The sequence below is a fragment of the Otolemur garnettii genome, unplaced genomic scaffold (assembly GCF_000181295.1).
Source record: "Otolemur garnettii isolate 467f Iridium unplaced genomic scaffold, OtoGar3 scaffold00108, whole genome shotgun sequence".
NCBI lineage: Eukaryota > Metazoa > Chordata > Mammalia > Primates > Galagidae > Otolemur > Otolemur garnettii.
Window position 1 is genome coordinate 2,165,675 of NW_003852503.1, and position 72,089 is coordinate 2,237,763.

Below are 72,089 nucleotides of genomic sequence, written 5' to 3' on the forward strand. Positions count from 1 at the left end.
TTTTTTTTTATTTGCCTAAAACCAGTACTTTTCTACAGATCAGGAATGAATTCAAAGAAGGGTCCTGTGTTAATTAAAAACTGTGACGTATTGTTCCATTGAGTTGAAAAAGGCCTGAAAGGATTACTTTCTCTTTTTAAATGTCTACACAAGATGTTCTCATGAAGTTATGTCTTCTCAGAATTAGGTAAGATATTTTTTAAAAAGTAAACTGTGAGGTATTTGGGGAGAATGTAAGAAGATTCTGCTGCCTTAGTTTTGGTTTGCCTTTATCTCAAAACAAGACACAGAGCAGAAAGTGTAGGGAAAAATTAACATATTTCAACGAGTCCAGGGTAGTGGCCAATGATGACAAATTTGTTCATGAATGTATTACAGGAAGGAAGAGGGCTTCTCTCTCAGAAGGTACTACATTGCAAAAATAGAACTACATTTGATCTATTTTGATCATCTAGATCAAAACCCCATTACAAATATAGCAAATTATCATGACTTCATCCAGGGATAGTAACAGGAGATTATGTTGTTGGGTGAGATTAGTAGACTCATTAGTGATCAGTGAGTCAAACCACTTCTTCATCTACCAGGAGACTCACGACTTGATGGAGCTTAGTCTGTTGGGTACTGTAATCTTTTTCCTCTGTTATTTTCACCTCATGATAGATGGTATAGTTGATGCTTAGAGCTAGAAAATTTTGGTTTGGATTTTTTGGGGGTTTTGGGGGGGTTTTTTGAGTAATTTGAGAGAAGGAAATCTAAGTATCCTTTTGACTTAGTTCCCAGAAGGTTGTACTAAGAAAGATTATTACATAAAGATTTCTCAGATTTCTCTTTGGCTCCATTTTGCCATGAACAAGAAGTGAGCATTAAATGCCTTCTCAACAGTCTACATTATATGTAAGGAGGAAGCAGGGTCCTGCTTGGATCTCTTTAGGAGCCAGTGGACCAAGGGCCTAATTACAATCATTTTACTAATTAGTTGTATGGTCTTTGGCCATTTAAACCCCTCTTTTTCTTCACTAATAAAACAAAAGAATTGCTCCAGATCAATGTTTTCCAAATTGTGTTTCTTAGAACAATGGTTTTTGTTGTAGTTTTCTCTGTTGTTTAGCTGGCCTGGGCCAGGTTCAAACCCATCAGCCCTGGTGTATGTGGCCAGTGCCCCAACCTCTGAGCTATGGGTGCCAAGCCATGTGATGACTCTTGAGAGCCTTTACTACACTAATGCTTACAAACTTATTTGACTCCAGAAAACTTTTTTATTTCTTCGCAGAACACATATTAACATTATTAGGACACCAGACTCCTCAAAATACATTTTGGGAAATGCTTGAGATGAACTCTAAAATCCCTCCATATTATAATATTCTGTAATTATCTATAAAATTAGATTCCTGTTTGTTGGGAATGCAAGGAATCTATAAATATAACTGTCTCTGGAGAAGATAGATAATATCCTTAAATTGGGCAATGTAGGAGACGTTATAAATGAACTAAATACAAAGCTTTGCAGGGAGGTTCACAAAAGAGAGTGGAGGGTTCCTCTGAACCTGATGTGATGAAGGAAATAAGTAGATTCCAGAACTCAGTGATGGTTCTGCTTGAGCAGAGTTGTGATTCTAGTCAGGAGACATAGTTAGTCCCTTGGAACCTTGGACGTGTGGTATTTTCTGCTCCCCTGCTGGAACTGTACAATCCCCATGGGAGCCCACTGATGTAGCACCAGGTATCAGTCTACCAGGGCACTGAGCAAGTAGAAAAGGATGGAGAGTGTGGAAGGACACATGAAAGGTGTTGATATAGCCACCCAACATCTCATGTTGTCTTAAATGTTCCCCTGGAGTCATAATTTAGCAACAAAAGGCTACGACATTGAACTCAGACAAAGCCTAATCAGCCTTTGGTGTCTACCTTCAGCTGATTATATAATCTTAGTAGTCTCCTAAGCTGTTTTGTAGAATTTAGAGCATCTCTAATGTGTCAAATATTTATTATAGCACCTACCTTGCAAAATTATTATGGTGTTTCAATGAGAATACCCATAAAGAGTGTCTGACTCATAGTTTGTACTCTGCAAATATCATTTTTATTTTTTCTGTCTTAGTTAGATAGTGTGCAAGTTAGATGTTCACTGACCACAGAAAGTGGCCAGCATCTGGGGTATAATTCCATGCCAGGATTATGGTCTGAGATTATGGTTACCTTAAAGATAATGTCTCTACTCAACTGTGCTTTGAACAGTTTTGGTTTGTGCTCCATCGGAGTTCCTTAACCTATTAGAATCACTCAGGGAGCTTTTTAGAAAATACAGATTCCAAAGGTCTACTGAGACCAATCATTGAGAGCAAATCTAGGAATCTGATATATGAAATCCTCTTAGCTGATTCTGACAATTGGCTAAGTTGGCTCCCCTCAGCTTAGCACGTTACTGAAATGCTGGCATGATCACGATCATTTGGCCTCTTAAATAAAGCAACTGGAGAAATGGAAGCAGTCCTAATAAACATCCTTTGGGAGGGTAAATGTGCAAACATAGACTCAAAGTAGCCCATATAGGAGCCAGGTGTAATCAACCATGAAAAGCACCATATTTGAAGGGAATGTGTTTTCCCCTCTGGATTATTTTCAGAATACTAATGGCTTGGTGAATGTTTTCTGACTCAGAACTGCTTACCAAATGATAAGTGATGTGCCTAATCTTGACGTCTTTTCACATTAAAACTCTCTTGGAGCAGAATGTCTGACTCATTCCCCTTCTAACGCCTCCCCTTCCCCTGAATAGTTCAGTCCTAAAGTCTTTAGGTGGGGTATAGCAAAGTAGGTGTCTACCATGACATGGGTGGGGAAGTTGTAGGGGCCTAGACAGGGGTATTAATCAGAGGGCTGCCCAGCATTTTGTGTGGCTGAGAAGTTACATGGAGCAGTGTGTGTGTGCATACTCATGCATACATGTGTGCTAAGGGACAGTGGGACGACCTGGTGTGGGGCGGGGTGTCAGAGCCCAAGCTTGGTGTGGAGGTCACCCACATGGTAGGGGCAAGGAAGGGAGCACAGCATGGGGAGTCAGGCAGGGCCTGGGCAGGAAGAGAACATTTTCAAGGATAACAGGATGGTAGCAAAGATGGGAGATAGGTTATATACAGAGGATTGAGGAAGAAAGCAAATATATTGAGGATAATAAAAGCTGTGTTTCTCAATTAAGGGAGCTACACAGAGGGAGAAATCTCCAATAAACTCATGGTTTTCAGCAGCTATATTTAAATATATACACACACAAACACAGACTATGTATGAACACACACATTGTCATATATTCCCTAGCTTTGTCTACTGAGGGGATTTGAGGGTGATGATATCGCAAAAGCAATGAGAATACCAAATACCTTGATTTGGGCTTCTAAATACCATTTGGCACTAAATGGGACCAGGGATTCTTGAAAAAAAATGGTTGATTCCAGGATTGCAATAGGAAAAGTTTAAGATGAGTCTGGAATATTGTGTTTAAGAAAGTAAGGAAGTGTTCCAAGATTAGAGAGCACATGTCAAAAGGACACAGAAGCTAGCTTCCATAATTTGATCATCAAACTAGCAAGACATTAGTTTGATAGTAACAGATTATTTTTTTTTTTGAGACAGAGTCTTACACTGTTGCCCCAGGCTAGAGTGCTGTGACATCATAGCTCACAGCAACCTCAAACTCTTGGGCTCAAGAGATCCTCTTGCCTCAGCCTCCATAGTAGCTAAGATTACAGGTGTACACCACCACACCCAGCTAGTTTTTCTATTTATAGTAGAGACAAGGTCTTGCTCTTGCTCAGTGTGGTCTCCAATTCGAGCTCAAGAGATCCTTCTGCCTTGGCCTCCCAGAGTGCTAGGATTACAGATGTGAGCCACTGTGCCCAGCCCTAATAGATTTTAACCCTTTGAATAGCAGAGGAAACCATACAGTAAGAGTGTGTGTGTGTACACACACACACACATACACCATATGGATATGAATAAATGGATAACATGAAAGTTTGATGTGGAACAGGGTATCTGAAGTCTTAAAACAGCTCCTCAGAAAGTCTGGCAGACACTAATTAAGTGTTCAAAGTGAACTCCATCAATAATGGGATAAATAAAGTGCAATGAAATAAGCATAACATCAGTCGCATGCTAGTAGGATGAAACTTGCATAACTCAAATCTAATCACAAGGAAACATCAGACAAAGCCAAGCTGAGGGACAGTCTACGAAATAATTAGCCTATAATCTTCAAAAATACCCAGGTCATGAAAGAAAAGCCAGGAACTGTTCCAAACTGAACGAGACTAAAATGAAGTGTGATTCTGAACTGGACCCTGTGGACAACTGGTATAATTGGGAAAACTTGCATGGAGTGTGAGGACTGTTATTAGAAATGTAGCAGTGTTCATTTCCAGATTTTGATGGTTGTATTATAAAGGAGAGTGTCTTGTTTGCAGGAAATACACACTAAACTGCTTGGAGGGTGAAAATATATCAACTTGCTCTCAAGCAGTTCAGAGGGAAGAGAGCTTCCTGCTCTCTTTGTGTTTTCTGTAATTTTTTGATCGTTTGAGGTTGCAGTGAGCTATGATGATGCCATTGCCTTCTAGCTCAATAGAATGAAAGTCTGTCTCAAAAAAAAAAAAGGAACCATTGTTTTATAAAAAAAAATAAATTAAAAAAAAAAAAGACATGCTTGTCTTGGCACTCATAGCTCAGTGGTTTGGGCGCTGGCCACATACACCAGGTCTGGTGGGTTTGAACCCAGCCTAGGCCTGCTAAAAACAACAATGATAACTACAAAAATAGCTGGGCATTGTGGCGAGTGCCTGTAGTCTCAGCTATTTGGGAGGCTGAGGCAAGAGAATCACTTAAGCCCAAGAGTTTAAGGTTGCTGTGAGGTATGACACCAGGGCACTACTGAGGGTGACAAAATGAGACTCTGTCTCTGTAAAAAAAAAAAAAAATATGCCACATGTTATTTTCACATGTGAAAGTAGGAAGAACAACCGTTAGAATAACAAATCTATATTCTGCCCTTTAATGTTTAAAAACCATCCATTAGGTCAATAATCAGTAAATTAAACTCATCCTTTTCTTTTGTACATGTTTCTGTAATGGAACATCCAGGTCAAAACTTTGTTAGCTTTTGTGCTTTCACAAAAGAATATGAGAAATTGTAACCTTTGGGGGCTACCTTGAGATAACTTCTTGTGTCTTGGGGCCTGGATGATGCTGGAGCCTTCATGACCATCTGACTCATTTGTTATTAAACACTGCTTCTTCCTGACATGGCAGGTGCTGGTTGTATATTCTTTAAGCTTGACTTGAAACTAATTTCCTAGGCTCGCAGAGACTAAGGAGTTGCCCCAAAGCACATGGCTGAAGAACTACAGGCCCAGAGATCACCTCCACCTTCTGGTCACTCCAGGACAGCGGCCAGTGAACGTCATCTGGGCTAACTCTATGCCATGTGCCTTTATTTCTCTCATACTCCATGGCTGTCTTGTTCAATAAAGGCTCAGAGTCGTTTTGAATCCTGTACAAATGACAGGCTGACATTGAACAACAACATAAAAGTCACCTCCTGGGGTCAGAGATCTTTAGGTTCTATTTACCTCAAAATGGTTTATTTTGTGACCAGAGGAAACATTTAAAACAAAACCAAAATTTTTAAAGCAGTTCCACTAGAGCCAAGTATCTAAAAAAAATCCTGTTGCCTTTGAGGTAAGATGTTGCCCTTGATCCTCAAGGCTTAGTAGAATTTCCTGCTCTAAAGTAGTGTCAGAAATAGTAGGTCCTTCCTTCCTCTCTTTTTTTTTTCTTTTTAAAGAACGAGTTTTACGTGCATGGTTTGGTCCTCAGGTTGGCACCTTGGCTCTGGGGCAGATTATTAGCTGAGGCTGTTGTCTTGAATTGCAGCCCGAGTTTGTTTTCCACAGCACAGTCATCATGCTCCTCCCCACAGGTTGCTCCACTGAGATGACACCATGGCTACTCTGAAATCACATTTTCGATTGCAGGGAGCACTACACGATACTCTCTGGTATCTGAGTGTGCTTTTCTTTTAACATTGAATGCTGTGTGTTTTCCTTCCTCTTTGTTTTTGCATCAGAGTAGAGCTTCGTGATATAGTCCATACAGCGCTTAGGGTGGGAAGCTGAAAGGAAATCGGGTCAAAGATGAATGTTTATGTTAAATAACTTTGCACCTGTTTATTTGAAGCATGTTGATTGGACATTGTATTTTTAGGTCTGTATGTTAATGTCTTATAAAAACCTAAAATTCACTGATGCATATCAATGGTCTGAAGGCATTTTTAGACTCTTAATTTTTAAAAAGTCTTGCTATCTAGACAAAATACTAATAACTCTTATCTAAAATATACAGAGATTTTTGCTCACTAACAATATCAGGGCTGGCCAGGTGTGATAGCTCACACATGTAATCCTAGCACCCTGGGAGGCCGAGGTAGAAGGATCCCTTGAGCTCAGGAATTCCAGACCAGGCTGAGCAAGACCAAGATCCCATCTCTGCAAAAACTAGAAAAAATTAGGAAGGTGTTGTGGCAGGTGCCTATAGTCCCAGCTACTCTGGAGGCTGGGGTAGGAAGATAGCTTGAGCTCAAGAATTTGAGGTTGTCGTGAGCTATGATGATACTGTGGCCCTCTAGGCTGGGGCAACAGAGTAAGGCTCTGTCACAAAAAGAAAATAAAGAAACCCAAAACAAAAGAATATCCCCAAAACCTGGGGCTTATGGGAAACATACGGTTTGGGCAGACCACTCAAAGCCTATGCAACTCTGTACAAAGAGACTAGAGATGGGCTCAAAGAGTATTTTTTAAATGTGCAAAACATTTCATTTAAAATGCTGGATTTGAGGGTCCTGAGGCAAGGAGGATGAAAATGGAGGTCTGAACCCAGGAGGACGTGAAACCTCTGAGCATCAGCAAGTCCCTTCTTAGCCTCCATAATCACATGAGACAGTTCCCCTAATAATTCCTACATACACATACATGAGGCATGACAAATTAGGGAGCTCACCCTAAAAACGTGCCTCGTGCCTCATTACTAGATAGCATGATGGTCACCTTCGAAATTCTCCTCTTGAGAAGCTGTACACTGATGCCAGCACCTAGTCTACCCTACAAGGCACTTTTGGAGCTCTTTTTCTGGAATGGCCATCAGAGCTATCATTGTATAGCACACACAAATGCACAACAACGATTACGAACGCTACTCAGCAAGACACAGCCACAGGTCCACATGAGCAAAGCTGTGAGCTACTAATAAAACAAGGTTTTCAAACCTCATCAAGTTGTTTGCACAGTGCTGCCAATGTAAGGCACAGTGACGAGTTTTCACACTTAATTATCAGAACTCGTATGATGACAGCTCTGATGGTTATTCCAGAAAAAGAGTTCCAAAATTGCTTTGAAGGGTAGACTAGGTACTAGTATCAGGGCATAGATTCCCAAGGGGAGGACTTGGAAGATGACCCTAGTGATATTCAACAATAGGTATGTAGTACTTTTTCTAGGATGAGTCCACAAGCTTAATTGTCAGAGCTCATGTGTGTATATATACACACACATGCATATGCATATACATATAAATATATCTCAGTGTATCCTGTTGATTCTTTCTCTCTGGAGAACCTTAACTAATACATTAATGAACCTCAGTTGACAGATCTCAGGTCACACAGTTGACTTACTTTGGCCATTTTTCTCCTGGGATGATGTTTCTTCATTATTTGATCTCGATCTGTAACTTTCTAGTGTGTTTTCTGAAATGTCATTTTCTGCAAGAAAAGAAAATTAAGTTAATTTCTCGTGCCACAGACATGTAGAAGTGTAGGTTTGAACAAGATGAGACATCTGTTACTGTACAACAGGACTTATTGTGCCCTCATGTCCTCATTCATTTCAACACATAATGTTTTAGTCTTTGCTATGATTCCTGTGGGCACTGTGCTAGACACCATGAGAGTCCCAGAAGTCAAATGACCACAGATTAGAATCAAGTATTATCTTTCAGAAAGGGACAAATTCCAGTATTTCTAAAAGGATGTTGAGGTGAAGCATCAGTGAAGAGATTTTGAAACAATGCTGCATATCATGGCATTTGCTGATCATCCACAACAGCTGAAAAATCAGACTCTGTCCCTAGGGCTATGTATAATAAAGATATTAGCTCTTCTGAATATCTAGGGAGGCTAATATTAAACTAGCACAAGCAATACCTTTAAGAGAGTAAGAGCAATTCAAAGATGTAGCATATTGCCTTGGGGCATAAGTAGTTCTCTCTTCCTAGAAGTATTTGAGCCAGATGTGGCTAGATTAGTGGGTGCCCAATAGCACTCATATGTAATTTAAAATATGCACATGTCTTAGTACATGCGAAAAGTAAAAAGAAGCAGGTGAGGTTAATTTAATAATATATTTTTATTTGTATGCTCAATATACTATTATTTGGTATATTATAGTCTTTCATATGTGCGTGTGTAGAGTCTCCAAAATAGGATGTGTATTTTATGTGTATTGTCAAGTCCTCAATAGCCATCTTGTGGTTACTATATTGGACAGTACAAAGCTAGATAATCACTTAGGATTAAGGAGGGGATTTGATCCTGCGACATGTTTATGGAATGAATTGAGAAGATGGTTATTTGGAATAACTTCTTAGGTCCCTTCCAGCTCTGATCTATGTTGAATCTATATCTTCTAATAGGCATCTTCTATGTCAGCTAAATAATATTTTTTTTGCTTACAATGATAACTTTTTAATCAGAATGCTTTATTTATTTATTTAGTTTTTGAGACAGAGTCTCACTCTGGCACCCTGGGTAGAGAGAGTACTGCAGCATTATTATTATTGCTCTCAGCAACCTTACACTTTTGGGCTCAAGTAATGCTCTTGCCTCAGCCTCCTGAGTAGCTGGGACTACAAGTGCTGGCCATGACGCCCAGGTAGTTTTTTTTCTATTTGTTTTTGGTAGAGATGTCTCACTCTTGCTTAGGCTGGTCCCCAACTCCTGAGCTCAAGCAATGCACCCACCTCCCAGAGTGCTAGGATTACAGGTGTGCCTGGACTAATCAGTATGCTTAAAACATTTTACTAATTTATTGTGGCTGAGTGAAGCTGAGTGCATTCTTGTGAAGTAGGAATGGGGAAAAAATAGTCTGTTATATTCAACCTCTGATTGGCCAGCACTAGAAGAATATGAACTTCTTTGGAGCAGGGACCTGGGCTGTCTTGTTGACAGATACAACCCCAGTGCCAGAAATAGTGCCTGACACGCAGATAGGTGCTCAATGAATGCTTATTCAATGAATAAATTAGCTCTTCATTTTGTATCCTTTTGTGAATAGAAGCTTCTATCACTTCTCAGCCTTTTGGCTACCATCAAGTGTGAATAGAAGCTTCTATAATTTAATGCCAATTCTCAGACCTGCTCCAGTGTCAGTTAGCTACACACATTTTCACTGTAGTCCCTGGAGATACACAGCAACAAACAACTGCTTATGTGAGTGACCATCCTTAAAAACTAGATCACGGAGGATTTAATGGAAAAGAATTTTGGTTTTTTCTATCCAATTGTTTTGGCATCTTCTAGCTTCCCCCGGGTTCTCTGCCCACACACCTCTTTTCCACGTCACGTGTGCTTTCCGCAGCTTCATTATGAAGAGCTGGACTATGATGAAGAGAATGAAAATGAGGAAGGACACCAGCGTAAGCAGCAGGATGCCACTTTTCCTCCTTGCCACTCCCAAATACTGAGGACTTGCTTCTAGAAGGGAAAATGAAAGGACTTTAGACACTTTGGTTTCTCTTAGTCAGGGAGGGATGTGTACGATGCTTCCACAGTGGAGTGGAGGTGAACACACAGCACAGATGACGAGTGAGGAACAGCCTAGCCCTGAAGGTAAAGAGTGTCACATGCTCATTCTCTAAAAACAAGCAAACAGGCACACAAACAGGGCAATTCCATGGGACGATTTCAAAATGTTTTTAAGGTCACCTAGATACTGCACTAGTTATTCTTTCATCGCTAGAGAAGCATACAAGAAAATTGACTGAAATTATTATAGTCAATGGTTTCAAATTAGCTGTAAGGAATGAATTTTTGGCAAAGTGTAGTTAAATAGCAAGAAGGATTATTTAAAAATTTGGGAAACTATGTATAAATAAAATGAAAATTTGTTTATCTTGGTTAATGTGACCCTACCGGAAGGCATTTGGGGCTGAATTAAACGAGCTCTTTAAAGTCTTTCTAAACCTAGAATTTTGATGCTGTGATCTCTAGTTTTGCTAAATAGTCCTGGTCTGCTTACCTCAACCAAAACATAATTAAAGAGTGCCAGCTATGTGTAGAGCTTCTGAAGGCACGATCCCTGTGCTTTGGGGGTGGCTTTCTACATATGTAAACAAAATAATAAAGACACACAAAAGCAAGCTATCTCTATGCCAAATTCCAGATCCATGTGTGATTATATCATAGTGTGTTCAAAGATTCAAAGGCAAGAGTGGTCTCTGGGGGCTGAGTTGGACAGAAAACTGTCTAGTAAAGGTATCGGCCTTGGAGTAGGAGTGGGGATGGGAGTGATGAGATCTCTCTTTCCACTGGAGGCAGTTAGAATAAACAGAGCAATTGAAAGGGGGAGAAAAAAATGTATCTTATAGAGACTTTATAGATAACAGGGTCACAAGGTGGGTAGTAGACTGCACTTTATGAGGAATTTGGGGCTCACGCTCTATGTTAAAGACTTTGGGAAGCTATAAAGGTTTTCAGAACACAGGTGTGCATAGTATTAAGGGACGTTTTGTCAGGAGAGTGCTAAGAATGAACCAGAAGAGGAGAAACTGAAATGATAATACTTTATGCAGAAGATGATAGTAGACTAGAGGAGGTGGTGGCAGTGACAATGGACATAATACCTGAAATAAAAGACTCAAAAGTCCTTGAAACCCTACTAATTATATATGTGTGTGTGCATCTGAATCTATATATATGCACACACATATATAGTATATGTATATTTATATATTTGTACACATAGAGGAGTGAAAGATAATACTGAGGTTTGGGCCTGTGTAATATTTTGGAGGAGCTTAATTTTGTGGAAAAAGGTGCTATTTGTTTTTTGGTGATGTCAAGCCTGAGTTTGAAAAAATAGCAGAAAATTCAGATAGAGATACATAGAATATGGAATGAAACCAGGACTAATGCTCAGAAGAATGTTTTGGAAATACAGGTATGGAAATCTCTTGTCTAGTGGCAATAGGAACAATTTTGGGAATGGATAAATTCTCTAAGAATTAAGGAAAAAATAAAAGATGAAGAAGTATAATCAGATGTATATTCACATTTAAGAGGAAGTGGAGTTAGTCAATGGATGAAGAGAAGCACTGGTTAGCCAGAAAATAACAGGACCAGGCAACGTATGTCAAGAAACCAGGCAGCAACTAAATCAAGAAGGGACGGAGGCGTGATGAACCTAACCCATCACGTCGTCAAAGGCAGAAAGGCCAATTGAGGAGGATTGAAAGAGGTCACTGGATTTACCACTTAAGAGATTAAAATATCAAGTGTTCATTCCAAATATGGTGGGTGTTACTCACCAGTGGGCAAAACAAAGGCCGGAGTGGTTTGTTCTTTCTCTTCTTTGTCCGTCTCTAATGTACTAGAATCCACCACGACGGAGACTAAGGTGAAGAAAAGTAAGACATGATAAATGCATGTGTCATATGTATGTGAGCACAGACAATGTAACTGTGTGTATGTTCTTCCCAAAGCAGCAGCTTTCAAAGTCAGATTAAATGATGCTTATTAAAAAACAGTAACAATCATTTCTGAACTACTGATTTCTTACAAAAATAGTTGCAAATGGCTAAACTCACCTTGCCTTTTTTTTTTTTTTAAGGCTAACATTTGTTGGAAACTACTCCATACCAGGCCTTGAACTAAGCGTTGACATATTTTATTTCTCAACATACCTCTGAGAAAACAGAGATTTGGAGTGGTTAAGTAAACTACCTAAACTTCTGGAGCAAATAAGTGGCAGAACCAATGCTTAAACTTGTTTTTTTCTGACTCTAATGCCCCAAATTTGAACCATTATTTCATGCTTCCTTCTTGAATCAGGCCTATTAAGGAGATGGTCTTTAGGAAGCTTTAAGATAACAACTGATCAATCAGAAATGGTATTCAGAGCTTTCTTTATACAAAATGTACAGCCTGACATGCACACAGCAATGGTTTTTATGCTGAAATATAGCCTCAATTGTCATTCAAACCTCTGCTTGTCTCTCCTTTAAAAGTAGAATGTGCCATAACATTTTTGCTAGATAAGATAAATTATAAAAATAAGAGATTCGTTTCCAGATTGTGTTATCTTTCCTATTTTCTTTTTTCCTCTCTGCAGTCTCTTGGTTTTTAGCCCGCTGTACAGCGCCACTATGTGGACCCAGAGGGGAATGAAGTCTTTCATTCTGCTGAAAATGGATTATTATTAGCAATATTCAAATCTTAGAGATTGAAAACTGAAAGGAATTTTAGAACCCATATTTTAAAAACTCTTGTACACGAAAAAGCAGAGCAGAAAATTGACCTGTTTAGTAGTGGTGCAAGCCAATTTATAGACAACTAGATTCTAAACATGTTTACAGAAATTGGATTATTAAAGCAAGCAGTGTGGCTGTTCCATTTCATATTTTCAATTTCCATTGTCCTTCAAAAAACTGTATGGTACATGTTATATTTATCAGTGTTTAAAACCTCTAAACATTTACTTTTAAATATTATTCAGAATACAGTTTTTTAAATGGTGATCTGATACTCAGAGCTATACACAAAGTAATGATTTGAAAGCACTTATTCTACCAAATGATATTGTTATAGAGACACTATATAAAATAGAAAGAAAAAATGTAGAAATTTATGCCTTTCTGGATGAGGCTAACTGACAATAAAAGCACCATAGCAAAGTCATTCATTCGTTCATACTGAATTTTCTGAACATCTTCTATTGCCAGACACTATGCAAGGTAAAATACAAAGTTAAATTAAATGTATGATCATTGACCTGAGCTAACCATCTATTGGGTTTACTGTCTGAAAACCGCATTTATAATCTGGGCTTTCTAATTGATTCTGCCTTCATAGCTCAATCTCATCAACAAAAGTGGCCTGAATTCTTGACAGCCAAGTAATTCATGTGCCTTCAAAGGTGATTTTGTTATTCAATGACAATACCAAATCTCCAGCTTCTGTTGCTTTGCTCTTTGTTGATATGGAGTCTGTGTTTTGTGATTGGTCTGCTTTAGATAGGAAAACAAAGAAATGAGGCTCCCCATAAATAAATTCAACCTTGTCCTTTACCTAAGAGGAAATTCAAATGTCACATTCATTCGTGTATATGTGTGTGTGTGTGTATATATACCTCAAGAAAACTGGCACTGAACTTACAAGGCTTTCTATTATCCTGAGCCCAGAGCACTAAGTGGCTTTACTGCAGGGTACTACAAAGCTGAAGCCAGTCGAAGGGCGTATGTATGGTCTTATTAAAAATTAAAAATATTCCCCAAACTTAGGCAAGTGACCTTCCCAAAGACACATGATTTTGTTTTAAAGGTTTAATGGTTTTTGACACTTACCAGTGCTAGTGGGCTGCTGAGTGTCTTGAGAGGATAGTGAGCTTCTCTCGAGAGCATCCGAGACTGTCTCTTCATCAGTAACTAGGAAAGGGGAAAAACAAAATTCTGCAACTACAGAGAGCAGTTTCACCCACATTGTGCTCAGTAAAGGAGACTGGAGATATATTTGACTGCTACCTGCCTGTAGAGGCTGTGCAGAGACCCCAGAGCTGTGTGCTCTGTCGCTCTTGCTCTGGTTCTGGAATCTATATCCCGCTGATCACCCATCTGCTAACCTGCCTGGCTTAAAAAAGCGCAACATGCTGGACCTCTGTGTGCTGGCAGTAGTCGGCAAAGGGTAGTCACTGTGGCTCCGTGTGTCTGTCCATCCGTCCCTTTGTCATATCTGCCCATCCACAGATCTATTTACCTGTTTATTAGGTGGCTTTGGAATCAGACTCTGCCTGGATCGATTCCAGTGTGTCTGTTTGTTTGCTCCTGAGTGAGTTGGACAAGATGCCTAGTTTCTCTAATACTCAGTTTTTTTCTTATTTGCAAAATGAAAATGCTGACAGCATTTACCTCTTGGAGTGTTCTATGAGAATTAACAAATTCATTCATACTACGTGTTTAGTATTACAATGCCTGCCTACTTATTAAGCACAATGCCCAATGTTAATGTATAATGTTAAAAATAAATGCTTGGGCATGTTTCCAGAGGTTCAACTTAGCACAGGTTTCACTAGTCAAAGAACAGGCCCGCATGCAGGGAACAGATGACAACTGACAATATTTGTCAATTTACAGATATTGATACTGACATGGCAAGTGGGTAATGTCTTTATGAAACTCATTGGTGTTTATCAGTGTTTTTTAATCAAAGAAGTTTCTTTGGTTTTGAAATTTATTTTATTAATCAAACATTTAAAATTTTTGAAAAATATAAAAATACCTGAATTGTGTATAAAGGATCTGAAAAGAGAAAACAGAGCTCCTAAGGAAATTAAATTAGAGATTTTAAGTAATATAGATTATAAGGCTAAAATGAGATCTTTGATCATGAAGATGTCAGAGAAAATCAGAGAAAGAGGAGAGCTGGTAATGAAAAGAGGGAAAAGCTGTAAAGCTCATCAAATAGAAGTACTGAAATAAGGTATAAGAACTCCATGAGAAGTGTTGGGGACACATAGAATAGTTCTTCAATGGTAACTAAATCTAACATAGTGTGTCCAGTACTGTGTGAATTCAGATAATTACATTTATGTTCTTTCAATGACTGAGCTGGCAAATAGTTGCATTTAGGTGAATGCAACCTAATAGTTGCAATAGTTGCATTTAGGTAAATGCACCTTTTGATTAGGTGAATACTAGCACATAATGATTTAGTCCCTAGTTGGTCGGAATGATATAGACCTCTGTGATCCAATATGATATCCACTAGTTACAATGACTATTTAAATTTAAATTAGTAAAAACTAAATAATATTAAAAATGTAGTTCCTCAGTTGCACTAGCCACATTTCAAGTTAGAATTTTGAACAATCTGTATTCACCGCTGTGGGTTCTGACAGCTTCCAAATACTTAAATACTTTTGAAGAGAGCAATGATTAGGTTAATAAATGTGATTTTGATACTGAAATATGTCAACATTTGAAAGATCTGGACAACTCAGTGAATCAGTATTTTCCAAATGACGAAGGCATGGTGTTGCACAAATCATGCCTGGGTAGACGTTTCATTCAAAGGTCACAGAGTATGAAAAGTTCATTGATGTGGCTCTAGGATCTACATATCAACAAACCTTTAAGGAACTAACTCTTATTGATTTTTAGTGTAATATCAAAGAAGAATATCCACAAATAAAATATCTTCCCTTTTCCAACTCAATATTTGTGCAAGGATGAATTTTTTTTTCTTTTTTTTGTAGAGACAGAGTCTCACTTTATCACCCTCAGTAAAGTGCCATGGCATCACACAGCTCACAGCAACCTCCAGCTCCTAGGCTTAGGCGATTCTCTTGCCTCAGCCTCCTGAGTAGCTGGGACTACAAGTGCCTGCCACAACGCCCGGCTATTTTTTGCTGCAGTTTGGCTGGGGCTGGGTTTGAACCTGCCATCCTCGGTATATGGGGCCAGCGCCCTACCCACTGAGCCACAGGTGCCGCCCAATGCAAGGATGAATTTTTAAATATTTATTTCAAGCAAAACAACACTTTGGAAGATACTAAATGCAAAAGTTACAAAAACTTAATTGTTTTGTATTAAACCAGACATTCAAGAGATTTTCAAAATGCAAAACAATGTCATTTTGCTCACTAATCTTTTTGGTGTTACAAAATATAGGTTTTTTTCATGAAAATATTTCATTTTTTATGTAGTAAATTTATTATTTAAAAATAACAAATATATATTTAAAAAAATCTCTCAGTGTTAATTTCTAGTAGGTAAATATTGACAGACATTATTCACATAAATAAAAGCCCTTTAAGATATTCAACTTTTGGGCTGTGCCTGTGGCTCAGTGGGCAGGATGATGGCCCCATATACCGAGGGTGGTGGGTTCAAAACCGGCCCTGGCCAAACTGCAACAAAAAAAATAGCGAGGCATTGTGGCGGGCACCTGTAGTCCCAGCTACTCGGGAGGCTGAGGCAAGAGAATGGCCTAAGCCCAGGAGTTAGAGGTTGCTGTGAGCTGTGTTGCCACAGCACTCTACTGTGGGCGATAAAGTGTAAACTCTATCTCTACAAAAAAAAAAAAAAGATATTCAATTATTTTTAAAACTGAAATAACAATGTTTGAAAACTGTCGCTTAATTTTTTTTTTTTTAAATCCCATCCCAGATTAAGTAATTAAAAAAACCAAGATTCTTCCTTTGGACTACTAAAATGATGAAATAAATAATTCCAAGGAAATTCTGATCTATTTCTGTTGCTCTATTCTTTTTCTCCAAGCATTGAGCTCTGGGTTTTTTAAAGGAAGGCACTTCTTTCCTCAGGACCCTCACACAAAGTGCTGGTGTGATCCTCATTTTCCCTATCTCCTATTGTGCAGAGATCATGCAGATGAAAGGAGTCAGAGCCTTTACTTGTAATCGTGTTTCAAAGCATCCTCAGTTAGTAATTTGTTTTAATTAATTGCATGAACAAAATGTCTATAATATCTGTATGTTGAGGAAGTAGCTTGCCTAAGGCAAAAGGTCATGAGCATGGAAACCACTGACAGCTGACCTTGATGTGCCTCTTTGAGGGTCCGGCAGTACATGTTAGATGAACAATAGTTAGATCACAAATAAAAGTCAAGTCTTAACCTCTTATTAGAAACACTTATAGCTCTGATTGGGAGTCAGAGAGAGTTATAGCCACAAAGGAGGAGAAATTGCCATTTCCCATTCAGTGGTAATTTTTGTAGAAGGCGTGAATAATTGCTAAAAAGTAACAATGTAGTTTTTTCGACATTGTTGCTTTTCTTGTTTTAGAATGTGAATGTCTTTGGGAAGCATTGAGGCAGATAGTCTTACTCCCTACATGCCCTGGGCTTTGATTCCACTGAGGGGGGTGGAGGCGCAGGATGGGGAATGGACCCTGATGTTGTGCTGCCCCGAGCCTTCTAACACAACTTCCTCGATAACTACTGTGGGTTTGGTGAGAAAGTGACCCGTGGAAAGCACCTGGTAGTGAGGGGGGACCTGTCCACCACAGCTGCAGCCCCCAAAGGGCAGCACAGCAGCTTTCCCACAGCGACAGTCTCCTAAGCAAGCTTGCCTTTCTTCATCATTTATTTATTCCATTTGATAAAAGAGCCGTTTCAATAAATGCATCATCATACAATAGATTTCTCTTTCAGGAATCTCTTTTTACAGGTTGTAAAACAATGAATCTGTGAGTCCTACTAATTACAGACTTGTGATTCATGCCATCTTATAGGATACCTCTTGGCTCAGAGTTGTATGTAGTTTTTTTGTTTGTTTTTGAGACAGAGTCTTACTTTGTTGCCCTCGGTAGAGTGCCATGGTGCCATAGCTCACAGCAACCTTAATCTCTTGGGCTCAAATGATCCTCTTGCCTCAGCCTCCCAAGTAGCTGGGACTACAGGTGCCCACTACAACACCTGGCTATTTTTAGAGGTGGGGTCTCTCTCTTGCTTAGGCTGGTCTCAAACTTGTGAGAGCTCATGCAGTCTACCCGCCTCGGCCTTCCAGGGTGCTGGGATTATAGGCATGACCCACCTTGCCTGGCCGAGTTGTATGTAGTTTTAAAATTATTTCTTGGACTTTTGGAGGAAGAAATCATAGAATAGAGATTCCAAAAATGGAGGCAACTTCTTGTCATATTTAATATCTGATGTTTTAAATGGTGTTCTACTTGGAATATTTAACATGGCTAAATTAAAATCTTTAAAACAGTCATAATAAAATAAATTTAAAGAGTAATCACTTCTTAATGTAATTGTGTGCATGTGTTAGATTAACAAAATGATTTTGACAAGTTTAAATTTATTTCAGTTAACATTACCTCATTTTGGGTCAAGCAAAAGATGTAGTATGACTCATATGATTGCTCCAAAAACATGGCAACAACAAAACTATTTAGAATTATGCTAGCTGTTATTATAAAAAGCAACTACGACACTATTTGCATGTGGCACTTCACTAGGCTTTTTGCACAAATGGGTTTCTTTCTTTCTTTTTTTTTTTTTTTTTTGAGACAGAGTCTCACTTTGTTGGCCAGTGTCATCATAACTCACAGCAACCTCAAATTCTTGGGCTCAAGCAATGCTCTTCCCAAGTAGCTAGGACTATAGGCTCCCACCACAATGCCTGGCTATTTTTTTTAGAGATGGGGTCTCACTCTTGCTCAGGCTAGTCTTGAACTACTGAGCTCAAGCAATCCACCCACCTCTGCCTCCCAGAGGGCTAGGATTAGAGGAATGAGCCACCCTGTCCAGACACAGGTGGCTTCTTCTGAACATTGGAATTGTTGACACCCTATACTCAGGTAGAGAAATTTCGATCATGACAAAAATTCTCTCTTAACAAGTGCTTTACTGGCAGTAGTCTCACTCTGAAGGACTTCACCCACTCCATTTAATTTTGTTTGATAGTGCAGTATTAAAGTAAATTAAAAATGATTAAACACAATCATTTGTTCTTACCCAAATTTTCAAACTGAAAGGGTGCTACCAGTTTCTTCCCCTGTAGGCCTTTGTGTCGGATAACACAGTTCACAGTTGAGTTTTTGCTGTAGGTGTGGACCGTGAGAGTGCTGGTAGTGTTACATTTCTTCCCATCAGTTTCAAATTCATGGTGGGCTCCACCTGTGGAGCAATTTAAAGAGATATATGAGGTTGTGCCTATTTGATACTATTGGATGAGTTGGGTTTCATTAGAGACCAATGTCCTGGACTTTGTGGCAGACAGATTTCTAACCTGAGTGAGCTGCTTCGTATATGCTCAGCTCTGGTCACAAAGGCAAGCAGCGGAGTAAGCATGGATAAGGTTCTAGAACCTTTTACTATTGGGAAAAAAAAATCAAAGCTTATACAAGATGAACATCCTGATGTTACATGAAACACAAAGACCCCAGCGCTTGCTCAGGTTGTAAAACTAGGTGAGTTAAAGGAGGGGTTTTATAATGAAGTAGAATAGACACTACACTGCGAATCACATCTGGGTTTTGGGTCTTTCTCTCCAGAATGCCATTGGACTCTCAGTTTTCTCCACTGTAAAGGTCCTTTTGCAGCTCTAAAAATGGCTATTATATAGATGCTGAAGGTACTAGTTATTAAAATCTAAACAAAGTATAAATAGTTCCCAAAATTAGTTATCTTTTTTCAAAGGCCCAAAGTTTAAATTCTCTGTTACCAGAATGTTTTTAATCTGTGCTTGTGAGTATAACATAGTACAGGACTATACTATGTAGGGAAGACCCTATCTGTTCCAATTGCTTGTATTATTTTAAATATACTTTCAATTTTATGTCTAAAAGGTTTGTGCCCAGAGATAATAGGTATATTATTCCTCTTATTTAGGAAACTTTGTCAATTTTTAAGAAGACATTGTAAATGTTCCTCTTTAGGTTTCTACCTGTTGTGAATAAAGCATTTTTATTATCTGTCATTAGCCTTTCAAGATTAAGGCAGAATAGCGATTGGTTATAAGGATAATTTGTCTGGAAAAGAATTGATGAATTCTCCTGCCACCAGAGGGTGCCAAAACATTTTAAAAATCCCTTGGAAATTTAAGTAGGAAGGAAACAAAGGAGGAAAGACAACCATTTCTCTCTCTACTTACTGAAGAGCTCCGTGCCATCTCCCAGCAGCCAGGTGATCTGAGGAGGGGGCTTGCTTCTCGTGGTGGAGCATTTAAATACAATGTGGTCTTCTCTGTTCTGGCTTCTGACGATGGAAGCTTCCAGGATTGGCTTGAGAGGAGTTGCTAGAAGAAAATGGATTTTTCTGAGCTTAAGTAGTTTGTCTACACATCTCAGTGAAGAACAGAGCCTAATAATCTGTAGGGATCATTATTGGACAGAGTCTAATTAATGGGTATATCTTTTATTTGACCTGTTCCAGAATATAGATATGTTAAGGGGCTGTAAAGCTACTTTAGCTGAAGTCAGAATGTTTGTAACTCAGTGTGTGATTAGTCCCTGCAAATTCCCAAGTAGATTATGTAGCACTTCTTAAATGTGAAATGACTGTCCTTGGTTGGTAGAGTACTAGGTGAGGAATAGAGGCCTGAATTCTAGTCCCATCTCGGTCACCGACTAGTTATAAGTGCTTGGGTAAGTTCCCTGACTTCTTGATATACCAGTGTTCTTGTTTGTGACATGAAGTAGTGGGCTTTTTCAGCTGTAAACTTTCATGAATCTATCACCTCAAAGTAAGTTACTTGTGTCCCCTCTGACCTTGTAGGTACGTTTCTTTTATAAAAGGCCCATTGGTCCTTTTTCTGTGTACTTCTGTCTTGGAAATACCTTTCAGCTAGGCTTATTTCTTCCTCTTTCCCATTTTACTTCCACTTTAGTTCAGAACTGCACTCTTCCACATCTGTCTAACTCACTCATCTCCCATCAAGACTTTAGAAAGGCATTTATTGGCTCCAAGGATGCATTAGATACTGTTATACTCTGGCAATACAAAGATGAAAAAGCCGGACACAGTGGCTCATGCCTGTAATCCTTGCACTCTGGGAGGCCAAGATGAGTGGATTGCCTGAACTCAGGAGTTGAGACAAAAGGAAAAGAAAGAAAGAAAAACTAGCTGGACATTGTGGCAGGCACCTACAGTCTCGGCTAGTTGGGAGGCTGAGGCAGGTAGATCACTTGAGCCCAGGAGTTTGAGATGGCTGTGAGCTATGATGATGCCATGGCATTCTACCCAGGATGTCTGAGACTTTGCTTCAAAAACAAACAAATAAACAAACTAACTAAACAAAGATGAAAAAGATGGTCCTTCAAGGAGCTAATAGTCTGGTGGTAGACTCAGCCCCTGAACTGGTTAATTAAAAGATCACTTTGAAAATCTACCTACCAGGTACAATAAACAGTATTTGAGTGATAGGCACATTAACAACCCTACCCTAAGCATTGTAAAAACTATCCATGTAGCAAAAACATTCGTATTCCCTTAATATTTTGAAAGAAAACAAAGAACATGGGTGGAGTGTAATGATAGAATTATGCGCAGGGTGTCCTGGAATCCCAGAGGGTACACAGCAGCCTGAGCAGGGATGGTGTTGGAAGTGGCCTGTGGGGCTGGGGGAAGGCAACCCTGAACTGAGTCATGCTGGTTCTCAAAACCTTCTTCTCAGCTGCTCTCCCACTGTGACTGGACTTGGTGGGAAACACTACAATAATTCAACAAGAGAAGTTTAAGAAACTCATTTGTGCGATATGCGGGTTGATGTTACTTAGAGTCTAATAAAAAGCAATGTTTTAAGTCTATCTGTTGTGCTACAAAAAGCAAAAATGTAAAGATACTAAGGCATATACTGGACACAGCTGACCGTCTACAGGACTAAGTCCTAGATGATTAGGAGGCTGTCACTTCAGATTGTTACCTCCCAACACCACCCCCCAGCAGGAGAGGAGAACTGTTTCAGCGCAGGATGTGAGCAAATCACGCAGCGCGGCTACGTCTGAATTCCCTCTTTTAGGATGTGCTGTGACGAGGTTCCATGGCACTTACATACATGTTTTGCTCCCTAAACTAGAGTGCAAACCCGTTACAGGCAGAGAGAGTGCCTAACTCATCTTTGGTTCCCTGGTGGCACAAAGTCACGGCTCCTCAAATATTAAGCCTCTTTCCTTTTAAGTTTCCTGGAAAGAAAAGTTTGGTGATGCCTAAGACTAATTTCACAAGTACACAGTTCAATCTAGGGCTTTTTCTCTCTTCTGTTTCCTTTCAATAAAAGATGGTAGCGATGCCCCAGGAAATGCCTCCTTACAGTCAACATTTTTTAAGTAAACTGTTCAGTTTAAGGATGGTATGTTGTGTTTAGAACTACAGGGGGCGCCAAAAAAAACACATTTTAAGACAGAAAAACTATTAAATGTTACCACTCAGGTTACATTTGACTTCTGCAATCACAAGACAGGCTCAGTGTGACTTGTATCCATCTTTTGTTATTGATTTTTATGGAGTATTACAGTTCTAATACAGCTTTTTCCTTTCTTAAAATGTGTATACAAATTTTTGCCACCCTCTGTATAGCACTCCCATCCTGGGTTTACTTGCCCAGCGTACGTACCTAGCACAATCACTTTCACTTCCTTTGTGCTCACGGAGCTGCTATAACGTAGGCACTTGTATACGCCTTCATCCTGCATGGTGACATTGGGCACAGTGATGGAGAGCTGATTGGCTGAGTGATGAAGAAGCTGGTATTTGGAATTTTTAAAAGCTGTACGAGAAGGAAATAGAGCTATAATGAGGAAAGGTATCAGATGCATCCAGATTGATCATTCACAGGAATAGCTTTTGATTTTCACACTTTAAAGGGAAGAAATGTCATGCCTGTGAGCTGCCTTCCAAATCCTAGTGTTCCCAGTTGAGGCCTCTCACAGTTAGTTTAGAAAGTGAAATATTTTGATAGTAGGATCTGTGAAATTAGCAAATTGTTTTATTTGTGTTAGTAGGAAATTAAGAGTGCCTTGCTGGCAAAGGGTTCAGGTTACAGGCAGATTTTTAGGTTTTTTTTTTTTTTTTTTGACTGAAAGATGCCTCACTGTGATTTACCTGGTAAAAATCTGGTTCACTTGAAGTCATCTGGGCACAATGAATGGAAAAAATGGGAGATAAATGCACTGATAAATGTACCAGCCAGGAGCCTTTTATTTTTAATTTTATAAGGATTGTTATTATTTGAAATTTCCCACAGATTATGATTTAGTTCTTTCAGGTGTTTAGCCAGTGGCAAAAAAGCAAGCTCTGGAAAGTTCCAGAAATTTCCATCCAATAGCAAATGCTCTTCTTGATGGTTTGTTGACCTGGCATTTCCATTTGCCATCAAAGTTTCCTTAGCAAATCAGAGCCTTATGAAATGAGTATTTTTGTTTATTTGGTTTGGTTTTTACTGTTAAGATTTATAATATGAATATGCTGAAGATAGTGAAATCTTGAATGGCTGACCAAGGAAGGTCTTCCTCATCTGGAACAATGGTTGTGTGTCTGGTGGCTCTGATATTATATGAACTAGAATTTAGGGGTCTCAATCTCTGCTCTATTAACATTTGAATTAATAATTCTTTGTTGTGGGGGGCTGTGTTGTGCATTGTAGGTTAGTGGTATCTCTGTCCTCCACCCCCTAGATGCCAGAAGCAGCATCCCCCTCTCAAACTATCTCCAGACATTGTCCAGTGTTCCCTGGAAGGCAAGATCACTTCAGGTTGAGACCCATCAAGGCAGATCAAGCTGCCCTGATGCAGAAATCCAAGAAGGTCCAAGAATGTTCTCTAAGTTCAAAAACAAAAACAAAGCAAAACAACAAAAAGCATTTTTTTAAGAGAATTATCTCTACTGAAAATATTTTCCCTCAGAACTAACAATTAGTATCTTCTTATTCTATTGGAATCTAGTACTAAAACTTATTTAGTCTGAAATAATGTAATTGGTTATTTTATATATAACATACCAGTATTTAATGATGTTTTCAAAGCATGTCAATTTTTTCAGAGGTTCTGCTTTGTAAATAAGAATAAAATTTGCTGGCTCGGCGCCTATAGCTCAACCGGCTAAGGCGCCAGCCACATACACCTAAGGTGGCGGGTTCGAATCCAGCCCGAACCCGCCAAACAACAATGACAGCTGCAACCAAAAAATAGCCGGGCGTTGTGGTGGGCGCCTGTGGTCCCAGCTACTTGGGAGGCTGAGGCAGGAGACTCGCTTGAGCCCAGGAGTTGGAGGTTACTGTGAGCTGTAATGCCATGGCACTCTACTCAGGGGGACAACTTGAGGCTCTGTCTCAAAAAAAAAAAAAGAATAAAATTTGCTGTTTTAGAGAGTTTCCCAAGTATTTGGCAATTACGAATATTGAAGGTAATTATAAAATTATGAGAGGAAGTGTTTAGTAAAATTGGGCCCAACGTCAAAGAGATGAACCAGACAGATGTAGGAGTCCTTTTCCATCTCACCCATCCTATGTCCAGTTCATGTGTGTTTGTGAAGAGAGAAATGGCTTCCCTCACTTCCAAGGTCATACAACCTGTCAATTTCTATTGCTTAAAAAAGGCTCAATTTTATGTTAAGACCAAGGGAGAAGAAGAGATATCTGGAAGGGAGCTGTGGAACATGAGTTTGGATTGTTCAGACAAAAAAAGAAGCAGCTGGCTCCAGATGTGAGGTGATGGTCTTGGCCACATGAGGGCAAAGAGCTCCAAGTCAGGCCACTGCCTATCATTTTGCTGTGGTCGTGTCATAGTTGCTGAGAATCAAAAAGTGATGAGGGGGTGGGGACTGGAAATGTGCTATGTAATCTGAGTCCCCTTTAACAGCCATTCTGGTGGGGTTTCCATTTCAGACTTCCTGCCCCCAGAAAGCCTTGTGTGAAATAAAAGGCTTCAGAGGTGTGATTCGCATGTAACAGTACGTAGGCTAAGCCTAACCTTTGGGTGACTCATGCAGGAGGCTTTCTGTCCCTGGATGGAATATCCCTCAGGTTGAGGTCTGGTGGCAGCTTTTTTATTTCTTTCTTTCACTTACCAGGACGCTCATTTAAAAAAATGGTGAACCCGGAAGGAGTCAGCCACTGGAGGGAGGCAGCCTTGGTCAGAGCAGTGACACATTTCAGAGTGAGATTCTGGCCTTCTTCCACGGTGATGGTTTCCTTGTGGTTAGTCAGAAAGGCCTCTGTGGAGGAAGAGAATTGAGGACAGTCAAACGGGTTGCCATACCTGCAACATGGCAGAGATTTAGTCTCAACACAGCCTTGTTCATCCATTCAATCATTTATTACACGTTTCTTCTAGAAATCAAAACATAAACAGATACCAAAAATGAGAGGAGAAAGGTGAACCCCGTGTGTAGGAGCAGTAAAGATGCCCCATGCAGAAGGGAAGGGGATGTGGGAACTAGTTTGGAAGAAGGGAGGAGGGTTTTGACAGGAAGAAAGAGGAAGTTGAATAACTGCCCAGCAGGTATGGGCTGCTTGCTCTGTCAGATTCCAGGAACTATGCCAGGTCATATTACCTGTATTTAACTTAATTTTCAAACTAATGCTATAAAGGAAGAATTATCATGCCTTATGGATAGAGGAATAGAGGCTCAAGGTCGCAAAGGTCATGGAGCTGGGCTCTGCACCCAGGGCTGTGGACTTCAAAGGCCATGCCTATAACCATATTAGCCTATCATACCTGTGAGACTCAGAAAACTCAGCCTGTCTGGCCCCTGTTTATAAAATGGACACCTTGCACCTTCAAGTTCAAGTTATGGGTCTAGGGTTCTAAGAAACAGTGTTACAATTTGTGATACTCTGGTGAATTGTGGAGCTGCCCTTCAGGGGAGTAGCTGAGCCCCACTGTCCAGACTTTTACACCAGAGGGAAGATGTTCTAAGGCCTCTTCCAATTCAATATTCCACATCAGCACTTTCTCTAGGCAGACATGATAGTCTAATTTCCCTGAACCACAACCCCAAGAGAATGATAAACAGTTGGTTTTAAGCAGCTGCAAATTTATCTCCCCACAAAAGAAATTAATGGAAAAATAAGCTGGTGTTACTGCTGACTTAGCACACTTATTGCCGTTCATCATTTCTTCACATATTAAATTAAAAAAAATTTTTTTTCCAAGAAAAAGATAATTCTTATCAAGGAAGATATAAAACACTTCTATAAACAGAAGAATACCATGGGCTTATGAACTATGAATTAGCAAATGAGACATGTTTTACTGCATCATCTTAAACCTTAAAACAAAACAAAACAAAACAAAGCAAAAACAAGAAGGAAACCAGAAGGGAGTTTATTTCCTTGAGATACATTTCAAGTATTAGGAAAAGTGCTTTGGAGAGCTGGAGAGCTCTGGGAATTAACTGGTCCCAATGTTTTTATTTGTTTCATTTCTAGGTCATTAATTTCAGTCTAATCTCTAATAGTAATAACCCAGAATTATTGTATTGTATTCATATTGACTTTTATAGAAAACAATATGCTTAGGTTCTAATGGAAAAATAGCTATCATCTGCCAATACTATAATGAACAAGATGCCAATAAAAAGAGATTTGTGTTTTCAAAAAAGCACTGTGGTGTGAGCCTAGAATTCTGCTTAAGTTTGGCCATTTGGAAGTATTCTTATCAATAGAATTAGCCCATAAGTGAGTAATAAGAATAATAGTAATAGAGAATGATAATGGAATTTCTCCTGAGTGACTTTTGTTGATTATAAAGATTTGGGAAGCCATTTAATCCCTACTTATGACATCATATTAGGCAGGTCATGGAACCCAGGAGTCCTCAACCCCGGCAGTTTGTTAGAATCACCTGGGGAGCTCTTAAAAACTCTGAGGCCCAGGTTCACACCCATTACTAGTTAAATCAGAATTCCTGGGGCAGTGCCTATGGCTCAAAGGAGTAGGGCGCCAGCCTCATATGCTGGAGGTGGTGGGTTCAAACCCAGCCCCGGCCAAAAACTGCCAAAAAAAAAAAAAAAAAAAAGAATTCCTGGTGGGACCCACACATCAATTTTTCTGAGTTCCAAGCCCAACTGTTGAGATCATTCCATTCCCAAAGAACACAGTTGCAGTGTAATGAATAATTAAAATTCCAGAGCCCCTGGATGCTCCTCAAATATTTGTTACTAACGCTCTGGTTCTATAAGAACCACATGGAACAGAAGAAGTATCAATCTTATTTTGAAAGACTTTCATAGAAAGACCTTGTACCATTCATTCCACTGTATCCAACCCTTAGCTGAACTGAGTATTCTATCAATCAGGGAAAGTGATTAATTAGAGACCCTAATTGTGAAGTCATCTAGCCTTGAAGACAGGGCATGGGTCAGGGTGGGACAGGTGGTGGGGCCAAGGAAGAGCCCCAAGTCTTTTCATTACTTTTGCCTTTTGGTCTTGGTTCTTTCTGTTCTCTGAAGATAAATGTCTCTTCCATAGCATGCACAAATATTAAAGAAGATATGCCTTTAGTTTCTTTATCCCTTTCAATATCCCCCACCCCTTTCCACTCGTCACATCTACACAGACAGTAGCTTGTCAATTTCCCTCTAAAAACATGACTGTTTCCTGTGGTAGGAGACTCGGGTGTCATCACAGCTGGCCAGAGCATTGGGGCCATTCATTAGCCTCACACCCTTTTCCATTACGACCAATGTTTCACTCCTGAGTTATAGCATCTCATGAGGCTCATGTTGGGCGGGTAGTCACCAGAAACACCCAGATCCTTTTCAGAGACCTTGTGGGCACATCACTTTTCCCTTATCCTGTGTCGATGCATTTCATTTTGGAACCAAAGTTCAGGTTTCACATTCTTTCTAGGTCAGTCTTATTCAGTGGGTTTGGACTGAATGTTCAGCTTTCTGAGAACATTTTGGCTCTTGATTCTCTTATCTGTCATCAATCTCTAAGGCTTTGTACCATCTGAATGTTTGCAGAGAGGACCTGTATTATACTTATTTTCCTATTTCTAACCCTGGTGGCCTATGACAGGATGATTAACCCACACACTCAAGCCAAATTGCTGGTTGGAATCCTGGCTCCTCCACTACCAACAGCATGAACTTGGGCAAGTTGTGTGTCTCAGGTTTCCCACCACAAAACAGGAAAAACAGTAGTACTCATCACATAGGTGTAGAGTTGTTAAGATGATTAAATAACCTGAAGAACTTAGAATAGGCTCTCAGTGCATGGTGAGTGTCACGTACTACTATTATCTGGTAAACAGAGCCCAACAACTGTGAAGAGCTGAGCTGATTCTTGCTTTAAAAAAAAAATGAAAGGCTCAATGTCAAAAGACAAAGTCTTGTAGCTCTGCAGCTCTTCACCAGGAACCTCCTTTGCCAAATGTTACAAGACAATTCAGTATTAAACTTTCTAAGGTCCCAGTACACGTTAAACAAAGATGCAGTTTTACAGCCATGGTAAACTTATTGTAATTGGAATAGCTCAGAAGAATTCGTGATTTTGAGGATTTGGTTGGTGATAATGAATTCTTTTCATTTTGGAACTTCGGTGCCAAAGGTAGAATTAATCATACCAGTCAGTTCACGGTACACCATCATTATTTGATGAAGAGAAAGGAGAGAGAGCAAGCTAGTGACAGAGATATTAGAACTCTGTGGAATAATAAAAATATGAAATTCCTTCTTTTCATCACATAAATCGCTTGCTATTGAAATATTACTCATTAGCATGCGTGTGTGTTAATGTTGCTCTAAAAAAATGTGCTCTTAAGAAAAAGAACCTCTGTCTACACCTGTCACTGAATAAAGTCTACTTGCTTTTGTAGATGGTGCAGACTCTGCCTTCCTTACTTCACTCCACATAGACTGGCCACATTCCTCCACTCGGGCTGCACTTTCCATCCCATTTCGTTTACCCAGGGAGTTCCTCCCTGCATTGCCCCATCTCTCCTCTGCCACCATCATCTTCCCCCCTCTTTAACTGGGTTGTTCTCATCAGCACACAAATATAGTGTTATTTCTTTCATATTAAAAAGCAGGAAAAAACCAAAAACGTTGGTGTTATCTTCCCTTCCAGCTACTACCCTACTTCCTTCTCTTGTATTCCATGCTTGCTCATTACACTCTTCCTTTCCTGACCAGGTTTTCAGTCCTACTACTTTGCTAAAGCTGCTCTTTGTGAAGATGAACAAAGACCTTCACGTTGCTCAACCCAGTGGTCCCTTCTCAGACCTTCTCCCACTGTGTGATTCACCATCACTGATCACTCCCTGCCCTTACAGCAGTGTCCTCACTTGGTTGCCTACAGGTCAGTCTCTCTCTTCATTCTTCCTGCTCACTGGCTGTTTCTGCTTCTCAGCCTCCATTCCTGAATTCCTGGGTTCTCCTAATCAATCTGCAGTCAGATCCTGCTGTCTTCTCTGTCTTTACCCACCCCTCAGGTCCTCTAATCTGGCTTCCTGACTTTGCTGATGACTCTCCTTAGATGTCTGAAAGGCATTTCACCCTGACGAGTACCAAGAAGACTCTTGCTTTTCTCCTCCTAAACATTTCTTCTCGATTTTACCACCAGCAAATACTGGGTCATAAACCCAGTCACTCAGCCCCAAACCAGCAGCTCTGTACAGAATATATCATTATTCCCATTTTAAACATGAGGAAGTCAAAGCACAGAAGTTAAGCAGCTCCTGAGCCAAGATTTGAATCTAGAACTGACTTCTATTTCATTATAATAATTCTCACTTTACTTTCCAATTCTTATGCACTTATTTTCCATAAACAATTAAGTGCCTAGGGGGCAATGAACGTTTTATATTTTTCTAAAATTCATTCCTTACAGAAACTGTTATAGTGTGAGCATGAAAAGTAAGGGTTTAATGCCAGTTCTCATGATGGCACTATAACGCAGGCAATGGACAGGTATCTTTGTTCTCCTGCTGTTAATAAAAATACCAAGAAACAGGAGGGAGGTTACTGGAAAAGTTACATGCTCACTCAGCAGTGGAATAAAGACTAGTGTTAAAAAGTGTGCCCTTTGGAGTTACAAGTTGACACCTAGAAGTTTTGCCAATGTTCTTGTGTTTGGTAAAATGATTGTCTAAGCAGAAAGCTTGTATTTAGTAAGATGGGAGTGGAGAGATTTATCTGCAGTCTGTTTAGTAATAAATGTCTCCCATTTTAAAGTTGTATATATCATTTGTCTCTTTCTTAGGATGCATGCTTATGGATTAAATAGTCATTTAACTCTCACAACATCTTAAAAATGGTGATGAAAAGTGGTATGGCTTGTTATCATGGGCTAAAGCACTGTATGTTTCCTAAGATGAATGTTTGCTCTTGCTGTTGAGAATTCAGTATCAGGCTGCAGACCAGACTGATATATGCCACATTATTTACAGACCACATTATATATGCCTCATTTTCACATATAAAGGGCTGTGTTTGAGGCATAAAATATTAGTTGTTGCCTCTCCTCTTTGCTGTAAGCCTTGCTTTTGGATTTACAGGTCTATACTTATCTTGCAGTATTATCATGTAGACCCCGTGTTTGACTTAGCAACAGGAAATCATTGTAGAAGGGAAGAATAGCCCCAGTGAGAAGCCACAAACCCACCCAACTTTGTTCCGACTGTAGTGCTCCAAAATATTTTTCAGTGTCTCTAGGTCTCGTTAAAAGGTGGAAGAGGTGGACGCTGTAAGCTAAGTTTTGATAATATAGTTTCTAAGGAAAAGTTCTTCATGAGCATCCCTTTGCCGCTGGAAACTAAATTGGAACCTATCTTTTGAATTTTCTTTCACCCAAGTGTGGACTCAGACTTTCACCTCTGTCGTCAGGGGATGGGGTGGGCTCACCACTTCCTCTGCTGTAGACTTTAGAGACATGCATAGCCTCACTCACTTTTACCCTTTCTCATCAGGCCCCACGTGCTATATGCCTACTTACTTCCTAGTTCTCTCCGTCTGGGCTTCAGAGTTTGTATCTGCAAATTAGGCCTGCATGGTTCCACACACACCGAGCATGGGAATGTGACAATGAATGGCTGTGGTGTGTGAGGTCACCACTTCCTCCTGGCAGGTCATCTTTACCCAGTGGATTAGATTACTGACTTCTGGACCTGGTCTCATCTCCATGACTGGATTCATTTATCCAAGCATGGTCGTGTGATATGAGAATGCTAGCTGAGCTTGGGGCTACGGATGGTGACTGGTTTACATATGGCAGTGGAGCCTGTGACCTTCAACATCATCGCTACTCCCAATCCCGTGATCTAATTGTCCTATCAGTGGATGGCTTCACACCAAAGCCCCTGTGACCAACTCTCAAATAAAAATACAAGCAGCAGGCACCCACCAAAGGACACACAGATAAAACCACCACAGTTCAGGTTCTCTACTTTTTCCTAGGATTTCGGAAGTTGCTGTGTAAAATCTTTACCTCTACTGAGGTTTATCATAGTAGACTGAAAAGAATAAAATATTCTCCCTTTTTCTTGCCTAATGGCCTGATTTTTGTGTGCAATAAATGCAAAACCAAAGCAGAGCAAGTGTGTCCTGTAGGGACCCCAAACTCCACACGTGCTGTGGGAACACTGTGTCTCCTGCCCCTGTGCTCTCCCCGTATCTAACCCAGACATGCCACCTGCTCTGTTCCAGTGTTTCCTTATATTAACTAATGTCATCACCAGCCACTACATACTGGACATTTGAGGGGTGCCCTAGACTTTCCTCTCCCCCAAACATCTCTTGAATCAATCAATTTATTCCTCTTTTTCCATTCCTCCTGCTGCCTTGGTTGAGACTGGCATCATTTCTTTCCCAGAGCATTACAATAGCTTCCTTCTAGTCTTTCTCTCGCCTAATTCATCTTCATGTGCTTCTGGAATTACATTTTACAGAAATAAATGTGATCACGTCTCTTCCTTTGTTAAAATATTTGCTATTGTTCCCATTGCCTCTAAGAATCAGGCCAAAATTCCAGATGGCTTGGCTCCTCTGTTCTCCCCCAGTGTCATCTGTTGCTGTGCCTTCCAGATAGTCCGTGCACATGGTCACTTGCTGTTCCCAGAAAGTTCCAGGCGCCGGGAGACACTTTGCCTTTGTCCATGCTGTTTTCTTGACCTAGAATGCCTGCCTTATTTCTTTTAGGACTCAACTCAAGATTCAGTTACACTCAACTCACACCACTTTTGTCAAACTTCCTAACCAGGCCTTTGCATCCTTCCTCCTCTCTATGACTTACATTGCCTTCCTCCAAATTTCCAAAGCCTTGGAATATGCTTCTATTATAGCACTTAGCATGCCATTTAATAATTATTTGATTACAAATGTGCCCCTTGGATAGATTACAAATTCCTTGTGGAAAAGTTGTCTGCAATTCATTCATTTTGACATAAGATTTTAGATATTGGTTGGCTGAATGGATAATCCATTAATGGATAAAAATTAGTAAATGTATATATTCAAGAGTATTTTAATAGGATGATAACTTTGCTTTTTTTTTTTTTGAGACAGAGTCTCAAGCTGTCCCCATGGGTAGAGTGCCATGGCTTCACTGCTCACAGCAACCTCCAACTCCTGGGCTCAAGTGAGTCTCCTGTCTCAGCATCCCAAGTAGCTGGGACCACAGGCGCCCACCACAATGCCTGGCTATTTTTTGATTGCAGCCATTATTGTTGTCTGGCGGGCCGGGCTGGATTCGAACCCGCCACCTTAGGTGTATGTGGCTGGCACCTTAGCCAGTTGAGCCACAGGCGCTGAGCCATTTGCTTTTAATTGTTATATTAAATGATAAAGAATAGAGCTAAATTAAAACCAAAGACATTCAGTTAATTCTCATACTAGACCCCTATTTAAATGAGGGCTATGAGGTATTAAGCAAAAATGTGTTTCAATGCAAATCATTACAAAAAGAAATTTTATTTTTTATTTATTTATTTATTTATTTTTTTGAGACAGGAGCCTCAAGCTGTCCCCCTGGGTAGAGTGTCGTGGCATTACAGCTCACAGCAACCTCCAACTCCTGGGCTCAAGCGAGTCTCCTGCCTCCGCCTCCCAAGTAGCTGGGACCACAGGTGCCCACCACAACGCCCGGTTATTTTTTGGTTGCAGCCGTCGTTGTTTTGGCGGGTCCGGGCTGGGGATTTGAACCCGCCACCTTAGGTGTACGTGGCTGGTGCCTTAGCCCGTTGAGCTATAGGCGCCGAGCCAAATTTTATTATTTTTAGATAGAATCAATAAAGAAAATTGCAGTTGTAAAAATAAGTCAGACTTGTCAAAATAAACTTGTTTTTAGTGTAGCTTTAAATAAGCTATCTTGACAACATGTCATCAAACAGAAGTTTTTCCTGCTCAAAAGAAAATCAGAATAAATATTTAATTTGTCATTTCCCATGATGTTTTCTATGTCCTATCCTCCACTGAATAACCAAAATGGAGGGGTTAAAATTTGGTGGATTTGACACTTCTGTTGTCTATGAGGTAGGTAAATGGGATGAATTTTGAAAAATTCATCATTCTTAACTGTGTTTTACCTGTCCTAGGAACTATTTATTTTAGAAGTAGCCTTGAAAAGAGGGCAGTCTTGAAGATTGCGGTAATGTTTTTGTCTATAATTTTTGATAGTTGTAGAAGTTGCACAATGGAACTAATCATAGTGATCTTTCCATAAATTAATTCACTAAAATCAGCTCACAATATGTAGTTTTGTCAAAACTGATGACTTGTTACCTTTTTGTTGATAAGAAAGCAACACGGTCAGCTCTTTTCCTGTCTGAATCTCTGCTGGGCCTGAGCATGTTTAGGTTAGGGGTGGGGGGGGGAGCAATTATTGCTCAAGTGCCATTGAGCCTTGATGCCCTCTGGGGGGGTCCTTTGAATTTCTTTTCAAAGTGGCATTTTTCAATATTAAATCTTCCCAATTATGTAAGTAAATGGCTTTCAAAGTTTTGATCCACATTAGGAAACACATTGGGTAGATATACATGTGGGGTATATATACCATGAACTTAATACTTAGTATGTATATATGTGTATGTATATGTATGTATATATGTAACTCATCCTAGAAAAAATGCTACACGTTTCATTACTGAATATCACTGTGGTCACCTTCAAAGTGACCATCTGGTGACTATAGTGATATTCAGCAATAAGGTATGTAGCACTTTCTAGGATGAGTTCAAGAACTTAATTTTCATACACACACACACACACACACACACACATATATATATACCAATATACCATGGGCTACCACTCAGCTATGAAAAGAATAAAATAACATCCTTCATGAATGGAACTGGAAACCATAATCCTAAGTGAAGTATCTCAGGAACAGAAAAACAAACACCACGTGTGGTCATTGGTGAGTGGGAGCTGAATGATGGGTATACATGGCCACACAGAATGGTCTAAGGGATTTCAGAGCTGTGGAAGGGGGAGGGTAGGATGAGGGGGAAGCACAGTGTACACTATTTGGGTGATGGGTACACTGAAAGCCCCGACTTCATCAAAATACAACTCATCTGTGTAACAAAAACTGCTTGTATCTCCAAAATCTATTAAATAAAAATCAACAAACAAATAAAAAAGACACTCAAAAAGAAACACAGTTTCTATCCAACTTAGAACTCATACACAGGTGAATTGTAAGTTTCACAGATAGTATTTTTAGTATGTGCTTCTCAGGCTGATATTTCTGTTGCCTCTGTTGCCGTTTACTAGCTGTGAAAACTTTGACAGATTACCTAACTTCTTTCAAACTCAGTTTTCTCCTTGGTAAATTGGAGATACCAGCACCTACCTCAGTATGTTTGCTGGGGTTAGATGTAATTTACATGAAGTTCCCAGCGTGGTATCTAGCACAATCCATATTTTTTTCTATGTAAATAGTATTTAAATAATTTATATGTTAGAAGACTTGTCTTCGGTTTACCTTCTGACATTGTTTCCCTACATATTTAAAAATTCATCTTTATAAGGGATCTTTTAGGAGTCAATGACTGGAAGCTTGAACAAGTTAAGGTCTATAAAAGGCTTTACTTTGTAATAATTGAAATCATTGTAATCTCAGCTGTCTAAATGTACTCTTTCTGCACGTATTAGATATTCTTTAAGCCACTTATTGAAGAAACTAATATTATTCATTACCAGAATTGGATCCTTGTTAAGTGCCTCAGGGTACAAGTACCAAAAAAGAAAGCACTAATTGAAGTGTATAAAATGGGGAATAGAAGTAGTCTGGAAAATGGGAAATCGAGATTTTAAAAATAGCATCCTTCAGATGCTGTTCTGCAGTGAATGCAGAATTGGAAGGATAGGTGAATTTCATGAACCAAAAATACAGATTCAATATTTGGAAACTAACAAACACACACAAACACACAAAAGCAAATCCAGGGGGTTGTGAGTGATTTCCTTTGCAAAATCTGATACAAGTTGCAATCTGAGACTCAAAGACCCCAGCAGCCATTTCCCACACTCCCGCCCCCACTTTTGGGTAGAAACTATTTGACTTGCACTAAAAAGGCAACTGCATCCTTCTTTAATTTTCATAATGTACATTAAAACTAAGCATCCAAACCAAAATTTGAAAATTATAGTAAAATATAAAGTATAACTGACTCTTTAAAATAAGTACAGAATTTTCATTGGTTTCATTATTATCTCTGAACTTTGAATTAAACCCATGTAGTATTTTACTATTCATTGTACTTTCACATTTGAAATTTGATCCTTATAACAATCTAGGGAGTATAATAGATCAAACATTTTTATCATCTTGGCTTCAAGATATGGAAACAGCTCCAGAAATTAAATTAAAGAAATTAAATTATTTAGCTAAGATTTATACAGCAAGGAAGTTTTTAAATCCCAAACTGATGCTCTTTCAACTGGGATACCCTTTGAAGACAGAAGCTGGTGGTAAGCTGGTTACATTTTGCCATAACATAGCATTCCACAGAGACATGCACTGTAAAAGTACCATCCATTCTACTCTCTTTAGAAACTGAACAAGAGATTAAACATAGCAGTCATTTTCAGATGTGTGACTTGAACATCGCTTGAAAGGCATTAGAAAAGTTACCTGGATTGTCTTCTATAGTGGGTCCTCTGCAAACACAGTTGACTGATGGGTAGATTTGGCAAAACATTGGGTTAGCTGAGCAACAAAAAAAATCTGATTTTCTCTAAGTCCTTACCTTGTAAGGGGAACCAAGCCAGCAAACTGAGAACTCTCCACCACATTTTGTGCTGTGCTGTGGTACTTTGTCAATTTCCTGTAGATACTGAAATAAATGGAGCTGAGTAGTTTCTTTTGAAGGGAGAGAGGCAGTGGCTTTGTGACCTCACGCGTAACAACCCCCTCATGTCTGGAAGCCCCCCATTAGAGAGCTGCCCCCAAAACACCTCCTGATGGAACATTTCAGGGACCACATATGTCATCTTGATTGTGGAGAAGTGTGAGTGATGTGTTGGTGACAAGAATTGTTCTACCACAAGTGGGTAGTACTGGTAAGTTGACTAGTTGCAAGGCTTTGGGGGAGAGGACAAGTGGGAGACAAACTACAATGTCCCTGTACAGTGATGTCATCCTTATTTTTACTTTTCCAGTTTGTTAGATAATTATAATTAGGCCATTTTTCTCAATTCTTGTGAATAATTTATATTTCTTACTGTGGCAACAATTTCTAATGGTTACCAGGTGACGAATTCACTCATTCACATATTTGCTCATTTTTGAAATCTGTATACCGTAGACTCTCCATAGTTGACACCTACCTACCTTGACCACCTCCCTGTATTGACCTAATTTTCATAGACTGGACATGCACCACATGTACGTATCAGCACAATAGGTCTAGTTCCTTATGTTGGCCACCTCTGTATGTTGATCACTTTGTTACAGTTCCTTGTGTGGTCATCTTGCAGAGGTTCTATTGTCTCTCTCTACCTATCCATCACACTTCCACCCACCCACAGGTCTATCCATCCACCCACCCATTTATCCATCTGTCCATCCACCCGTCCATCCACATGGTCATCTATCCATCCACCCATCCATCCAGGTGGTCATCCATCCACATGGTCATCCATCCATCTATCCTTTCCACCCATCCATCCATCTCTCTCCACCTAACCACCATCTACTATGTACTGCTCTGTAATCTGAAGATTATAGTCTAAACTCCTCAGCAAATCATTAAAGATCATTCATACCTTTGACCCCAATCTACATTTCTTTTTTTTTTTTTTTTGGCGAGGGCTAGGTTTGAACCCCCCCACCTCCGGCATATGGGACCAGCGCCGTACTCCTTTGAGCCACAGGCACCACCCCTCCAATCTACATTCCCAAACTTCTTGTCCACTATTCCCCAAAATATACCCATAGAAAATTGATTGCGATTTCTCAAGCATATAATACATTTTCATAATTGTAGTTCACACTGCTCTCTGTGTAAATGGCCTTTTTTTCCCAATGGCCTTTTTCTCCCACATGGCTGGGAGATTCTATGCATCTTTCAAATTCTTCATTTTAAAAGAATATGATTGTTGGGGGAAACAATATGCAAATGAATAACATTAGTGTTTAATTTTCATTATTGGGCAAATTGAGATAGATTTTATTTCATTTTTTCTAGGGACACAGCATAATAGTACTAGGCTTATGTTTAAAAAATAGAGGTCAGTCTGCAATGTTTGGAATACTGTAAAGAAAATACTACTTATGGGTTCTAATTGAAATTAGTTGTAATACTATGTATTCTATAAATTTGTTGATAGTTTGGATAGGGTAGGGGAAATGTTACCCATAAGAAATATCTTTTGAATGTTTTATCTAGTTTAACAGGTAGAAAGAGAATGACAAGAGGAGAGAAAATATAACTTTCTTAGAAAGTTTAGCAGTGCATAATAAAATATCTCTCAAATTGTATGGTGATGTGAATGCCTTGGGCCATTAGCTAATACACACAGATTACTAGGTAATCCCAGGTAGATTAAGTCAAGTTCTTTCCAGAGGAAGAGCCATCTGTATGTTTAACTATCTGTGCAGATATCATAAGGCAGAGAATGAATAAGTTGCATTGTATCCTTTTAAAAAATGAAGAATTAAAAAGTTTGCCTCAAGTGACATTGTGATTCAGTGGTAAAACTCAGAATATAACCCGAGATTTTAAAGTATATATGTATGTAGTGAATACATATATGTATATATAAAAAGTACAAGGTAGCCATGAAGTTCATGCGCAATTCTATTTTAAGTTGCACATGAACTTTACGGCCACCCTGTATGTATTTTTTTTCCTCTTTGCCCATGAGATTCCTTCTAAGGACTTCTAATTTTCATGTTTAAGGCTTCATGGATATTTAAGCATTTGATTTTCCTGTTGGTATTTTGTCCTTACTTTGGAGTGATGCTTTATTTTTGCACCTTGTCCCCAATCCCTCAATAACACCCAGGGAAAGTGAGTGTAATGTTCCTTTCCTTTCCATTATCTCACTAAAATACAAATCTGATTTTGATATTCTTCAGTTCAAAAATTTTCAGTGGAGATTATAGTCCAAACTCCTTAGCAAATCATTCAAGAGCTTTCATACCTTTGACCCCAGTCTACATTTCCAACCTTCTTGCCCACTACTCCCCAAAATATACCCGTAGAAAATCACTTGTCATTTCTCAAGCATACAGTACATTTTCATAATTGTAGTTCACATTGTTCTCTATCTAAAATGGCCTACCCCTACCCCAGAGACTCTAAGCATCTTTCAAGGCCCAGGTCAAATGTAGCACTTCTCAGAGAGGAGAAGTAACTAGGGATTAGGAACACAGACTCTAGAACTAGTCTCTCAGGATTCAGAGCTTTAGTTTTCTCCCTTGTGAAATGGGCATAGTGACAGCATCCATTCACATGGGGGTTGTGAAAACTAAAGTAGTTAATGTACTTAGTGTCTGGCTCACAGTAAGCACTACAAAGACCTCAGCTGTCACTATCTTCTACACTCCCAGAAAAATCATTCCCTACTTTCCTCTGTTCCCATAATAGTTTCCTTCCTTTTATTATCCTAGTTTTTATTCTGATTTATGTTATATTTAGTTGACTATCCATTTATTTCCCTTGCTAGATTCTGAGCTCTTTGGAAGTAGAGTTTGTTTCATATTTCTCTACTATTTCCAAGGCCTGGCACAGACTTTTATATAGTAAAACAGTTGATTTTATTTTTTGTCTTCTTCTTCTTCTTTTTTTTTTTTTTTTTTGTACAGTTGATTTTAAATGTCTTTATTGGCCATGTAGGGTGGCTCAGCATTTTGGGAGGCTGAGATGGAAGGACCACTTGAAGCCAAGAGTTCATGACCAACATAATGAGTCCTTGTCTCTAAAAAATAAATAAATGGGACAGGTGTGGTGGCTCATGCCTGTAATCCTAGCACTCTGGGAGACCAAGGCAGGTAGATTGCTTGAGCTCAGGAGTTTAAAACTAGCTTGAGCAAAAGCAAGAACCCTGTCTCTACTAAACATGGAAAAACTAGCTGGGCATTGTGGTAGGTGCCTGTAGTCCCAGCTTCTTGGGAGGCTGAGGCAGGGGGATTGCATAAGCCCAAGAGTCTGAGGTAGCTGTAAGATATTATACCATGATACTCTACCTAGGGTACAGAGTGAGATTCTGTCTCAAAATAATAATAATAAATAAATGACAATTTAAATAACATGCTCATTGTTGAATTTTGACATGTGCATATACCCATGAAATCATCATCACAATGAAGATAGTGACCATATGTGCTATAATCTGAATATTCGTGTCTTCCCAAAATTCATGTGTTGAAGCTTAATCCTCTATGCAATGGTACTAAGAGGTAGGGTCTTTGAGAGATGTTAGGCCATGAGGGTTCTATCCTCATGAATAGGATTAGTGCCCTTATAAAAATAGCCTGAGAGAGCTTGTTAGTCCCTGCCCTTCCACCCTGTGAGGACATAGTGAGAAGAAGCCATCTATGAGGAGCGGGTCCTCATTGGACATCAAATCTGCTGGTGCCTGGATCTTGGACTTTCCAGACTCCAGCACTGGAAGCAATAATTTATTTTGTTTATAAGTGATACCATCTAAGCTGTGTTGTTATAGATGCCTGAATGCACGTACTCAAACAGTATCCATCACCTCCCACATTTTTACCTGCCTGTTGTAATCTTCTCACTTTCTCCTTACCTCCCTGCTCCAGCAGTATCTGCCTTCTATCACTGGGTTAGTTTTCATTTTTATGTGAGTGGAATCATACAGCATGTCTATTTTTTGTTTGCCTTCTTTCACTCAGCATAATTATTCATAATTACATCCATGATGTGGTGTGTATCAAGAGTTCACTGCTTTTTATTGCTGAGGAGTATTTCATTACAGGAAAATGCTACAGTTTGTTTATCCATTCACCTAAAGACGGGCTTATGGGTTATTTCCCACAGTATAGTTTTTAATAATTACTTATTAAATTGAATCAGTTGTAGGATAACTTGAAAGGGAAGCTGGTATGTTCCCACAATTGCTTGTTGTGATTATCTGATTCAAAGAGAAGGTTTGAGGTTAGCAGTGGGGGTTAATTAAATGTTGGTCTTTCACTGGCACTTGGGGTGTATTTTCTGGTATTTCAGTTGATTCCCTCTCTAGCACCAAAGCCTTACATCTCCCAGCATTTGGAAGGATAGAACATGTCAGCTGTGTCCCTATCTCAGTGCTGCCTTAGTGGAAAAGGACCAGATCACCCAAGGTCACCCCTCCTCCATGGGGCACCCAAGAGGGTGTCTAACGGCCCTGTCCTCTTGCCTCAAGAAAAAGCAAATGTGAGGGAAAGTGCTCCAGCTCCAGGGCTCCCTAGAGGACCAGGATCAGCTGAGATCTTTGCTGAGACTGCATCTCAGTCCAGTTCCTCCTTTTCCACCCCATTGTTCTTCCTTCTTGTCACCGGGAACACTCACTTGCCAACTTTTGCACACACATTTCTGTCTCAGCCTTGCTTTCCCAAGGCTTCTGACCCAGGACAGAACTCAGAATAGGTTGTCATTGAGTGAGTGCATTAAAGAATGAGAGGTTTCTCCATCTGAGACGTAAACACTGCTCTCCTTGCTCTGAAGTCCAAAGAGATGTTTGATTTTTAATTTTTCCAGAGCATTGAAGAAGAGTTTAAGTTGCACTCTGGGCAGTAGTGAGGGTATCTTATTCACCCACGGGTGTGCTATTCAACTGTTTAAAAACCTTGACAAATGTCACGATAGCCCACTGGACTCAGAGATCAAAAACTGCCTGTGGGAGAAGTGCTACAAGGGGGGTGTGTGGATGACGAGCACTTGAGGTTCACACAGTCCCTCCTACCTCACACTCCCACGTTAGCCTGCAGCCCACAAGGCGTTTGACTTGACTGAGCAGCAGGCTGTGGCTGCTCAGTGGATGGAGAGAAAAAATGAGATTGAAGTGTAGGTCAGAGAGAGACTTTCTACCTATTTTCTAATGGAAAGTGTCTACAGTGCTGACCACCTTGTATGTGGGAGGTCTCACAACCAAGGGCTGACTTGTCATTTTGATCCTCGTTTTATAAAAATCCTCATGTTATATTTCAGTGCTAATAGGGAGTAACAGTGACATTTGATGGGATGATGGGGAGACAGGATACAGATTTTTGGAGAAATAAACAAACATCCTATTTTTCATCACCCTGGTCAACCTGCGATAACAGTGGGGAAAAACCTGAAAAAGAAAACATTTATTACAAAGGCTAAAGACTGACTGTATGAAGGGCCAGAAAACATAGGGGATTTCCTCATGTGTAGATGCCACTGGGTTTTTTGTTGCAATTACAAGAGGGGCCTACACTTTCTTCTTGACCTTTAATGGCTCTTATAAAGAATTGTGGCCTTCCCCAAGGCCAGGGTAAGAGGCATCTCCCAGCAGGTGCCTCACTCAGCTAATTCATGCCCAGTGTCAGGATTCTCTGGTAAAACACAAAGTGACCATGGAATTTCTATGCCAGCACAGCAGCCTTTGCAATTAGTTATTATTGATTTGGAGAAAAGTTTCCAAGGAATAGCAGAACTTAGTGGGACAAACTTGGATGTGGGAGGCAGACAGACCTGGGCCTGTCACTGAGCCCTGTCACTAGCAGCTGTGTGGCCTTAAGCACATTACTTGTCTCCTGGAGTTAATTCCTTTATCTATGAAATGGGGAGAATAATTATATCCTAAGGTGACTAGGAGATTTGAATTAAATGTAGTGCCCAGAGCACCCAGCACCATGGCACAAAAAAAGATCCTTCATAAATCTGCAGACCTCAGGTAGCTGGACTGCATCTCGTCCCACAGGAACCAGCTAGGCCAGGCATCCTGGGAAGAGGAGAAGGCCCATTAAACTTTTTTTTTTAAGGCTTCTGTTTAGAAATCCTACCATTGTGAACCTGGGCTTTCTTGAGTTATTTAATCTAACTAAATAGATCATTCCGCAACAATCCAAGTAAGAGGTGATTTCAGAAGGAAACTGTGGTTTGGGGGAATAGACCACAGAACAGCAAGGGGCAGCTTCAGGCTCCAGCTCATAGAGCTCGTCCAGGCTAAGTGACCACCCCTAGGGTCTTCATGTATAAATGGAACACTAGACAAAAGTTATAGTTACCAAATGGTGTTCTGTAGAACCTAAGCATCCCCCAAATGCCTCAGTCTTCTGCAATATTTTCATAAAAACTTCTCTAAAAATTTTTTTAAACTACTCCTCTAGGCTCTGGAGCCAGGCTGACATGTTGAGACCTCAGCTTTAACACTTGCTTGCATGTATGACTGTGGGCAAATTATTGATTTTTCTAGGACTCAATTCCTTTTTATGAATTGGGGATAATGGTATCTAGTGCTAAATAAGATTGTCCAGAAGATGAAAGATGTTTACACAAGTAAAGTACTTAGAAAAGTGCCTGAAAACTACAAGTGCTCAATAAATGTTGGCTGTGACTTTGACAGTCACTGGATATCAACAATCTATTCATTGTTATGCCAGGTAAAATACAGAGTGTCGCCAAAGTCTCCATACGTAGGCAAATTAACAAGCTCAAATAACAACAGACAATCTTGAAATGTGTTCTCCAAGTGAGAGAGAGAACTTTATGTGTGTGTGTCTGTAGAAAGAGGTGACCAACATGGAGAGAATGTTTTCTAAATGTTTTGTAAATGAAGGTACATTACCTACAATTCCCCATTTTCCCTATGTAGGGTGACTTTTGGGATACCCTGTAGTTTTTGTGCCAGACTCTATAGACTTGGAATAAAATCCAAATACTTCATCATTGTCTGCAATGAGTTTGACAGACTTTTTCTGTAAACACCCAGTGGTAAATATTCAAAATATTTCTACTTCTACACTTTGCTCTTGTATCCTGGAAGCAGCTATAGGCAATATGTAAATCAATGAACAAGGCTATGTACCAATAAAACTTTATTTATAGATAGTGGAACTTGCATTCATATAATTATCATGTGTCATAAAATAGTATTCTCCTTTTTGTTTTCTTTTTCCACCATTCAGAAATGTAAAAAGAACTCTTAGCTTGCAGCTGTATGGATGGATTCTGACCGTGTGTGAGATCTGCTTGTGGGTGCCAGTTTGCTGACCCTGGTCTCTAAAACCCCTTGTCTCTGGGTCTGCCCACTGCCCCAGCCTCGTCTTCCCCACTTTCTGCCAGGCTCACTAAGCTACTGGATCTCTTTTGCTCTAACCCAGAATTATACCCCAAAGTATGGTCCTTTGCTTTACTGGTCACTTTTTTAAAAGGTGAAAAATGTATGTGATCTGAAGAGAAGCCAGAGTATACTGATCACTTTTAAATTAAAGGAAATGAGAAGGCTTTAGAAACTGCTGTGACGCAAAAGACTGTCTAACTTTCTCTTCTTTCTCTCCCCCCAACACAGAGAGAGGCTTACTCTGGAAGTGTCCTTATCTTAAGACTTTCTCCCTCTAAGTTTCTTCAAATTACCAGGAAAGACTAACCACCACAGAAGGGAAGAAAGTACAAGTTGTTACTACCATGCCCAAACAGATCTTCTGTTACCCTAAGGGGAACTCTGAGATTACCTAGAAGAGTTTTTCTGCATAATGAGATCTTTGTTGTTGGTGCAGTTCTGACCCTTCCCTTTCCATAACTTGTTGGTCCCATTTAACTTTCAGAGATAATCACTTATAAACTGTTTTCTGCTCTTTGTGTTCACTTAATTCCCCTTAAAATCATTCACTACCCCTCAACATTTCCTACCTCCCCCATTTCCCTCACTCCTCTGAAGAGGGTTTTTAAGCCTCAACCACCTGGTCCTTCTTGGAGTTTCTTATCTGTAGGATTCCTGTGTTCATGTGCATGGAAACAGACTTGTATGCCTTTTCTCTTGTTAGTCTATTGTCAGTGTGTTTAGCAGACTCTAGGACTTTCAGAAGGGGGAGGAGATTTTCTCTGCTCCTATAGTTTGCCAAAACGCTCTGCTCCTTCGGAAGCTATACTTGAGAAAACCTAGGACCTGACAAAGACAGTAAAAGATTCAGAAATTTTTACACTGAGAATCCTGGAATCCCTGGAAGGCCTATGGAATCTGCTTCAATAGAAGGTTAGCATTACCAGACTTTTCCAAATTTAAAATAACAGGATTAGAAAAATATATAAATTAGTTTCTTGAATTTGTGACTCTTGTGGACTTGTTTTAGGGACTTATTGGTCATTTCTGTTTAGAAGAGGTCTTTATTCTCCTTGTTTATATTTCGTGACGCTCATTATAAAGAGGAAAATCTCCTTTTGTGTTGTTTTTATGTTGCGAGAAGCTTGACTTTATAACCAGTGAATTTATTCTTTGCTCTTTGCCACCCTAGAAGGCATAAATTGTTGGCTCAACAACTTATGCCAGGTGGCCAGCCAGTCCAAAATGTCTGCCAAACATGCCAGCTCTCAAGAACATTTGTCTTAATTGTCTCAACGTTTATAGCTTTTTTAACAATGAACATCTTTGCTGTCTCAGGCCATCTTTTTGAGAAACTTTAGCCCTTAAGAGGGACTGCATATACCCACTATGGAACAAAACTCTTAGATTTACTGGAGCCAAGCAATAAAAAGTCTTACTGGTTTTGAGTCACAAAAATTTTGAAGACTTGTAAACTATTTATATGACTCTTGACATTATTTAATTATCCTTTCTGCCATGAACAACTTTGTTTTCCTGTTTTGTCTTATTGATTATTCTTTGTTTTGATTTTCCACCTATCAAGGGCACAGAGGTTATCCAAACTTCATGTTCATGCAGCCACAAAAAATGTTGGGAACCCAAGAATATGCCTGAGCAAAGTGTGGATTATACCCATTTGTGGCTAGCTGAGCTTTTCTTTCTTTGGCTGTCTTGAGGAAGTGGTCTGAATCTTGAAAGGGCTACCTTGGTTAAAGCCAGCTTATTAGTTCAGTGTCAAGTCACTTGTTAAATATAACTTTGGATTAAAGTTTTGGTTAGTAATAATTTTGTTTTCTTGCTGTCTGCTTTCTTATTTGAGCTAAAAGGAAACACTCAAAAGGAGAAATTTGATTATCAGTTACCCTGGACTTCCAAAAACTTCCATTATTTCTCTGTAACTTTTTTTTTTTTTTTTGAGACAGGAGCCTCAAGCTGTCCCCCTGGGTAGAGTGCCATAGCATCACAGCTCACAGCAACCTCCAACTCCTGGGTTCAAGTGAGTCTCCTGTCTCAGCCTCCCGAGTAGCTGGGACCAAAGGTACCTGCCACAATGCCTGGCTATTTTTTGGTTACAGCCATCATTGTTGTTTGGCAGTCCCAGGCTGGATTCAAACCTGCCACCTTGGGTGTACATGGCTAGCACCTTAGCCACTTGAGCCACAGGTGCCTAGCCTATTTCTCTGTAACTTTTAAAAGTAAATTCTCTCTGTCTCTCTCTCTAATCTTATTTGAGAAACTATCCCTTTCAAATTACAAATTTCAGCTACAGTGCTAGCTGTAGTCCTAGCACTCTTGGAGGCCAAGGCGGATGGATTGCCTGAACTCAGGAGTTTGAGACCCGCCTGAGTAAGAGTGAGACCCCCATCTCTACTAAAAATAGAAAAAATAGCCAAGCATGTAGTAGGTGCCTGTAGTCTCAGCTACTAGGGAGGCTGAGGCAAGAGGATCATTTGAGCCCAAGAGTTTGAGGTTGCTTTGAGCTATGATGCCACAGCATTCTACACAGAGTGACAGACTGAGACAGTCTAAAAAAAAAGTTACAGATTTCAGGGAAAGAAAAGCCAGAAAAACAAGAATATTTGCTGTTTATTCAGCTAACACTTGATAATAAGATAATAGTTTTTAAAAAGAGCTCCATGAAAAAAAAAATAGAAGAACTCTAGGGTTAGAAGTCAGCTTAATTAAAAGCTGATATTCAGCCTTTATATATTTTTAAAGCTTCTCTGTACTCTTTTGGATCTTATTTTGCCCATGAGAACTTCTTGGTTGACTGAACTCCCTTTGATTTTGCTAACTAGAGCCTCATTGGCCTTTTTGGTAAACTCCCCAACTGGCTCCTCTAAGATGGAGTCTTCCATTACCATATTCTGCCCTTCCTTCCTTGGCCACCTTCCATCTTCCACCCAGTTCTCTTGCTATGCTTGCTGTCAGGAGTCTCCAAGACCCTTGAGCTGTTCAGTAGATCTGGTTCAATTCACTCAGCAGAACTAGCAAGTTCGACAGAGTCAAACTGAAAGCAAGGTACAGGGGAGGTCAGAATAAAACAGCTGGAACTCCAATGCAGTAGAAAAGAAGCAAGGTTTATATAAAGTAAAGAAAGAGGCTGGGCACGGTGGCTCACACCTGTAGTCCTAGCGCTCTGGGAGGCTGGGGCAGGTGAATTGCTTGAGCTCAGGAGTTCAAGACCAGCCTGAGCAAGAGTGAGACCCTATCTCTACTAAAAATAGAAAAAACTAGCCATGCGTTGTGGTATGTACCTGTAGTCTTAGCTACTCGGGAGGCTGAGGCCAGAGGATCACTTAAGCCCAGGAGTTTGAGGTTACTGTGAGCTGTGACTCCATGACACTCTACCTAGGACACAGAGTGAGAGTCTGTCTCAAAAAAAAAAAGAAGTAGTTTTTTTAAAGCAAAGAAAAAGTATAGTTTATTTAAAGTAAAACGTAGATAAGCATAGACTTTTCTAGAAAAGTTGTAAGAGGCAAAAGCACACAAAGGCAGCATACAGGTGTAAGAATCTTAGCTCTTCCTGTACTTATCTATAAAGCTTTTACTTGGTCCCCTTAGGTCTTTAGGTATTCTTGTCTTCTCCTTGGTCACAGATTACCTCTTTTGCCCCATGTGCCCATTTTCCTTCTCTTTTTAGCCCTAATTGCTACCTGCTATTTTCCCAACAGTTGAGGGGTGGTCTCTATTCATGTTGTCATGTTTGTGACATTTGTTGTGTGCACCATTGCCCCTTTTTGTGTCATAAGCTGGAAACTGCATTTTGTGGCGCACACGTCGTATTGAGTCACAAGGTCCCTGAAACTCACTGTTGCTTCGAGGCCCCTTTTAACTTTCTTATCTAGGAGACCAGGCTTTTCTTCTACTTCCCTGTAGCACCTTTTAATCCCTAATCACTCCCCACCAAGCCCCTACCTCTTTTCATAGCAAGAGCAAGCCATCTGGGTTTCACATGTTTATTTCTGGAAAAATGAAGTGTTCTGTTTCTTCAGGAGAAAAATTATTTTTTGGTCCTTGAACAGCGTTTAAAAAAAAAATCCAAATAGACATTTTGCTGAATTAAGCTTAAACAAATTCCAGGTGTTCTGACTCATTCTCTCTGGATGTGCAAATAGCCTTTACATACATCACAAAAGGGCAAATAATAATAATAATAAATAAAGGAAATGAGTTTGGGAGTGCGTCAAGCAGAGAACAGCTGAGAACCAGCCAGACAGCTAAAGATAGCCTGGTCTTTTGTCAGACAGGAACATTAGCTGTTAGGTTTGCTCAGGAAGTAAAGCCTTCCAGAGTAGTAGATTTTTTGTGTCCATGAAAATCTGCATTCATGTCCTGGGTACAAATTTGCATTCAAGACTTATTTTTAAAACCTTATTAGCTGAACATACAATCACTTAAAAAGTGGGTTCTATGGCTTTTAATAGCATAGTGCCTAATTTGAGCTGCATTTCCCCACACTCTCACTCTATCTTTCATTCCTAGTACACCCCCTAGAGGTTGGTAGTGGTAAGGGAAGAATGTTCCAATGGGGCTCCGAGGATGCTACCCCTAAATATGGCACCCCATGCATATGGAATATTTTAGGATGAGGGAATTTGAGAAAACAGTAGGAGCAGGAAGGTCTCTCTGACCTCCCCCCCCCCCCGAAGCATTTATAAATCCGAAGAAGGATCTTATGACCTTCCCCGGACGCAGGTCATCAGACCCTCACAGGAGAGGTGCCCTCCCTACACCCAGAGGAAAGGAACATCCTTATCTCTGAAGACAGAGCTGAGAGCCCATGCAGTGAGAATAAGATGTGGTCAGTCAGTCTAGGGCTGAGATGACACACATGGTCTGGCCGGTTTAAGTCCTACATGACCTTCACCTCATGCCTCCTCATTCTTGTTGTTTTGTAAATTCATCTATGATCTAAAAGTGTATATCTTGAGTAGTTTAGGGCTATTGATTCAGAAGATGAACTTTTGAATCAGAAATGTAGGTCATGGGTAATGCTGGTTATTGTTTATTATGGGTCATGGGTTATGCCAACAGTGTTCTTTAAGATAAGGGTTAATATGGTTTTTGCTTTTGACCTTTATGTATGAAAATGTGGTTTTGGAAATTGGGCTGGGTGCAGGGGCTAACACCTATAATCCCAGCACCTTGGGAGGCTGAGGCGGGTGGATTGCCTGAGATCAGGAGTTCGAGACCAGGCTGAGCCAGATGGAGACCCTGTCTCTAAAAATAACTGGGTGTTGTGGCAGGTGCCTGTAATCCTAGCTACTCGGGAGGCTGAAGGAAGAGAATCACTTGAGCCCAAGAGTTGGAGGTCACTGTGAGCTGTGGCACTCTACTGAGGGTGACAAAAATAAAATAAAAATAAAAGTAAATGCGGCTTTTGAAATCTAAGAACAAAACAGTCTTGGAGAGGCTACTCTCACTATTCTTCAGAATTGCTGGCCTTGTGACAAAGTTTGGTGGACCTATCCCTGTCTCTGTGTATTGGCTAATAGTAACAGGTGGTCAAACCCTCTTTGTCTGGTAACAGAGGGACACCAAGAAGAAACTGAACAAACAGGCCTGCTAAAGTTTCCCTCAGCTTATTACTATCAGATCTTACTCTTTATCCTCTTGTGTTTCTGCATGACTGTTGAAGGAAGTAAAAATATTTTGCTCCCAAATACATTTTGAAATATTTCAAGATGGCTGTCAGCCAGCAAAGGTAAAATCATCCTTATAAAATTAATTAAAACAAAGTTGCTGAGATTTTTAACAAGGACATAAGCCTTGAAAAACACAGCTAAGCATTAACCAGCTCTAGCCCCATAGCCCACTCATTTATAGCTTTTTCCTACTTGAGAGTTGCCTATAGCCTTTTGGCACAAGGTCCTATAACTTCCATTAATTGCTTCCATAGATAACATCTTCAATGTTAAGAAACTTAAGACCATTTTCTTTCTTTCTTTCCTTCCTTTCTTCCCCCCCCCCCCCCGGTAGAGTGCTGTAGCATCATAGCTCACAGCAACTTCAAACTCTTGGGCTTAAGAGATCTTCCCTCAGCCTCCCTATTAGCTGGGACTACAGGCCCCCACCACAGCACCCAACTAGTTTTTCTATTTTTTATAGAGATAGGGTCTTGCCATGGCTCAGGCTGCTTTGAGAGATCTCTATTCTCTTAGATTTTACTTTTTCCTGGTATCCTCTCTTAGCATAACAAGACCACCTTTGCTAGCCAAGCCTCTTCTTCCTATAACTGTCTTGGCTCTCTGTGTGTAACCTAATTTACTACCATAACCCTGATTTAGGCCCTTGGCCCAGATGGGGTACAGTCAGTTAGCTGCTGGGGGAAAGCCTTAAGATTTTATTTTAGTTTAGGGAAGTTTCTGCATCCCATCAGGCAGTGGGTAATCACTCTGATGCTCCCATATATATTCTGTATACCTTTCTCTAATTAATCCTCCTCTTATGAGCTGATTTTTCAGCGAAACTTCAGACGACTTGTGCCCTACAGTTTTGGGGTTGTGAGCTGCCCCAAAGCCGTCCGGTTCTTCTGGAAGTTTCACTCAAGGAAATCTAGGATCTAACCACCCAGAAGAAGGGTAAGAATTTCTTACCAGCCAGGTTCCCAGTCTTTCCCTCTCCTGTAATCCGGTCAAGCAGACAGGAAAAATCATTATTTCTTTTTCTTCTCCCAAATCTTTGTTCATGGGAGAAAAGAATTTGTGTGACTAGTTCCGGATTTGTGTGAAGAGTTCTGGGTGCAGCAACTCTGGAGTAGTTTTTGGTATGAATATTCTTGTTGTTCTATGATTTTCCTTCAGAAGTCTTTTTTTTGTTTTCCATTTGTGTCTTTTTTTTTTTTTTGAGACAGAATCTCATTATGTCACCCTCAGTAGAGTGCTGTGGCGTCACAACTCACAGCAACCTCCAACTCTTGGGCTTAAGCAATTTTCTTGCCTCAGCTTCCCAAGTAGCTGGGACTATAGGTGCCCACCACAATGCCCGGGTATTTTTTTATTGTAGTTTTTATTGTTGTTTAGCAGGCCCAGGCTGGATTCGAACCCACCAGCCTCGGTGTATGTGGCTGGCGCCCTACCCACTGAACTATGGGTGCCAAGTCTGTCTGTGCCTTTTTGTGTTGTTCTATCATGAAGAAGGGCACCACAGGGTTGAGTATGGGCCTGAAAGCCCCAGGAGCCCACTGTTCATGTCAACTCTGTAGGAGTTTTGCGGTTCAGACTAAACTGGTGTCTATTTGCTGTGGGTCCCCAAAATAAAAACCTGATGAGATTCTCTGGTATCTTGTTTTGTGTCCTTGAGAGCTTGATTTGTGACCAAGTGGGAGCACTCTCTCTTGGTCTGTGGGTACTTTTTAGAGGTCATGCCAGGTGGTCAGTCTGAGGGACATGTGAGCAGTACCTTCTTCATTCTGTGTGCGTCAGGCTCTCAGGAGAGTCTTAAAAGGTCCCATCCTGTGTGGCTTTTGTGGTCTCAAACGTTGCCTCGTCAGCCCGGGGAAAGTCCAATACCTAAAGGGTGTCACAGATTAAAGAGTCTGTGATTGGTAGCCCCACACAAAGTTGCAGGATGCTGGAAATACCACATGTGTAAAGACTATGCTTAATTTTCTGTGGCAACAGGAGTCTCTGCTACCTCTGGGATCATGGGGGCTGCCTTCTTTATACGTTCTCTGGGAAACCTCTTGCTTATATGGTTAAAAACTTATTCTAAACCTGGAAAATTACACCTGGGCTTTCTGTGAAAGGGCTTATTGGATTGAGTCACCATTGGAAGAAGTAAAATTGTAGGCCATTTCTCCAATGAATCCACCTGCCGTCTGTGAGTTGGTTTTTCAGTGAAACTTCTGAGGGCCCAGGGGAAAGTTTCTCTCTAACCCTACACTATCCATTCTTCATCAGGCTTTGTATAAAAATACTCAGGTTTAAGTTTGTTTTTTCAAGTCTTTATCTCCTTATGAAGGTTCCTGTGTTGTGTAAAACCTACATCAATTGCACGCTTTTCTCCTGTTAATCTGTCTTTTGCCATAGGGGTCTCAGAGTGGAAGGAAAGATGTTGTGACACAGATAAAGATCTGGAAAAGGGCAGAACGCTTTATGTGAGTTGTCTCTTTAAACCACCCACACTTTTAGGGAACTAAGACCTGCATTTCTGCCTGAGGTCATTAATTAAAGGGGCAGAAAAAATGTTCTTTGTTCTTTGTTTTCTAGTATTTTAAACCATAGGTGATAGCTCAACAAAATTGGAGGTCATCAGATTGTCTTCCCCAGAGACAAGGTTGACCAAAACCACCAACTACAGTTAAACAACAGTAGCCCAAGGCCACAAAGGTGACACTGGTCACCTAGACCTGAGCCCAACCTCTGAAAACCTCCCTTTAAAAAGTCCTGTATTTCTGCTTAAAGGTGGTCTTTCAAGATGCTAGTCTGATGCTCTCCTCATTTGCTGGCAAATTAATAAGTGTCTCTTATTTTCCTCAAACAACCTGTCCCCATTCTTCCTTCTCACTGATTAGGCCTTGGGCCAAGTACTGAACTTTTGGTAACAATATTTTGTGCCATCTACAGGTTGTGCAGAGGGCATGAAAGCAGTTTTGAGGTTGCTTTTCCTCTTCTGGGTGGGTTTTCATCTTCCAGGTTTGAGCAGTTCAGAGTCTCGATGCCTGACTAGAGGGAACAGAGACCCACAGTGCTGCCAGAGCATCTCCCCCTTCTAGCAGCAGCAAGTACCCTTGTGTTCTCTGAAAGAAGAATCACACTCTGAACGGACATTTACAAAATAATAATGACCACAGTAACATCTGAAAGCATGATAGGAATAGAGAACTTAACAGAGATTGCTCTGGATCAACTAAGAACACAATTTCTCTTTATTAAATCATTTATGAATGATTTAAATGGAGATGCTCCTGGAAGGGAATGAACTAATTACAATGGTGCCATAGCTGCATCAAGAGGAGGGAACTCTCAGCCAGAAAAGCACATAAGCCACAGATAGTTTACAAGGAATTTGGCAACACAGTTAGGTATGGTTTTCTTTCTTATAATTACAAACGTTTTTTTCAAATAAATACACCTGAATCACAAAGAAAAAAATGATACAACAGTTTTATAAATGAAAAAGAAACCTACATATCTCTCCAAAATAGCAGGCATAGAATGATCTATGCGTAACCCAAAAGCCTTGCGATGGTGTTCCCATCTTGAGTGGCAATCAAAGAAGCAGGATACATTTCCCCTTATCCATATCTGTCCTGTACAGAGTCCACCAGTAGTTGAACAGCTGCAAAATTCTGATTTTTGTGTAATAGCAGCTCAGTGGTAAGAACCAATTGTATGTTAAGTTTGACTACTCATCACTATAATTTTAAAGCTACATACACCAAACCTAATGCTATACGTATTTAAAAATCAAGTTTTCCTCTTCATTTAGAGATAATGTTTTTCCTCCCATCCCTAGAATTTTCAGTTGAGCCAGTCACTTTCCTAGGAAAATTCAATACATTGCAGTATAAAAGAGAAGCCAATCCAATTTTAATCCTATGTTTAAAAATGAAAAGCATCTGCTTTCAAAATACCCCTCATCACCTTTGTAAAGTGAACATTAACCTAAATAGATGTTAATTCACTCTTTTCCCCACTCTTCCCCTCCACCAGTCTCCTCTATCCCCAAAGACAGCCTTATTAGACTAGCGCCTCTCCTTACTCACACGTGTACTGGATTACAATTTAAATGCAAATAACCCTACACCTCATTATCTAAGCTCGTGCGGATTCGGTACAGTTGACTGTGCTGAAGCCTGTGAAAATTAAACGAAGGTTCATCTGTATTCTAACACATGCATTACTTAGAGTAATTTCAAAAGAGCAATTCATCACTGCTTTTAAATTAAATGCTGGAATTGCAGAGTGCCTAGGTAACGGAGAAATGCCTTCCTTTTACCACACAGGCAAGCCTTTCCACAAAGGCCACAAGATAGGAACTTCTCTTAACTGTAGCTGTTCAGTGAGTTCCCAATGGCATTAAGTAATTGAAATGAGAGACTTCATTTTCATACGAATACAGCTAGCTGAGTGGAAAAGATACATTTATGGTAATGCTGAGCACAATGGGAAGACAATCTAGATGCCCTCCAAATACCATGGACAAGCAAATTGTCAACAATGATAATCACAAACCGACATGGCTTCAAAGATATAGTTTTTATTTTTTTGCAAAATCATCTTTCAAATATAAGCTTACTTTAAAATAATTCTTTGGTTAAAGTATAATTAAAAAAAAAGTAGAAACTCCTCCAAGCCTTTCAATACAGGGTGAAAAATACCCCCTCTTTCAGCCATCAGATGGCCATTTAACCAGCCATTCAGATTCTAGGAATCTAAATATAATGGGAAACACTGTCATCTGAACTCCATACTGGGGTGAAGCACTCAGCTCCTAGCTACCAGTGCAGTAATGGGGAAGAGAGCCTGGGAAACTGAAACCCCCCAGCTTAGGCATTAAAATGGGCCAATTATTCTAGTCCACAGAGGAATAGGAAGAATGGATGTGGTATTTTCAAATCATGGAAAGCACAGCCCTATCTATGAATAATACTTAGCAGATCGATGTGGCATACTTTTAAAGTAGGAAACTGTTTCATAGACACCTAGTTTACTTCCGACAGTTTTCCACATTAAAAAAAAAATTTCTCTATACAAGAAACCATTTCATTCTAACCTGGCATTTTCTTCCTTCCTTTTTCTTCTTTCCCCCTCCCACTTGCCACACATCGTTTGTTCTTTTTAGCATCAGCTCAGATCAAAAAGAACCAGCCTCAACTTCAGGTTGTAATATCAACCGAGTACATTTGGATGATGTGAAATCGTGTAATAGTCTCTTTCTTTTATGATGCATAGATTCAACATGACTTCCAAAGAAATTCCCAGTTGCAGTCCAAGGTTGGTTTTTCTTACAGGTAAATATGCCGTGAGAATTTCATGGGAATCCCAATCATTTGGGCCATTTCAATAAACATTTTGGATAATTAAAGTAGAGGAATAAACTCTTGCACTCAAGAGTTTTCCATTAATTACTCAGAAAATTATTTCAGATCTCTGCCTCCTTTTGCTCACATGTTGTGTCCATATTGGACTAAGGACTATGACTTGTAGCATAGTCAGACCAATTTACCAGATTGTCACAGGACTGAGATGACTGGGAGAGACAGAGCAGATAGCTTGCCCTGCCCGGGCTCTGTTTTCTACAAGTACTGATACTTCCCAGAACACATGGCTACATGGATCTGATGTGAGGTGTTCAAGCATTATTCCCAGCACTGAGAGCCTGCAAAAATTTGCAATGTATCTAATATAGATTACAGAGCTAATTAAACAGTGGAGTTACTTCATTTCAAATACCAGAAGAATGAATGGTAGCCACATTACATTAGCTGTAATGTGACTTTTAAGATCTCTGATGGGAGCAATGCCTCCCGACCCAACATCTCAAGCCTACAACATTTATATAAACAGGTCAATACAGGATTATTTCCATACCCAGAAAGTAGATTGTTGTTTGTGCAATGTGAAAAGAAACCACAAATCTGTATTTTAAAATGTAAATTTCATGTCATATTTCTGTAAGTAGCTTAAAAAAATACAACCATCCTCCTTTTTCTGATTAACATATATGGCCACCATCCTTTCACTTCCTCTTCTTTCCAGGGGTCAAGTTCCAGTTTTTTAAGCATACATGTTTTATGCCTCTGGGTTCTGAAATTTGTTCCATATTACTACAACATGTATAGGTCTGTCTTACATTAACTAATGTTCTAGCGGCTGGGATTTCCCTTTGCACACATGTTCTATAAAGTAAACTGTATCATTCCAGACCATTGTCTGTGGCTATCAACAGCCTACAAGTCACATAGTTAAACAGACATTGATAACTGATGTTTTGGTTTGATTGTCATTTATTTTTCTTTTAAATAAACTCCCTCTAAGTGCAGGAAGTAGATGTACTCAGAAACCACAGGATGTGGCTTTCCAAATTTTCTCAAATAGCCCTACCTATATATTTTAAATTATAGTAGAAAAACAAGCAAAAAATGATAGCACAAGTAGCAGAGCAGTCATGACTATCATCAATTAAATTAGTTCCCTGACTTCATCAGACATCCCTGGTATAATTGATGTGTTTGTGGGTGTTCTGTTACGGTTGCCATGTACTGTGAGTATACAACCACCTGACCCTTGATGTGGTTTGTAAAGATGACCATATTGCACAGAGCAAGCTTCTTGCTAACGCAAATAACATACCTAACATACATCCCTTCCCAAGGTCCAAGTCCTTAACTAGTTAACATAGTCTAGAATCTAGGGGCAAAGACCAGCAAATGATGGTGATTCAGAAGTGTGGTGGCTTGGTAGGTTACAATACGGGTCACTCCAAGTCCTTTTCTATTTTTCAAGTTCTCTGCACCTATGATTGATGCTTCACACATTTATCCTCCTCCTGAATGTCCAAAAGTGCTTTGTCTCTCCATTTCACAGACAGAAGCAAAGGGGACAGGCTGTAGCAAGAAGGGCCAGCTACTTTAGAGAAAATGTGGTGAGACCAGGGCAAATGTTAGTATCCTCAAGCAGGTGTCTTGAGCCAGTGACACTGGAGTAGGGGCTCTACTGAGGGTGGAATCTGATGTTTAACCTAAGAATAATTCTCTTCAGAGCGTATTTTCTAATAACTTTACAAGGATTCCTCAGCTTGGCTTTGCCTAACTGGAAAATGGAGTTTAGAAGAAAACTCCATTCTCAAACTGGTAGCTCAGTGCTCCCCCAGCTAGATTCTGAGCATAATCTTTCTTCTTGCAGCCCTTATAGTAGGCCGGTAGCTCCCTTTGGGAGGAGTGAGGCTTCTTAGCTATGCATAGGTGGAAGGAAGAAGATGTCTTCTGCTGCAGCGGGTGCCCCGATTTAGGAAGACAATTCTCGGAAGCCTTGTTAGCTAGGCAAGAGTCTGGAGAGAACCTTTTTTTCCCCTCTGAATCAAATCTTTTTCTCATTTACACACTCCAGTCATGAGAACTTTAAGCGTGAAAGGAAATATGCTAAAGTATTCTGAGCTGTTCAGCACTGTCACTAAACACAACAAAAAGACATGTCTCCAAAAGGCCTTTTCTTCTCATTCACCCCTGTGGTTCATTCTTGGAGCAAGGTTTCTCTCCAGTTGAAGCCCCCAGTTGGTCCATGGGTCAGAGGAAGGATGGGTGGGTCTGTCAGCTGCCATATTCCAGTTTCTCCTAATTCTTCACAGGAACAAAATCCCAGGTATGGGATCTGAAGAGTAGCAAAGAAAGGGGAAATAGAATATGAGGCTTAATGCGTCAACTCTCACCCAGACACAAAGATATTTCAGTGGCCCTAAAGAATTATAGTCAGAAATGAACAGGGGATTTGTAGAAATGCATTCCATTCAATAATCAATACAACAAATGAAAAGGGTAAAACTGATAAATTAGAGGGAAGGGTAATTACATTGCAAGAGGATTCATCAGAAGGACCCATTACATCCTAGAGGAACTCTTCTAGTGCAATTAAATAATTGTTTATAGACTACTGCTTAATAAAGTAGGAGAAAATGAAAAAAGAATATATATATCGCTCAGGTGCCAAGAGTAAATTCTTAATTGCAAGTCAAGTTAAAAAGGCAGCTCAAACATTTCTGAAATTATATGTGGATACAATGCGAAAGATTATTCAATTTTTAAAAATTTGTTTTAATTTTTTTTTTAATGCGGATCTGTTAACATTCAAAGCAGAAGCTGTGGCCTCCCTAACTTAAGTAGTCATGGCAATTTCAAAATTTATTGGTACATGTGTGTGTGATCAAAGCTGCATTCATAAATAAGACCAAAAAGAAAAAAAAAAATCTCTGCCCTCTAGAAGCTTCCAGACTAATGGGAAGGACAAATGCATAAATAAGCTTTTTAAAAATGAGAACAAAAAGTGCAATTGAGTTTGAACCAGGTTCTCTGGTGGCAGAGAAAGGAAGTACCTAACTCCCCTGAAGGAAGTGTGTGGGCGGTAGCTGACCAGGAAGCCTTTCCCACAGGCATGAAAACGAGGACTCCAGATGTGGGGTCAGCCTCATGGGTTTTCTATCTTGCTGCCTTGTTCCTGGGTTTGCCTTTCAGACCAGTCATTTTAAATTGCTGCAATCCTTGGCCTACCTGTGAGGACCCGTCCTTAAGCTAAGCTTTGAGATGTTGTATGTTCTGGACCCAGCTTTGTTTATCCCATCCAAGGTGCCTCAGGGAAATTCAGATGATTTGCTTATAATTTTTAGCTGCTTCTTATTTTATTTATTTACTTTTTTGAGACAGAGCCTCAAACTGTCCCCCTGGGTAGAGTACTATGGCATCACAGCTCACAGCAACCTCTAACTCCTGGGCTCAAGCGAGTCTCCTATCTCCACCTCCCAAGTAGCTGGGACCACAGGTGCCCGCCACAATGCCTGGCTATTTTTTTTGGTTGCAGCCATCATTGTTGTTTGGCGGGCCCGGGCTGGATTCGAACCGGCCATTTTAGGTGTATGTGGCTGGCGGCTTAGCCACTTGAGCCACAGGTGCCAAGCCTAGCTGCTTCTTAAATTTTAGCTCTTAGAAGCTGGAATGAGCTCTAAAACATTTTGTCTATTATACAAAGCCTAATAAAGTGCCTTACACAGAGTACCACTCAATACATCTTAGTTGAGTGAATCAATAAATGGATCTTCCAGTTCAGCATAAACACGTGCTTTAAAGAACTGAACTCTAAGCTAGTCATTGAACTGTCATAAAACTACTAGACACCATGGGCCCCATACATGCAAGAATAAATTACCTTTCGGACCATTTGTACAAAGTCCTTGGAGTTCTGAGGTGACAGGCCCTGCAGCTGGCAGGTACATGCTTCAAGGGAAGATGCGTGAGCCACAATCAGAATGTTATTTCCTAGGAAGGGGTGGGGGGAAGCAAGGAATGGGAAGATCATTTCTATAAAGACATATGTAACAAATACTAGAAGCCAAGTGCTCTGCAGAGGAGCAAACATATACAAGAAGATAATTTGCCCAAGCAATTTTTTTTTTCTTTTGTGAGACAGAGTCTCACTCTGTTGCCCTGGGTGGAGTGCTATGGCATCATAGCGCACAGCAACCTCAAACTCTTGGGTTTGAGCAATCCTCCTGCCTCAGCCTCCTGAGTAGCTGGGACTACAGGTGTCCCATGATAAATGGCTTGCCAAAGCAATATTTTGAAAATGCTTTATTATTGTTAAGGCAGCCTAATGTTTTCTTGAGAAGCTTTTTATCTTAAAGTAATTATAAATTTATAGGAGGTTAAATACATACATACACCAGCGGGTTGTACCCTTCATCCAGCCTCCCCCAGTGGTAATATCTTACAAAAGTGCAGTATACTATCAAGGTCAGCACAGTGGTTGCAGCTATAATCCTAGTACTCTGGAAGGCTGAGGCAGAGGATCCCTTGTGTTCAGGAGTTCGATGACAGCCTGAACAAGAGTTAGACCCCCACCTCTATTAAAAATAGAAAAAAGTAGCCAGGCATTGTGGCAGGTGCCTGTAGTCCAAGCTGTTTGTGGGGCTGAGGCAAGAGGATCACTTGAGTTTGAGGTTGCTGTGAGCTATAATACCACTCTGGCCTGGGGGACAGAGTGAAACTCTGTCTCAAAAAAAAAAAAAAAAAAAGTGTGGCATACTGTTAAACCCAGGGAGTGGACACTATTATAATCCACATAACTTATTCAGATTGCACCAGGTATATAGTTACTCCTTGGTGTTTACGTGTGTATACACTTCTCTGCTAATATATCACATGTGTAGCTTTGTGCAACCACCAAACTACAATTGAGATACAGACTCTTTATACCATCTCTTCTTCTATAGTTTTAAATGTTGCCGCTGTAGAACTGTGAGTATTTGAGACTTTCTGGCTGGCAGAACATGCTGTGTACCTTGATGGTTGTGAATGGCTTTAGAAGTGATAAACTGGAAGGTGGGAATTATCTATAATTATGTTGCCTAGGGCTATCGACTGTTAACATGTTCACGTATACATATATAATTCCAGTCTTTGCTCTATGAATACAAGTATTTTAACTTAAAAGGATATTGGGATTGTGCACACTATTCTGCAATCTGCCTTTTCCACTAAAAGTATTGCAAACAGTCTTACTTGTCAATAAATAATTGAGCTCAATGTTTAGGAAATGTGGTAGCAAGAAGCCTTGAGCTTTATGGAGCACAGCTCTTGGTTGGTAACAGCAGGAGGTGTATTATTTGTGTAGGTGTGTTTGTGTAGATGTGTTTGTGTGTGGGTGTCTGTACTCCTAGATCAATTATGGGAAAAACAGTGGTATGCTAGAGAACTTTTGGAAATTACAAAATCTCCTTTCTAAAGTGTAAGGTGAATAGCTGTCATGCAGAATCTCTGTCATTAAGTACAGTGACTAAGCTTATGCGTTCCTCTGAAATACCTACCATTTTAGGTACTCAGAGCATATTACAAATTCAGTGTGAAAATACCTAGAAGAAAATCTGGAAATAACATTATTTTTCTTCTCTATTAAGCAATTTTGCCAAAGCACACTGAAACATTTTGAATATTCTATTAAGCATGATGAAAAAATTATCACATATTTAAACATGGAGTCCAAAATAATGCCACTTACCTTTACTTTTACATTCACTTATTATTTCTTTTGTTACTTGGAAACTTCTACTGATGTAAGTGTCATAGGATTCTGAAACCACTAATTTGCTGACTGGAATGTGAGGTCTGTAATAGAAAAATGAACAACGGAAATGAAAACATTTTGATATAGAGACAAAGGACATCACTCTATAAACATTTATTTCAAGACTTTTCTAAAGCTCTAATATTTCTGTTAATCCTTTTCCCTAGAAAAAAGGGAGGTTATAGGAAAGAGTATTTCCTGTGCACTGAAATGTATAGAAATAAAGACTTTCTATATGGTGTTAGTGTCTAACTGAAAAATGAGCATTCAGTCTGTGTTTCACCCACAGGATAACACACAAGCTGTTTACTGGTATCCCACATAGCTAACAGAAAGCAAGCCGAGGTGGGTGAGGTGGCTCAGGCCTGTAATCCCAGTGCCATGAGAGGCTAAGGCAGGAGGATCACTTGACACTAGGAGTTCAAGACCAGCCTAAGCATAAGTGAGACGCCATCTCTACAAAAATAAAAAAATTAGCCCGGTGTGGCATAGACCTGTAATCCCAACTTTCTAGGAGGCTGAGGCAGGAGGATTACTTAATCCTAGGAGTTTTGGCTGCACTGAGCTGTGATGAGGCTGCTGCACTCTAACCAAGATGACAGAGTGATATCCTGCCTTAAAAGAAACAAACAACAACAACAACAACCAAAAAGAAACTTGCAAAGTAGACATTAGAATTCTCTACCTACTAGATCAGCAGGGATTCCTGCAACACAGACAGGAAAATCAGACATTAAGTCCCTCTGATTTGTGAACCTACACAATTTTCACCTGTCTTTTCCTTTTCTCTCTCTCTGCTTTTGAACACAGACCATCAGCCTGGCACTAGGAGAATCCCAGGGGACATAAAGATTAAGAGAACCCAGTCTCTGTGCTTGAGGAGCTATCTGTGTGGATGGGCTGAGCAAACTATCGGTACGATCTATGGGTTTTTAAGTGGGCAGTTGAAGTAGCACCTCCCATCCTGGTGACCATGCACATCTTTAAAGCCGGTCACCGATGCTCATGGGGCCCGGCCTGCCTTTATTCCCTCCGCTTAGTTCTGTGCGTTTTCTGGTCCGTGAGATGTTCATCGTGTTTTGGAGTGTCATTTCACTTTTCTGTTTTCCTATTTTGTCTTTCATTGCTGGGTGTTTAGTGCATGGCAGAGGTGGCAGTGGGATGTTATAGAGAATTCACACGGCATCTTAATCAGAATACATTAATGTTGCCACTGCTGGTACTGACAGTATTTACCAAGAGGTCACCATATGTCATGCTCTGAGCGAGTGTATTCTTTCAGTATAATCCTTCCAGCAGCCTTCTGTAAACAACAAAAGGAAGCTCAGAAAGACTGCAGCTCACTGGCCTACACTCACACCATCAGCAGCTCTTCCTGCCCGGAATTGAATCTGCATCTGAGATCTGCCTATAGCTTCTCCTCCACCCTGGACAGCTTCTGCCTGTGTCTGCATTAAGGCTGCCCTTCTGTGCATGTGGACTTATTGTCCATTCCATTTGAAGGAGAACCGCCCTTCTCTGATGTTCTCTTGGCAGGCGTGTTTCTCCTAGGGAACAACCTACGGAATCTCACACACCCTGGGGGCAGGTACAGCTGTGAGTCACCACTTGTTAGGGCTGTGCCTCAGTGTTCTGGAGCAAACTATTCTTCTCTCCCCATCCCCACCTCTCTTCTAGTTCCATCCATCATCACCATTTAGGTCATCGGGTCTCTTGGGAGCCCCCAGGCACTGTGACAAAAGGCTACTCTGTATGGGAGTCATTGCAAGGGTGAGACCAGGTCGTGAGATTTACATGCGTGAAGAAGAACTGGGTAGATGCTGGGATCTAGTTCCTCTGATCAGCTTTTGCCTTTGGCTTCTCCCAGCACCTTGAAGTTGAAGTTGAACCTGTAAGTGGCTCCCCTGTCTGACCAGCCCTGGAGGGTATGTCTGGGGCCAAGTCCCAGCTTCCTGCCCCTGTAGCAGGAATCACCATGCCCATAGCCAACCTGCAGGGCCTTGTACCACCCTCAGCGACAGGTGGGCTTCCCAGCACCCACTAGACCCAGAACCCAGTGCTCTGGGTTCTCAGGTGACACCCTCCAGAACAGTGTCCTCCCTGGTGTGCTCTCCATGCCTGAGCCAGGTCCAGGCTGTAGCTCAGGGCAGAGGCTCCACACCAAAGTCTGATTCATTGTCATTCTAACACTTCAGGTCCTTGCCCTGCCCTGCATCCTCACCTGCCCCCTCAGGTCTGAAGCCTTGCCCAGGTGGTCTGTGTTTGGTTTTTTTTGCCTTGCTCCTTCTGGCCCAGCTCCCCAAGGCTGGGGTTGCTTTTCATCCCAGCCCCTAGGCTGGTCTTGGTGCCTGTGAATGATGCTTAGTCTAGTTGCCTCCTTGACGAGTTTCTCTAACTTGGATTCTTGTCCCACCTCTGTCCTATTGTCTGTCCACCCCTGCTGCAAGGTGACAGGACTCTTTAGGCTGTCTCTCTCTCATGCTTTAACATTGGCTTTTTCAACTGATCTATACAGTTTGAGGCTTCACCTCCTCCCCTACCTCCCTTACCACACGGAAAATTGTTGAATTGAATTTTGATTTGCTGGAGAGGAAAAGAAGATCTGGAATAAGGACTGTGTCCTGATCTTCAAGTTTCCACATTTACCCCTTTGCCTGTACTGCTGGCAGGGCATGGGTGTGTGCACTGAAGGGCTCAGCTGGAAGGAGTCTGGACACCTTTGTAAGTCAGCTTGGGAAGCTTGCACAAGGCACCCAGTGGGAAAACTGAAGACATTGTTGGCCCAAGGTGGCCTGGGTGGGGCTGGTGATGAAAGTCCCGTCATCAATGTTGGCAGCAATTTCCCCTCTATCCAGGCCAGAGGGATGATGTCTATTGGCTTTGGGACCACAATTTATTGCTATTTCCCCACAAAGAACAGAAAAACGGTGGCCAGAGAGGGGATAGAACAACATGTTAAGTATTGTAAGGGATCTTATTGATTCATTTAAATTCATTTTTGAGGAATGCTAATTCCTTTAAGAAAAGAAAAAGTAACACACAATTAATTAGTGGGGTTGTTTGAGGTCTTATTTGCTGAGCAGAAAAATGAGTGTAGGGGAAAAAAAAGATGTTCTCTCCTACCTTAGCCAGAAATGCATGCTGCTTTATATGGGTTTGGGTGGATATTTGAAATTAAAGGTCAATAGCATCACAAGAAAATTAATTCCGCTTGTAGTGGCCACTTGTTCTAAATTCTGTCCTAAGAAATATGAACTTAATTTCCCACTATAATTGTTGTGACCGTTTCTCCTCAAAGAGATTTTACAAATGCCAGAATGCAGTTTTGATAATTAGTATAATTATATTATTATTGGATAATTTTTAATTGTGTACATGTGGATTATTCACCTATGAGCAGTCTGTTAATACAACCACTTTTTAAAATCCCAGCACAGTCAGGTCTAATTGAAAAAGCAAAGGAATAGGAATGAGATCACTGAATGGCACATCACATGGTGCTTGACATGCAGACATGATGAATAAAAGTTAGCAATGATGGTGGTGATGGTGGTGATGATGATGATGATTATCATGGTGATGATGGTGGTGATGATGATTACCATGGTGATGATGGTGGTGGTATATGGTATACACTTAGTGTATATATAACTTGGGCAAGCCACTTGAACTCTTCTGTACGTAAACTCTATAAACTCTTTTGCATATAATCTGAACTATTAGAGGGATAATGAATCAGACTTTGGTGTGGAGCTCGGGACAGAGGCCTGGCCTACAGCCTGGACCAAAGCAGGCTGAGGCGCAGAGAGCACACCAGGGCATCAGCCACATACACCCAGGCTGACAGGTTTGAACCAGGCCCAGGCCTGCTAAACAACAATGACAATTGCAACCAAAAAACAGCTGGGTGTTATGGCAGGTGCCTGTAGTCCCAGCTACTTGGGAGACTGAGGCAAGAGAATCACTCACACCCAAGAGTTGGAGGTTGCTATGAGCTGTGACATCACAGCACTCTACCCAGGGCGACAGCTTGAGATTCTGTCTCAAAACAAAACAAAACAAAACAATGGCTTGTGTACATTCTGGGCTTATAGTAATAATAAATGAAGATAGTAAAGAGAATTAACAATACTTCAATAGTTAAAAGTGAAAATCCAAAGTGAGACATTGTTATCTCATCTCCCAAGAAGGATCTCAATTGCATCATCATTAGCAGGTGTTTATTCTTGGAATACAAATGTTTTTTTATTACACCAAACTAGATATAACTAGGGCAGGAAAATCCAATACAAGGGGTTGAGGGCTGGGAATCTAATTCACACTAATCCAAGTACACGGCCATGCTGGATTTTCTCCAGTTTTGTTTTCCTAAATCATAGACTTAACTTCTCCACCAATAGGAACAACTGCCTGGAGGTGATGTCTGTCCCTTCATCTCTCTTTCATGAACTTGGCCCAGTCATAGTGTGGAAAGTATTTTCACATTGGCCTCAGGATGTCGTGGTTTCCAGGGGTTACCTGTAGGTTGTATCAACACTCAGGTTGGCTGCAGCTAACTCTGATGGAGATATCCATGCAGGTAATGAGTTCCCAGCAACCCATTTTGTCCACTCAAATAAGCCAGGCTCTACACGGATCTTCAAGTGATTTTCTTGTTGTAAACCTTAGAGGTAAAATAGAATGAAGATGAAGAAAGTGTAGCTATGTTGTCAGTGGAAAAATAAATTATAGGCCAAATTGTTGCAAAAATGCTGGTAAATCAGCTGTTCTCTTTCTTACTGAATGCTAATGTGGAAGCATGTGGGTTTAGATGAGGGTTTTTAATTTTTGTGTGTTACAAACACATGAGTTTAGTATTCTTGCCATATGCCTAGGCTATCTGCTGACTTTATGTGGTATCTGATTTAAGGGAAAAAAACCTTACAAGTTATTCACATAATTTATTCCATTCTGTGACTGAGTGGTAGTCTGAGCCTACAATTCTAGCTACTGGGAGGCTGAGGCAGGAGGATCACTTGAGCCTCAAAGTTTGAGGCTGCAGTGAGGTATGATTGCACCACTGCACTCCAACCTGGGTGACAGAGTGAGATTCTGTCTCTAAAAATAATTAATTAAAAATAAAAGGATTTGAGATTATTAAGAGCACCATTGCTCCTGTAAACAACAGACAACAAATCAAAACAGGAGGAAATTATTTGACTATTTTAAGTGCAAAGAAAGGCTCATATGCCATAAGCACTAAATATTCTTGCAAAGGCTACAGTTCATCCAAGAGAGCTTTGAATTCTCAAGAAAAACATTATTAGTACAATATGAGTACAATTTCTTTTATTTGGCTTAGGCTGACAAAGTATGATTTTATGACTTCTGCAAGATCATCATTTAAAGCAGCAGTTCTCCACCTGTGGGTCATGACCCACAGGAACCGTATTAAAGGCTCGCAGCATTACGAAGGTTGAAAACCACAAGAATCCTTGCTAAAAATTCCAGATTCAAACCTTTCAATTGGCTCATGTCCCATGACTCTCAGATAATTTAGGTGCAGAACAGCCTAGAGACAGAGGAATGGACCTCTGTCAACCCAAGAGGTCAACCCCATTGACCTTTGTCAACCCAAGAATCTTGTACCTTTTAAAATATTGTGGGCAGTCTGAACGCAGCGTAGGGAGGGGGAGCAATAGACATGGTCAATAACCGTGTTACTCTCTAATAAGGCTTCACCTGCAAAGAAAACCAAGGAAGAATCAGTCTGATAGATTTACTCAGTTCAGCTTGACACTCAGTGTGAAGCCTAGGCCTTTTGTGGGCCCCTCTTTCCCAGTTGGGGCTCACATAGAGAATGGTGTGGACACCTCTTCCCTAGTTGGGGCTCATGTGGAGCCAATGGTTTCAACCTTGTTTCCCCCTTTATCAGCTGGTTTCAACCTTGTTTCCCCCTTTATCAGTGCCCATATGGAAGGGGGCAAGTGACAAGGGATCTTCTTGTCATGTTCTTTCTTTCTCCCTGGTGCTAATAAGTGGTAAAACATCCATCTAGGAGAGTCCTAGGAGCACAGGACAATGCTCTGACTTTAAGTTTGTGGTAGAGGTGAGAAAGTTAATACTGCAAAAATTAGGCCTTGTTTTAATTTTATTCTGTGCTAACCAAAACCACAACTTGTCATGTTCTTGGACACGAGAAATAAATCCCAACACCTGATAATAACCCTTCTTTTATGGAATCCACTTCTCTCCATTGGATAAAGTCCCTTCACCTCAACATGGTGATAAGGTCTTCTGTGAACTTATCTTTCTCCATCTTTCCTCATCAGCCTCATCTCTTGTCCTGCCTCAATTTATACCAGTGGGGTCTAACCTGCATCTCATGCTGATTTTGTGAGCATTTTTTCTGCTTATCTGTGATGTTGGGAATCATGAAATGTGTGCACAGACCTTTTTTTGGCTAATCAGTTTGCATTAGTGTTTGTGTATTTAATATGTGGCATGAGACAACCCTTACTCTTTCAGTGTTTGGCAGATAAAAAAAAAAGGTTGGACACTCCTGATTTATACTCTGGAACCAAGGCTGCCTGTTTCTCTGCACGATACTGTTTCTTCTACAACTTTGTGGTATTTCCCACCGAGAATGTCCTTTCTTTCCTTTTGCTCCATCTTTGACAGTAACTTCCACTTCAGCTCCCAGCTTGCCTCTTCCACCCTTTTAGATTTTTTTTTTTTTTTTGGCTTTCCCATAAAACTTTGTGCATGGCTTTGCTATTGAATTTAACATACAGGGTGTATATAAAGTTCATGGGCAATTTAAATAGTAAACAAGTTTAAATTGCCCATGAACTTTATGTCTACACTGTATCATATGACATCTGTCCATGCATAAATTTGTTTCCTTGATGGTGGGGGCTCATACCTGGGTCTCCAACACCCAGCTGGATAATTTGCACGAATTAAGTAATCAACAAATATCTGTTAAATGACTGAACAGGACAGGTTACTGTGGCAGGCAGGCATGGCAGGTATTAAATGAACCTGTAAAGACCTGGGCATCTCTGAAGTACCACCTGGCTTGTGTAAATTCAGCCACTCCAGGGCTCTCTGCTCCTGAATTCTTGCCCTGTTCTTACAGCCACGTGGCAGAGGCTGCTGTTTTGAAGTAGAAGCTGACCTCCCCCATCACTCTGTCATGCACTTCCCAGTAGGGTCACCCCTCGTTCAGTTTGGTAAAGTAACCTGGGGCTGAGCACCTAAGGGTTGGACAATAAATCCCTTTGGAATGGAGGAAATATATTACAAGTAGGAAAGTTATGGAAACCCACAGAAGGTGTCCTGAGTACCTCATGGTACCAGTCTTCTGAAGCAGCACCCAGGCCACTCACCCACGAGTCTTGCTTGCATACATCCAAAGACAGTGATTGGTGCGTCTTTCTCGTAGTCCCGGAAACCACCGCTCCGCTGAGGTAAACTGTGAGGCATGTTCAGGTTGGTGCGTATGTAGCGGCCTGGAAAAAGAAATGGTCAGGTAGTGCCTACATGAGCTTCTTGTGTCCTTGGGACTTCCCTTACTGATCCTGACACCCTCTCTACCCTCATTCCTTCCTCAACAAACAGACCAAAATGAACTTGGCAGAAGATGACAGAAAATATTAAGGCTGACACTTTCCCTGGTGAAGTGACACTGAATTCACTGTTCCATGCTGCCAACAAAAGTGACAAGAGATACTTTCCAAGTGAAAGTAACAAACAGATGCTCTAAAGCAGGTGGGATTCTCTGATTAGGCAAGCCTCCCTACTTAAAATGCCACTCAGATGAAAGTGGAACCCAATGAACCAGGGTGATTTAATGGAAAGAACTCAGAGTATATTCTCTGCTGCTAATTTTGTCATATGACCTTGGACAAGATATCTGCCATCTTTGGTTCCTGGTGCTTCCATATAAAAGGGTGTCAAGAAATTATGTCCTCCCTAAAACTCAAAAACAATGACTAAGGACTTACAGATAACAGGTGTTTTCTACAATACACAAACCATCAATGACATCATCTGGATAAATGTAGCTTAGCAGCGCCTCCTAGAGGCCATGATGGGTATGCCAGTGCTGAGCAGGCCTGCCAACAACTCACCTTTGGCATCAAAGCACTGGGACAGCCAGTACTTCCCAAACACAACATCCATCCTTTCCCCATGCCGACACACAAACAGGCATCGCTTTTGAGGGCCAGGCTGGCTGTTGACTCTCAGAGGCTGTGGAGAGAGAAAGGCTGTTAGTGGGAAATGCCTAGAGAAGTAGACATACCCTGGGGCCGGGAGCCAGAAGAGCTGAGCTCCAGTGCAAGGCCCACCGAGGCATACCTTGGACAAGCTCCTCAGCTGCCTTGGATTTAGCTTGGCCTGTCTGTAAAATGAGGCTACTAAGGCTCATCCTACAGGCCTTCGAGGTATTTTGAGGCTTACACGAGATAAATTACAGGTGCTTTGTAAAATAAGAAGGGTTATGAAAATGCAACAGCCACTGTTGTTAGGAATAGCATTTGGCATTACTAAAACAGGATGGCCAGTTTAAGTTACAGCTCAGAGGTAAAAACCAGCCACTAATGCACAGATAGCTGTCTAGTGGGACAGCTTCCTCCCCCAAACGGACACCTCATCAGCTTGTTCAGGAGGTGAGAACTTCTATTATCACACTTATGTCTGCCTCATCTCAAAAGAGTGGCTCTCAGATCACAGGCGTTTTCTACCATATACAAACCATCAATGGTTTTATCCATTTATCCAGATGACGTCATTGATGGTTTGTGTATTGTAGAAAACGCCTATGATTTGGTTCTCAGGGTCTGCTCCAGCAGTGAAGCCTGTTTGCCTAGGTAGGGGCTGTGTCTGACCATGTCCATGCTCAGAGAGGGCAACACTGCCCCTGGGTGATGAAACAGATGAGTCTAGTGAGGCAAGTCCAGATGACTTTGGTTTCTATAACCACTGGGTGGGACCTTTAGAAGTTGCTACTTCCCTTCTTTCTGAGATGATCAGCTGTTTCCAGTTTCTTCAGTGCTATCAGGTCCAGGCTGGCCGGCACTGGACACTTCTGGTTGCCCTGACATGCCTAATACTTGGGACAGTGGTCTTTTCCATTTCTTTTCCTATTGTTGCCTAATTCAAAACCTGGGCTCCAGCCAAGGGGGCTACTCTTTGGACCCTCAACCTGCTTAAACTTTCAACTTACTTTTGTCTGCACTATTCAACAACTACTGTCCCACTCCTCCCATCTCAGTCTTTCGTGGAGAAGCTAACATATGCTGAGCACTCATAATATGCTGGTTACTGTGTTAAGAGCCTTATTTTATTATTTTCTTTAAGCTTCACAACAATTTACTAAATAGATACAACTAAGGGCATTATTCCTACTTTATAGAGATAAAATATCCCTTCCTCTTTCTGTGCAACAACCTTCTCTAATAGCCTAGACTCAAATGCTGGTGGTGACTGTCGATACCACGTAGCTGACCCTTCCTAGCTTTGAATTACAGTGCATCTTTTAAAATCTTGTGTACTCTCTCTCCAAGAGGTTGGGGACCTTTGGGGGCAGCAGGGGAGATGCCTCATGGTTAGTAGAAAGGTTCCTGGTGAATCCTGCTTAGAGTGGAGGATATGGCTCCAATGATCACCTTACCTGCATGGGCTGGCAGATGATAGTCAGGGGTGTTGGCTCCCCCAGTCCCTGCTCCTCATAATGCCTCCTCTCCAAGACTCCATCCCCAAAAGAGAGAGGGTTGGACGATGATGTATTTAAGATGGAGTAAGAACTGCAAAGGAAGATGGGAAGATGCTAACTGCTTTGGCCAGGAGTCATCAGCACTTCATCCTGGTAGTGCAATGGCTGGGAATGCTGAACAAAATGGGCTATTCTTGGGGAAGAACATCTTGTTTTATGCTGAATTCTTGTAATTAATAAGATGGGCAGATGCATTCATCCCTCTGGGCAAGGATGGGGCCCAATGATTTTATGCTTATTAGGATGCCACAGACGTTGGCAACAGAGGCATGTTAAAGAATAATGAGGTATCAATTATGTACCACTGTTTGCAGCTATTTTTCTTGTTCAAAAGAAATAAGCAATCCCTGATGCCTTTGATATTTTCCATGGTAATTTCCATCTGAAGTGAAGAATGAGCTGGGATTTTCAGCCCTCTACCACTTTGCCCACAACTCCTGATGCTCATGGAAACTCTATCCTCTGTTCTATCCTCTTCAGCCTCAAACCCTGTCCCCACCTCAGTAACACCTCCAACAAGATGATTAAAGACAAAACAATTTCAGAGGAGACTGTTCTCACCAGATGTTTAGGGCTGTGAGCCAAGAACTTTCATTGCTGAGTGTAACTACAGAAGCCCAAAAGAGGTCTCACTGCAAGGAAGTCAGGCAAAACGTGCCAAGTTTAAATTATTGTGAATAGTGAGACCTCCAAAAAGCTTCATCTAATAAACATTGCCATTTACATATAGTTGTCAGGCAAATCCAACAAACATCTTGTTCTGAGTTACTGGAGAGAGGCAAGGGGGAGCGTTTAAGTTATAGACGTCTTGTTTCTTTGCAGCCTGGGTCCCACATGCCCCAGTTTGCCCAGCACAGTCCTGGTTTGTGTCTGTTTCCCCAGCAACTTGTTCAGTTCCGCCCCTGTTCTGGATCCTTCATGTTAAATACAGCATTATTATTATAACTTTCTTTTTTTTATTCAGTAAATATTTATCAAGTATCTATCACATCCAGCACAGTTGTAGTTGGTGAGGCTACAAGGAACAAGTCAGTTAACAGAGCTTATCTACAGAGATTGGAAAGCACTTTTGTATACATGCCTACTTTTGATTTTTACAATAACCTCACAGAGTAGATAGGGCAAGAATTGCTACCACCCTCGTGTGGTTAAGAAAATATGAGCTCTTAAAGAAAATATGATGACTTAAACAAAGAATCTTATTTTATTTATCTTTTTTTGGGGGGGGGTGTGGCAGAGTCTCATTCTGTCACCCTGGGTAGAGTGCCATGACATCACAGCTCACAGCAACTCTTGGCCTCAAGCGATCCTCTTGCCTCAGCCTCCTGAGTAGCTGGGACTACATGTGCCTGCCACGATGCCCTGCTAGTTTTTCTATTTTTGGTAGAGATCTTGTTCTTGCTCAGGCTGGTCTTGAATTCCTGAGCTCAGGCAATCCTCCCGCCTTGGCCTCCCAGAGTGCTAGGATTACAGTTGTGAACCACTACACCAGCCAAGAAATTTATTTTAAAAAGAACTTTTTATATTCAACAATATTATGGCTGTTAGTAGATTTTTTTCCAAAAATGATACAGTTTTAATATTTTAGCAGCCCTTTCACTCTCAGGAGTGGCCCTTTTGACTATAAATAAATGATAAGACTCATTCTACTTATAAACAGTGGTCTCAAAAATCTTATACTGGTACTTTGAAAAAGTAATTTTCAGCCCTTGTATATATCAGAATCACCAGGGGGCATTTAAAAAATACTCATGCCTGGCTTGCCGCCTGTAGCTGAAGTGGCTAGGGCACCAGCCACATATATCAGAGCTGGAGGGTTCAAATCCAACCTGGGCCTGCCAAACAATGACAACTACAACCAAAAAAATAGCTGGATGTTGTGGTGGGCACCTGTAGTCCCAGCTACTTGGGAGGCTGAGGCAAGAGAATTGCTTAAGCCCAGGAGTTGGAGGTTGCTGTGAGCTGTGACACCATAGCACTCTACCCAGGGTGAGAGCTTGAGGCTCTGCGTCAAAAAAAAAACAAAAAACAAAAAAAAAAAAACTCA

At 40.6% G+C, this 72,089-nt stretch overlaps 2 protein-coding genes across 2 annotated transcripts in view; both read right to left on the bottom strand.

Annotated features, from left to right (window-relative positions):
- Positions 1-6,038: 6,038 nt before the first annotated feature.
- Positions 6,039-36,067, bottom strand: CRTAM (cytotoxic and regulatory T cell molecule). Its single transcript, XM_003796797.3, has 10 exons — positions 35,977-36,067; positions 24,848-24,994; positions 22,398-22,550; positions 19,938-20,081; positions 18,800-18,961; positions 13,669-13,749; positions 11,635-11,718; positions 9,656-9,802; positions 7,727-7,813; positions 6,039-6,169 (listed from the first exon to the last, which is right to left on the bottom strand). Exons 1-10 carry the CDS (start codon positions 36,020-36,022, stop codon positions 6,039-6,041), a joined length of 1,182 nt encoding a protein of 393 aa, XP_003796845.1. The 5' UTR covers positions 36,023-36,067.
- A 20,604-nt stretch (positions 36,068-56,671) lies between these two features.
- The window catches only part of UBASH3B (ubiquitin associated and SH3 domain containing B), a 139,262-nt gene continuing 123,844 nt past the window's right edge, over positions 56,672-72,089 (bottom strand). Inside the window, exons 7-14 of the mRNA XM_003796798.3 lie at positions 69,941-70,073; positions 68,397-68,517; positions 67,653-67,775; positions 65,911-66,003; positions 64,801-64,945; positions 60,217-60,323; positions 58,369-58,478; positions 56,672-56,823 (exon numbers count right to left, since the gene is read on the bottom strand). Of these exons, the coding sequence (XP_003796846.1) occupies positions 56,686-56,823; positions 58,369-58,478; positions 60,217-60,323; positions 64,801-64,945; positions 65,911-66,003; positions 67,653-67,775; positions 68,397-68,517; positions 69,941-70,073 (970 nt within the window). The 3' untranslated portion in view covers positions 56,672-56,685. The remainder of the gene's footprint in view (positions 56,824-58,368; positions 58,479-60,216; positions 60,324-64,800; positions 64,946-65,910; positions 66,004-67,652; positions 67,776-68,396; positions 68,518-69,940; positions 70,074-72,089) is intronic.

What these genes read in the sequence shown, in the direction of transcription:
- CRTAM (XM_003796797.3), bottom strand. Translation starts at nt 36,022, where the DNA reads ATGTGGTGGAGAGTTCTCAGTTTGCTGGCTTGGTTCCCCTTACAAG. An exon ending in GGCTTGGTTCCCCTTACAAG is followed by an intron (nt 24,995 to 35,976) that starts GTAAGGACTTAG and finishes CTTCCTCCACAG; the next exon opens with AGGCCTTTCTGACTAACCAC. An exon ending in CTTTCAGTTTGAAAATTTGG is followed by an intron (nt 13,750 to 18,799) that starts GTAAGAACAAAT and finishes CCCCTTTCCTAG; the next exon opens with TTACTGATGAAGAGACAGTC.